The 72089-nt window shown below is 40.4% G+C and overlaps 1 protein-coding gene and 1 pseudogene across 2 annotated transcripts; one reads left to right on the top strand and one right to left on the bottom strand.

Annotated features, from left to right (window-relative positions):
• The first annotated feature begins 12072 nt into the window (after window positions 1–12072).
• Window positions 12073–31151, top strand: ISOC1 (isochorismatase domain containing 1). Of its 2 annotated transcripts, none has more exons than XM_058737141.1 (5): window positions 12073–12425; window positions 22022–22141; window positions 22255–22458; window positions 24086–24202; window positions 31071–31151. In XM_058737141.1, the coding sequence occupies exons 1-5, from the start codon at window positions 12123–12125 to the stop codon at window positions 31134–31136; spliced, it is 810 nt and encodes a 269-aa protein (XP_058593124.1). In that variant the 5' UTR covers window positions 12073–12122; the 3' UTR covers window positions 31137–31151. The 2 variants fall into 2 exon arrangements, with proteins under 2 accessions (XP_058593124.1, XP_058593116.1); XM_058737133.1 differs by lacking the exon at window positions 31071–31151 and adding an exon at window positions 28838–29955 and having other exon boundaries at window positions 12076–12425.
• Window positions 31152–62615: 31464 nt separating this feature from the next.
• Window positions 62616–63152, bottom strand: LOC131519394 (small ribosomal subunit protein eS7-like; annotated as a pseudogene).
• Window positions 63153–72089: the final 8937 nt, after the last annotated feature.

Raw genomic sequence — 72089 nt, 5'->3', positions numbered from 1 at the left:
TTTTTATTTTTTTGAGTTTATTTATTTTTGAGAGAGAGACAGAGAGAGTGAGCAGGGGCGGGGTAGAGAGAGAAAGACAGAATTCCAAGCAGGCTGCGCTCAAACTCATGAACTGTGAGATCATGACCTGAGCTGAAACCAAGAGTTGGACAATTAACCAAGCGAGCCACCCAGGCGCCCCTAAACTCGTGTTGTTTTAAGTAACCTCGTTTGTGGTCATTTGTTACAGCAGCCACAGGAAACTACTACAAATACTGAGACTTGTGCTTCTAACATGCTAAGCATTATAAAACGTTTGCTATCAGCATTCCAAGAAAATAGCCAGAACTGCACACGCTGAAGTACTGAGGATTAGACAGCTCAAAGACTAGTAACTATATACTTTCAAGGAGTGTGTTTTTGTTTACTTGACTACTGAAGGGATTTCCAGACAGAAGCTTATTCTGAAGAGGCAAGTAAAAAGAACCTGCTATGTGGCATCCCACCTTCCACCAGAAAACATTTTAATCAGAAGCAACAAGGGAGAAGGACTTGAGAGCCTTAGAGGGAAGCAATGGCCACATTCCACAGCCTTCTCCTTCTGCTTACTTAAGATAATGTCTTACTCATGATCCATGCAGTAAAATCACGTCGAAGGGGATGTGACACAGTTGTTAAGGCCTTAAAACAGTGGCCCTGAGCAGTATCTAGAGCTAAAACTTTGCCTCCCAAAGAATAAGAAACTCATGCAAGAGCAGGTGGTCCACTAAAGTGACTGAGAACCTTTGGAGTCCGATAAACTGACCTCCTACTGGGTCCCTACTCTGTAGTTACAAGTTACGGATCCCAAGCAGCAGCTCCACCTCTCTGGCCCTTAGTCTCCTTTGTAAACTGAGAAGCGGGGAGGAGGGTGGACAGTGAAGATGCATTTTCTCATTGGATTATTGTGTGAATTAAAGAACCACATGTAAAATGCTTAGTCTTCAACCTCGTGAGCAGTAAATATTCAATAAACGGTAACCAGAAAAGATAAGACCAAGGCACAGATTCACTCAGGAACAATGGAAGTTTACATAGACAATGGGTTTAGGTGCATCTGAGGAAAAGTACAAAAAATTGTACGCAAAAGATCCCACCATGTTTTTTGGGTTAGGCCCAAATATTCTTTGCCTTACTCTCTAAAGCATGAAAGTCTGGTGGCACAATGTTTGGGGGTAGCATATTAGGACTGGAGAGGTTATTCCTGAAAAGAAAAGCAATAGGAGAATAGTCCAACTTTTCAATAAACTTAAAGTGGGGAAAATCCCTGCCAGTGAAAGTAGATTCTGGCATTAAAGCAATAATAATTATAGAAATCCTATTTTTGCCAAGTTTTAGCTCCAGAAAGGAGGTTATGAGAAATCACTTAACTTCATCATAGCCAGAATAAATTTTTTTTTAACATTTATTTATTTTTGAGAGAGAGAGAGGGTGCAAGCAGGTGAGCAGTAAAGAGAGAGGGGGAGTGAAGGGGGTGGGGGGGGGGACAAAGGATCCGAAGCGGGGGCTCTGCCCTGACAGCAGAAAGCCCAGAGGGAGAGAGGGAGAACCCTAAGCAGGTCCTGCACTGTCAGCATGGAGCCTGACGCCGGCCTCGAACCCACAAACCCGTGAGATCATGACCTGAGCCAAATTCAACAGTCAGATGCTTAACCGACTAAGCCACCCAGGCGCCCAGCCAGATTTTAAATTTTTTTTTTTTTTTTTTTTTTTTTAATTTATTTTTGGGACAGAGAGAGACAGAGCATGAACGGGGGAGGGGCAGAGAGAGAGGGAGACACAGAATCGGAAACAGGCTCCAGGCTCCGAGCCGTCAGCCCAGAGCCTGACGCGGGGCTCGAACTCACGGACCGTGAGATCGTGACCTGGCTGAAGTCGGACGCCCAACCGACTGCGCCACCCAGGCGCCCCAGATTTTAAATTTTAATGGAGGAGATAGAATCGACAATATAAAGTGGCCACAGAGGCCATGTAGAAAAGCCAGACATGCATCACCCAAGTGGAAAAAGCCTGAAGCTCCTTACCTGCTTCCACGGCAATGCTCGTGTTGAAAAGCATCCCAAGATTGTGAGCTGTGTAGTAAAGTGTAAACTGAGCCAATTGCAACCTGCTGTCTTCATGAAGCAAGGCCAGAGATGAAAGGCCGAGTTTGGCTAATCTCATAATAGTTCACACCCCTTGTTCTTTTCATCCACTAGGAGCCATTCCCTCCTTCTTCCTTAAGAGCACAATACCTACTTCAAGTCCAAGGGTGGGCATGTGACCCGCTTCTGACCAATGATATGTCAGGAGAAGTTTGCTCAGGGGTTCTGGAGAATATTTTTTTCTTTAATAATTGCAAGGGAAGGAGAGTGCCCTTGTGGTGCCCTTGCTTTGAGCCACTGAATATAGTTGTGCGATGCTTGGAACTGTACGTAGTCCCAGTCATGAGACCATGAAAGGAAGAGTAAGAGAATTAGAGAGAGATGTGCTTTATTTTTATTTTATTTTTTTTTATTTTTTTTTTAACATTTATTTATTTTTGGGACAGAGAGAGACAGAGCATGAACTGGGGAGGGGCAGAGAGAGAGGGAGACACAGAATCGGAAGCAGGCTCCAGGCTCCGGGCCATCAGCCCAGAGCCTGACGCGGGGCTCGAACTCACGGACCGCGAGATCGTGACCTGAGCTGAAGTCGGACGCTTAACCGACTGAGCCACCCAGGCGCCCCATAGGGAGAGATCTGCTTTAAATGATGACCTCACTGGGCTGCCGCCACCACCTTCTTCTAGTTACATTCGACAGGTAACAGTTTGTCAGACATTCTGTTTCTTGAAAATAAAAGGACAGTAGCCCCTCTTTATCTGCGACAAATGCATTCCAAGACCCCCATTGGTGCTTGAAACCATGGGTATTACTGACCCAATATATACTATGTTTTACTCCTATACGTACATACCTATGATGAAGTTTAACTTCTAAATTAGGCACAGGTGTGACACAGAGATTAGCAATAACTAATAATCAAATAGAACAATTGTAACAATATGAGAGAAGTTATGTAAATGTGGTCTCTCTCCCTCTCTCTCAAAATATCATATTGTACTGCAGTCAGACTTCTTCTTATGTGAGATGATAAAGTGCCTACCTGATAAGTTGAAGTAAGGTGAATAATTAGCTATTAACCTTCTGAGGATACATGAGAAGAAGAGTCATTTGCTTCTGGAAGGTGCTTGATTGCTGGTAACTGAAACGGCAGAAAATGAAACCACAGATAAGAGAAAACAACTGTATTTGTAATTGATAGAATCTTGACAAATAAATGCAGGTTGTCAATAATTTAGGTTTAAGGACCTTGGAGCACACAAAGACGTAAATCATAAATTCACTGGAACATCTTCAGGGAGAGGGTAGGATATAACTTCAAATTACTCAACCAGAGAATAAAAAAAATAAGGAAAAAGGTAAATCAATTACATTTAGTTATTCATTGATTTGTTCATGTATTCGTTGAGTTTGTATTATTCAACAGGCACTGTGCTCCTGGGAATACTTTTCTTTTTTTTAAATGTTTACTTATTTATTTTTGAGAGAGAGAGAGAACAAGCTGGGGAGGGGCAGAGAGCGGGGAAGACAAGAACCCCAAGCAAGTTCAGTGCTGTCAGTCCAGAGAGCCGAATGAGGGGCTCTAACTCATAACCATGAAATGACGAACTGAGCCGAAATCAAGAGTCAGACGCTTAACTAACTGAGCAACCCAGGCGCCTCTATGTATCAATGCTTTGATGTAAGAAAGGGGTGGGGTTTGTGCTTTCATACAGTGTCTACACTTCAATAAATAAACTTATGTAAAAGAATATGGAATAGCAAGTGCCGAGGAAAAAATAAAGACAATAACATGATAAGAGTGAAGGGATAGGATTGAGGTAATCTACTGTAGGCTGATTTGAAGGATGAGAAGGAGCCCAGCATGGGAAAATCTTGCGAAACAATCTTACAGGCAGAACAAGTGCAAGGCTTTGAAGCCACAAAATTCTAGAAAGTTTGATGTGGCTGGAGCCATGGAGTTTGAGGAAAGGAAGACAGGAGCTGAGAGCAGAGAAGTAGATGTATGGGATACATCGGACTCTGTAAGGCCTAGCAGACCAGGCAAAGGAAATGGATTTCCTTTCATTTTAAATCTAGTTGGAAGCTAATGAGGGGTTGTGAGCAGAGAAGTGAGATGCTCTCATTTAATTTGTTAACAGTTCACTCTGCAGCATGAAGCATGGCCTAAGGGGCAAGAGCTTAACCAGAGAAACCCCTGGCAACCATCCAGGAGAGAGCTGATGTGCTGCCACTAGGGTGGTGGCAACTTGTGCAAAATTGGTTGGTAGAAGCAATGGGCTTTGCTGGCAAAAGTTGGTGCTGGAGGGGATAAGTCCAGAAGGACTCACAGGTTTCTAGCTTGATCACTGGGACATGACTGCACTTTCTAAGATGAGGGAGGCCTTTGAAGAAAGATGTATAGAGGATGGGAATTAAGAGTTCCGTTTTGATCACAGTGTGAGAAGAGCTGGAGACACGAGGTGGAGGGGTCAAGGAGGCAGTGTGACATAGGAGTGTGAACTTCAGGGAGGAGTCAACACCGTAGATAAAACTTTGATTGTTGTTAACATAGAGATGGCAATTAGGGACCAGATCATATCAATTAAGGAAAGTGTGCAGAGAGAAGAAAAGGACTCAAGACTGATGTCTGCTGTGTGCTGACATTTAGAAGTCAGATAATGAGAGAACCACAAGTTAAAAAAAAAAAAAAAAGCCTGCTGAAAGCAGTGAGTAAAAAGGAAAAGCAGGAGAATGTAAAGTAATGGCAGTTACAACCTAAAAAGATTTCAAAAAGCAGAGTGATGAGAGCTGTGTTGCATATGCTTGAAAAGTGTAGTAAGTTCAGAATGCAGACATGGTCCTCAGCCATAGACATAGTCACAAGACTGGCAAGAAGGAGATCATTGATGATCTTGACAAGAACAGTTTGAGCAGAACAAGTTTACAATTTGGCTTTATCCTTTCCAGTCCAGGAGTCCCTTTGTTGAGAAATGAACCAGATTCCACATGAGACAGTGGCTTCCTTATGAGATACATGGTGGTTCTGAAATACAAAAGAGAATGAATTATAAACACCTTTCTATCCTTCAAAGATGTTCATGGGGCAATGAATGTTTTAAAATAGATATGTGACTCCCAAAGTATGTTCTTTGAAAAGAGACTAAGAAAAGACAGAGTTAGGAATACCAGGCCAAAATTATGACTGCCTTTAATGTAATAATATATATCTAAATTATACCAAGAAATAAGGTTAATTGATATTGATGAATAAATAGTAAGTAAAATTATATATAATGAAAAAGAAAATAGACTCACTTATTTTCTTATTCCAAAGTTATTACTCTACCTGGATGTTTACCCAATTTCTCTGCCTTTCATTCTCAATAGAACAAGGACCTCTGTTCCTATAAGAAGCATGAACACCGCCCCCCCCCCCCCTTCTGTGCTCTGGGTTCTTTCCTTTTCAAGGACTGTGCTCCTTCAATTATCCTCTCTTCTACTGTATTATTAATGTCCCCCTTTCTCCTGGTTAATTCTCACCACTGTATAATGCTAATCTAATGTTCCTGGCATTTCCTATCTTTGAAGAAATTGTTCTAAACTCGTGAACCTCTCAATCTAATGAATTGGTCCAGTAATTTCTCATTACCAATTTTCTCTTTGAACTCAGTAAAGCCAGGTCTTATCCCCTATGTTCCACTGGAACTGCCTTTGTCAAAATCACCAAGAGACTTTATGTCCCCTTATTTTTTCTGCTCATTCTCAGCATGTTTAATGTCTCAGCAGTATTTGACAAAGTTGGCCATCCTATCTGTTTATGTCTCCAGACATTGCCCAATATGCCCCCAGGGAAGAAGCGCCCCTGGCTGAGAATACCTGGTCCAGAACAATCACCAGGCCCTCACTTCTTGCCTGGATGACTGTAGTTGCCAACCAAGCGGGGCTCCTTGCCTCTACTTTTGACACTCACATTCAAGTTCCCACATACTACTAAGATGAGGTATTTTGTTTTGTTTGTTTTTTTTAATCATAAATCATTTCATGTCATTTCCCTGATTAAAACATTTTACTCAAATGAAACCAAATTCTTGGGGTGCCTGAGTGGCTCAGTCAGGTAAGCTGTAGACTCTTGATTTCAGCTCAGGTCATGATCTTGTGATTTGTGACATCGAGCCCCATTTGGGCTCCATGCCGACAGTGCATGGACCCTCCTTCAGATTCTCTTTCTGCCTCTCTCTCTCTGCCCCTCCCCAGCTCGTGTTTGCTGTCTGTCAAAATAAATAAATAGACATAAAAAATTTTCTAAACATCCATATTCCTTATGTGGTTATAGCCATTCATCATATACCTTATCTCATAAGGTTCACTGTGTTCCAACCACACCGTTCCTCAAACATAGCAGGCTTGTCACACATTAAGAGCCCTTGTACTTGTTCTTCCCTCTGGAAAACTTTTTCCTACCACTCAGAAAACAGCTTAAATGTTGCCTTCTAAAAAAGCAGATCACAGACTATTTATTTAAAACACCTTGCATCCTACCACTGCCAAGGGACAGAAAGTATCTTGGTGATTTTGACAAGGGCAGTTCTAGGGGAATATAAGGGATTAGAACCAGGTTTTATTGCATTCAATGCAGTTTCTTTGTTTTTACTAACTAGGGTTATTTCGTTCATTTGTTTGTTTATGTGTTTATAGTCTACCTACCCCAGTAGACTGTCAGCTCCATAACAGCAAGGAGCTCTGTAGAATATTATCTTTCTTGTTCACTACAGAATCCTAAGTATATAATATTCATTGATTGACTAGATGGAAAATGCAAGCAATTCAATTTTATATTAATATGAGTTTGAATAACATTATGAGAGATAGTCATAGCTGGATGTGCCAGCAATCAACTTAAGATCTTTGGTGATGTTATAATGAAATAATAAATCCTGGCCATAATTTTCTGCTAGATATCTCTAGTAGATGATCTTAAGGTTTCTCCTCTGGTTTTTAAATTTACCTGGTAGCTCTTCACGTCATTTGATTGTACCACATTGCCTCTATATATGAAATGACATCTTGACACTTGTCCTTTCCGTTGCAGAAAATTGTCAGAATCTTCCGTGGAGAAGGGTGTAAAAGCTGTCTGATACTTGACATTCTTTGCTTTCGTTATCACAAGGCTTTCAGAAAATACCAGTGGGGTCAGATAATCTTGTTTGGAGCCTTCTAAGAAATCCAGTGATCCTCTACTAATAGCTGTACCAGGATTAATTTACAATGTAGACAAAGCATTCACCCAAATACTAATATCTTTGATTGAGCATCCCTCTGATTTCTCAGTACAGTGAGCTTAAAGATACATTCATTGTAACAACCCTTCATCATACTTGTGGAGAGCTTACTGTGTGACAGGCGGTGTTCTAGGGCTTGCCATACAGCACGGAACAATAGAAACAAGTTTCTGCTCTCACAGTACATACAACTGGGGACAAGTGCTAAGAATAAGAGAAGTGAAGCAGGAAATGGGTGCTTACTTACTTATTTACTGTAATCACAGTAAGTGATCTATCTTATGTCAGAAAGAAAGGGCGGACCTCCTTGATTTGAGGTACATATTTAAACATAGACCTAAATTCAGTGAGGCAGCAGGAACGCATAGAGATTCATTTAAAACCCAGATAGAATGTGGCTACCTGGGAGAAGAAGAGTTCTCAGGCAGAAAGAATGGCAAGTACAAAGGATGTGGAATGACAATGGGTCAGGAGGCTGGAATGAGAGTGAATGGCAGAAATTAGGATCAGAGAAATAAGACATTGGGTTGTACTTTTTATTTTAAATTATTATAAGGTAAAAGTTTACATATGGTAAAATGGGCATGCAGATCCTAATTATACAAGCGAAATATAGAATATTTCCACCAACACAGAAAATCTTGTGACCCCCTTCCAATCCTTGCAATCTCTCCATAGGCTACCATTGTTCTGATTTCTAATCTCTGAAAACCAGAGATTAGTTTTATTGTTTTTGGAACTTCACTTGAATGGAATCACACAATATATACTCTTTTGTGTCTGGCTTCAGACACAGTCTGTGTTTGCTTTTGTGGTTGTTTTTTCAGATTGACTTATGTTGTTCTGTGTATCAGATATTCATTCTTTTTTATTTCTTGTGGTATTCTACTGTGGGAATGTATCACCAACAGTTTATCAAATCTCACTGGAATTTGGGTTATTTCTGGTTTCTGGGTATCATAAGTGGAGCTTCCATAAATATTTGTGTATAAGTGTTTGTAGACATAGGTTTTCATGTCTCTTGCATAAATACTTTGGATTGAGATTTTGTGGATGAAGAATAGATGTATGTTTAATTATGTAAATAGCTACAATATCAATTTTTCCAAAATGGGTTTTGCCATTTTACATACCTACTGCAATGTATAAAAATTCTAGTTCTGTATTGTTCTTATTGTTTTTTTAATTTTAACTATTTTAGTGCATGTTAGGTACTATTTTTATGTTGATTAAATTTGGATTTTCCTGACAACTAGTGACATTAAGCACTTTCTCATGTCCTTGTTGGATATTTGTTCATCTATTTCTTTCTTTTTTTCAATGTTTATTTATTTTTGAGACAGAGAGAGAAACAGAGAGAGAGAGAGAGAGAGAGAGAGAGAGAGAATGAGTGAGGGAGGAACAGAGAGAGAGGGAGACAAAGAATTTGAAGCAGGCTCCAGGCTCTGAGCTGTCAGCACAAAGACCAATGTGGGGCTTGAACCCACGAACCATGAGATCATGACCAGAGCTAAAGTCAGACGCTTAACTGATTCAGTCACCCAAGGAACCCCAATTGTTCATCTATTTCTATCAAGTGCTTGTTCAAGTCTTTCCTCCCACTTTAATTGGGTTGTCTTTTTTTCTTAATGTTTATTTATTTATTTTGACAGAGAGAGAGGCAGAGAGGGAGAGAGAAAATCCTAAGCAGACTCCACACTGTCAGTGCAGAGCCTGACGAGTGGCTCAATCTCATAAACCATGAGATTATGACCTGAGACAAAATTAAGGGTTGAGGCTTAACCAACTGAGCCACCCAGGCACCCCAACTGGGTCATCTTTTCATCACTCATTAGAAAGAGTCCTTTTTGGGCTGCTGGGTGGTTAGTAGGTTAAATGTCTGACTTCAGCTCAGGTCATGATCTCAGGGTTTGTTAGGTCAAGCCCTGTGTTGGGCTCTGTGTTGACAGCTCAGAGCCTGGAGCCTGCTTTGGATTCTGTGTCTCCCTCTTTCTCTGTCCCTCCCCTGCTCATACTCTGTCTCTGTCTCAAAAATAAAAACATTAAAAAAAAGAGTCCTTTTTGTATTCTGGCTATCCACTTGCTGGTATAGTGTCTCTTCTATAGTGGATCCTCTTGAGTGAGCATTACCATGCAACATGAAAATTGTCACACTTGGTACTCCTTCCCATATAAACATTTTCATGTCACCATCCCATATCTCCTTGTTGTGGGCCCCTAAAACTTCTCAGAGCTTCTCTCTCTTCTGGAGTTCTTGTGTCTTACCAAGGACTTCCACAAATAGTTACTTTTTGTTCATCTTGTCCAATTAACAGGATGATACAATATAGTGGACAAATGTGATGTTCTGCCAGTTTGTCTCTGTATTATGACAGAGGGAAAAACAGTTAACATAGCTTTGGGTTGAAAAGGTACATGTATGGCTCATGTAGGAGCTACCCTATATGCACTGTGTTCAGTCTATCTCCCCAAAGCTTTACCATAGTGTTAAAACTTATATGCTGGTAGAGTGTTTCTTAACTGATAACATTTTTGCTCTACATCTTTGATCACATGTCCTCGTAGTCCAGTGTTACAGAGAATCTCTCAGCTCTTCCTTTGGATTCTCTTATTGCTTTGGGATATGGTCCCTTTCCTTCCTTATTAGGCCCAGTATATCTGTGGCCTAGTTTTGCTGTTACTTAAGGCTATGTTATGGGCCTAAGTACCAGGAGAAAAGATGGTAGGGAAATCCTGGTGGGAGTTCACATCTTGTTAAGGAAAAGCCTCTGCACTGTCTTCAAAAAAAAATAAAAAAAAATAAAAAAAAAATGGAGGAATGCGTCATTAAGGAATCTGAGGACTCATGATTTTGGGCATCATCAACCCTATCCCATGTGTCATGGTCCAGTTTCCAACGAGGGCTCTGGCTTTGGCATAGAAAATATGTAATGTTTAATAAGAGTTTAACCTTCTTTAGAGCTCTGTTACGTTTAATATTAACTCCTACTCTTGGTCCTGAGCATTCCCTGCCTTCCTACTGCAGGAATTAAGAGCCTCTTTCAATGCTACCAAATAGGCCTCTGGCTTTCGCATTTAGCTTTTAATTGCAAATTATCTTTTCCTTATCTTTTCCTAGGGCATCAGTGGAGCTTTGCAACTGTCACTCTTATTAGCATAGATTTTCACATCTGCATATGGAAGACCTTTCAATGGAGTAATAGCTGCCAAAACATTATTTTGGGTTTGACAGGTTCAGATAATAAGAGTTTTTAATGGAATCTCCTAAAGTTTGAAGAAAAACCAGAAAACACATTATTTTTAGTGGTTTCGGCATAAGTAAGCAATAAAGGCCAAATGATGGTCTTAGCATTATTTGAAAGCAGTAGTTCTCAATCGGGAGCAAATCTGCCCCCTGGGGGATATTTGGCAATATCTAGAAACACTTTTGATTATGAATACCCGGAAGGAGCCAGGAGTACCGGCATCTACTCGGTAGAGGCCAGGGATGCTGCTAAACATCCTACAAATACAGGAGGTACTGCTTCCCCACAGCCCCCCTTCCCACCAACTCTCCCCCAAGAAAAAGTAGTATGCCTTCCAAATATCAACAGTTCCAGTTGAGAAACCCTGACTTAAAAGTTACTACCTTCAGGGGCACCTGGGTGGCTCGGTCAGTTAAGCACCCAACTTCCACTCAGGTCATGATCTCATGGTTTGTGAGTTTGATCCCACTGTGGGGCTCTGTGCTGTGCTGACAGCTCAGAGCTGAAGCCTGCTTCAGTTTCTGTGTCTCCCTCTCTCTCTCTGTCCCTCCCCTGCTGCATGCGTGCTCTCTCTCAAAAATAAACATTAAAAAATTTTAAAAAAAGTTATTACCTTCTAAGAAGAGGAAACCCCTACTATCTAAAAAATGTTTAGACTCTTGATCCTATTTTCCCAGGACCTGGTGTTAAGGAAACTTAGTTCATAGTATATGCTTCTCTAATTCCGGTTCATTGTATACAGTGCTTGACAGTGTTCATAAGGCAGAGGATTATTTTATTTGCAGGTGATCCACTTTACTGAAAAACAAACCCTCAGTTTGAATATAATGTCTTGATTTTTACTCCCAACCAAGTGCCATCCCCAATCCAAGTTCTTCCTGAAACTGAGGTGAGATAAAGGGAAGCCAAGATCTCAGATTCATTGCTAGAGATACTGTATTCCATGAGACTGAAAAAATATGAAATTCTGAGCCTCGGGTGGCCCTCTGGAAACATTACAGTCCTGCGGTTCTTCTTAGGCTATCAGCCAGACCTACAGGTTTTGCGATTAATGCTGCCAGCCTCGAGGAGGAATGACTGCAACCCTCTGCACAAGGCCAACAGGTAACGCGTCCCAGCAGATTCAGCCGGGCAGCCCTGGGTCCCACGTAAACTCCGCGTGAACTGCGCTCTTTGGAACGTGGGCGGGGCGCGAGGGCAGTAGGGGGGCCACAAACCTCCTCCGCGCACTAGACCCGCAGCCCGGCAGCCGGGCAGCCCAGACAAGTCCGGGTTGGAGGGGGCGGTCCCGGCAGCGGGCGCAGGCGCTACCTAGCGCCTTCACCCAGGCCCCACCGCCCAGCCCTCAGTCGCGGTCCGCCCCCTGAGGGGCGGAGGAGGGCGCGCGAGCCGCGGCCGCCAGGGCCCGCCCCTTCGCCTTCCAGAGCAAGCGGGCGGCGCGGGGAGGCGGGGCCCCGGCGGCCAGCCCTGTCTGCGCCTCGCTGGCCTCGGAGCTGGCAGACGCTCGGGGGAACATGGCGGCGGCAGAGCTGGCTGTCCCGGCGCTCCCCAACAGCGGCGGCGCGGGGGCGCCGTCGGGCACGGTCCCCGTGCTCTTCTGCTTCTCGGTCTTCGCGCGGCCCTCGTCCGTGCCGCACGGCGCGGGCTACGAGCTGCTCATCCAGAAGTTCCTCAGCCTGTACGGCGACCAGATCGACATGCACCGCAAATTCGTAGTGCAGCTCTTCGCGGAAGAGTGGGGCCAGTACGTGGACCTGCCCAAGGGCTTCGCGGTGAGCGAGCGCTGCAAGGTGCGCCTCGTGCCCCTGCAGATCCAGGTGGGTCCCGCCGGAGGGCCGCGCGCCCAGCCGCTGCTCCAGGTCCCCGTGCGTCTCTGTCTCCGCCCCCGCCGCGCTCCTCAGGTGCCCCGCGCCGCCCTGGCGCCGGGCCCTGCGCGCCTCGCCGGCTTGGAAGGGCGGTGGGGCGATCGCAGTCCTCGGGGACGGCCCAGAGAATGGGCCAGTAGGAAGGTGACGGTCAGCAGCTGTCCGCCCCCGAGGCGGGGGCGGGGGCCTCCCAGCGGGTCGCGGCGCGAGCTAACGCCCCCACGTGTGTGGTCCTCGATCTCCCGCATCAGCTTTGTGTGCCTGGAGCACGTCCAGCCGCCTGCGTAACCTAAGGGCTGTGCGGTACTAGCTGTGATTTTATTTTGGGCTCATGCCGAATGGGGTAAAGAGTTGATGCGGAGTATTGGCCTTAGGGTTACCCGGAGTTGTGTTTACCACTTGCGGAAACACAAACTTCAGGAGTTAGACCTTTCCCCCTCCTCTCCCCAGCTTTCAGTTTCTTGAGTTTAAGCTTCCCCTAACCTTAAGTGAAATAACCCTTTGCGTAGCCTTTTCCTAGTATCCGGCTATTGAATCTGTTGATTATATATGCGTCGCCTACGTTGAAAAAGTCATTTGACTCTAGGACTGTAATACCTTGTTAATTACCCAACTTTTCCTAGACCACGATTTTCTGGCTTGAGAAAGTTGATGCACCTGAGGATTATTTTATAGCTTTAAATTTTTTTTTTTTTTGAAGCTGTGCCGTAATACTGTGCGGGTTTGTCTCCTGTCCTTTTTACTCTCAGAAGATTAACTGGAGGATTTATATTTTTGAAAAGAAAGAACGTAAGGTATATTTTAAATACTACACTGTCCACATTTTTTTTTCTTTAGTTGAGAAACTGATAAGCTATTTCTTCCGAAGACCAAACTGAAATGTGGGATTCAGGCTTAGAAGGCATTTTAATATTCAAATGTCATATTCTTAAGATTATTCTTTAGATTCGTTTTTTCCAGCTGTATTCGGCTGCAGAATTGGTCTTGTTTCCTGTCACTCCAGCACCCATGCCAGAAGCTTCCAAAGCAGGTACTTTTTACTTGGATAAATTTCTTAGGTTCACAGGACAAAGGCAGTGAGATTCCATTGTCTATTCCTGGAGATCCTAAAGGGATATCTCTGATCCCCCAGAATTTGCCCTGGTGTCCATGCTGGGAATTGTGGTTTGTAGGTGTTTACTACACCCCCATTTTTATGTCTTCAAGAGTTTTCGTGGCTGACACCTCTTTGCAACCTTCTTTGTCAGTGTATTTAGATAATTGCTGCCAAAATACCCAAGAAGTTGGATGCCCCTTTGACAAATCCATTAATAAAGGCCAGAATCCACATGCTAACTGAGGAGATATGGAGCTATCCTGAGGATGCAGACTTCTTTGTGATGCATTTCCTGTAGTGGTTGGGAGGGAGGGTGGGCATTTCCCTGATCAGATGTTATGCTGAATCAGGGACTGCCCACCCCACATCTGTAAGTCTTCCCCCCCACCCGCCTGCCCAAGATAAGATTTTTTATTTTGAAAAATTCAATGCCCAGGTATGCCAACTCTTTTTAATTAAACATGTGTATACCAGAAACATCCTATACATTCTCAAAAGGCATTATATAATTTAGGTCACTTTTGGCTTTTGAAGTATTTTGCTTGGTACAGAAGATAACAATTTTTTTGGTGATGATGTTTAAAATAAAAATTATAATAATAGCAGTATTCTGTTCCATCTTGTTAAAAATGTTATTTATACTTCACTAAATAGTCCAAGAATTCCTAAGCCTCTGTTATATAATACTTCATATATTTCAAAGTTGTAAAAAATATTTTTCTTTTATATTATCTCATTTTAGTACTCATCATACTTTGACTTGTTCCGCTGGGTGCCTCCCTTAGCCTAAAAATAATGTGGAAGGACACACACCTCATATATATCCATAAACCTATTCTGAAGCCTGTTTTTGTGTATTTATGTCTGAGTATACTTAGAGAAGTGAAGGGGAAGCTATTTCTTTTCATGAACGCTTTATTACATGGTTTTGGAACCTAGCTGGTTTTAGGAACCTTTAGGTTTTAGGAATCTAAAGACATGGACATTTTGTAGCTAAATGAGACCATAGAGTTCATGACACCAACATTTGAGTGGCAGCGTTAAGTGCCTGGCACAATGAAAGCAAACATGGATAAGACCCAGTTCTTGTTCCTTACCTGATACTGTAACTCTCACTTTGCAAAAGAGCAGAACAGATGGGAAATTGCCCAAGACTCCAAGGTGATGGTGGAACTGGCAGAGCTGGGAAGGGCCTTCCTTTTAGCTGCCTATAGCATTCATCTTTTCTTTTTGTGCTTAATGAAAGCATCACGCTGAATAGAAACCGGCCACAAACTTGAGCTTGTAATATCATTTGTTTTGCTGGTGTTCATTGCTCTTTGTTATCGATGCCTGTCGCTTAGGAAGGCTCAAGATGGCCCATCACTGAGGTGCTGCTACTGGGCATGGCAGGCCCCTTCTCCCAGAAGCAGGGATAGAGAGCATAAATTTGGCCAAATGTACTGCTTAAATAATGTAACTTGTTATTTTTTCTTCCTGAACATAGACCTTAGAGCCTCGAGGGCCCTGGCTCACATACTGTATATTCTAGAATTTATTCTCAATTTACATAGGGTTGTGACTTTGCTTTCATGCTTGTTCTGACTGCTACTGCTACTGACCTTGTAAAACACAGTGGTCGCTTGTGCCATACTGTCTGCGCCCTGGTTGGTTAAGCAATTCTGTGGGGACTGATCTTTGAGACTGCCGTTGCCAGTGTTGGACCTTTGCGTGTCTTCTCTGAAACACTCTGTCAAAATGACCGAGTGTCCGTTGACAGCTCAGGTAGCTGCAGACTGCTCATGTTTCAAGCATGGTTTATGTGTCTTCTGCTTTGTCGGAATGCTTGAAGTCTGAGGAATTTTGAGACACAGAAGAAGAAATGTAAATGAAAGGATTATACGGTGGGAATTTAGGTCATTTTTATAACTTCCAGTTTTTAATTTTTCGAAAGGTGTTTCCCAATTTTTAACTAATTGAAACATTCAACCCTGGAAATACCTGTAAATTTGATACCATATAACCACCACTTTATTTTCCAGCTTGTCACCAGGGAAAGCAGAGCCCAAACAGAAGGGAGGAAGAAATGGACATTTTAGGGAGGATGCCAGTGACGCCATTTTGCCTCCGTACATATGAGGGAAGGCTCTGGCAGCTTTGTGGGGGCAGAAGATAAGGGCTTCCCTGGGAAGGTTATTTTGACCTTTCCTGAGATGGTTAATTGGGAGGGGATTTGACTCCAGCTTTCGCTTTCTTGGAGGTTTGTTGCTACTGTTACTGTTTTTAACAGGGGGCATGGACATTTTTAGCTAGAAGAGACCCCAGGGTTTGTGGTGGGAAGGGAGAGAAGGCAGGGTTTGGAAAGAAGAGGGAAAAGAAGCTGTACCCCCTTGGGCTTGCTGGTTTGAAGGTGGTGATGTTTGATAACGAAACCTTGACCGTGGGAGCATGTAGGAGGAGCAGGAAAATGATAATGATGAGAAACAGTGGAGAAGCAGGCCTGACAGATCTCTGGGAGGTGACCAGTGTCAGGGCGCTGAGGGGAAACAGCTGCATCTTGAGGGTGTGGTTTGCCTCTACTCCATTGGTTCAGTGGGGTTGTGTGTGTCACGTTCAAAAAAGTTAACATTTAACGCTTTGGATTACTGCCCAAAGCATTGTATATCCCCCCCTCCCCCCCCCCCCCCGCCCCGGAGACTACCTGTAAATATGTGTGTTCATGACACTCTGTGTTTCAGAGTGGAAACTATGCATTTTTTGATTGATTACATGCAGCTCATTGGATCCTTGACGTAGCCCTCTGAGGGAAATGCTGTTTGGTTGCTTTATTAAGAAACTGCTGTTTGAAAATGTTAATGATTTGTCCCATTTCACGTAATTGAGTTCAGTGAAATTGAGATATGGTCTCAGATTCCAACGCCCACAGCTCTGTGGTGTAGGGAACCTTGTAACCCCAGGGGGATCACATCGCTGAAATCTGTTTTCAGGGAGTCAGTCCTCGAGCAAGGCCTTACTGTTACTGTGGTAATCACATTTGCTTGGAAACACTTCTCAGTGAAATAATGATACCCTGTACCCCTTTGGACTCTCTCCCAAGCACATCATTCATGCCTATCTTGTGACTGTAATAGACTCCTACAATTTTGAACACATCATATTTACAATTCCAAACTTTTTTTTTTTTTTTTTTTTTTTTTGAGAGAACAGGTGAGAGAGGCAGAGAGAGAGAATAGAGTCTCAAGCAGGCTCCTTGCTCAGCAAAGAGCCTAAGGTGGAGCTCAATCCCACGACCGTGGGATCATGACCTGAGGCGAAATCAAGAGTCAGATGCTCAACTGACTGAGCCACCCAGGCGCCACTACAATTCCAAACTTTAATCATTCCTAAAGGTACACAGTTTACACACTGTAGTAGTTCGCCCTGGAAGGCTGCTGTAACAAAGTGTCACAAACTGAGTGGCTTATACGACAGAAATCTGTTTCTGCACAGTCCTGGAGGCTAGTGATCAGGGCTGACTCCTTTTGAGGGCTGTGAGGGAGAATCTGTTCCATGTTTCTTTCCTGGCTCTTGGTGGTTTGCTGGCAGTCTTTAGCATTGCTTGGCTTATAGACCCATTGCCTTAATCTCTGCCTTCAATTTCACAAGGCCTTCTCCGTCCAAATTTCCCCTTTTTATAAGGAGACTGGTCGTGTTGGATTAGGCACTCACCCTTCTCCGTTATGACCTCATCTTGACTAGATTTTCAGTGATTCTCTTTCCAAATAAAGTCACTCTTTGAGGTACTGGGGGTTACGAATTCACCATATGGATTTTGAGGGACGCAATTTAACATATAACACCATGTATTACTTTTACGGAAGAACAGAACTGGTACACAGAGCATCCCTGAGCAAGGCCAGCCTCCCCGTATGTGTCTGCCCTGAGTAACCTGAGGCACTCAGCATGGGAGGTACAGGTTCCTTGCAGATGTACAGCCATTGTGAGAAAATGTCAGAACACATTTTCACTAGAAGAGGGGAAAATAGTGTCATGTTAATGGTTATAATGTACTTGGGGATGAAAAGTTTTTTGTCTTTGAAATCTAAGGTCAAATAACAGCTATGACAGTTCTTAAGAAAGTGGTCACCAGTTTATATTGGAACACTTTTTTGTTGGGGAAGCTACTGGCTCCAATCAATTTTTTGTATTTAAATATTTATTGGAATGTGTATTACCTGTATGTGTATATACAGGGTTGTTTGTAGATATATAGATATATGAAGGTGTGTATGTATACATCCATATATTTTTATATGTGAGTTTTTCATGATTCCTGAATATGCATCGATCTGTAGTTGTATTTTGCTTGGGATGGCATTTGGTCAAGACCACTTTTAATTTGCTAGCCTGCAAATTCTCTTCCACGATCCATTCCTGGATTCTAATTACTTAGTGGTCATGTCTTCCGAGGTCCCCCTGGGCTTTGAAAGTTTTTCAGACTTGTACTGTTTTTGATGTCATTGACAATTTTGAGGCATACTGGTCAGATATTTTGGTAGAATGTACCTCAGTTTTGGTTTATCTGATGTTTTTCTAATGCTAAACATGGGGTTTTGGGATTTTGAGAGCCAGATCATGAAGGTTGTTGTCATCACATTTTATCTTATGTACTATCAATGTGACCTCACAGATTATCTCAGTTTTGATCACCTGGCTGAGGCAATGTCTACCAGGTTTTTCCACTACAAAGTCACCATACTCCCTCTATATTCTACTTTGAGGAAGCAAGTTACTTGGTGCAGACCATGTCCTAGGGGGTGTCAGGAGTTAAAGTCTGACTTGCTTGGAGAAGGCTATCCGGGCATTTTTCATTAACTAAGTTATAATCAAATCATCGCTGCATAGTAATGTGCCTTGCCCTTATCTCTGTGGTTTCTCTCTGTGTTTGCTGAAGGCCTGCAGGTAAGTTCCTATACTAGAAGGGTTTTGCAAGGTGGTGAGGATTTTATGGCTGCATTTTCTTACGTCCCCAGTCTTTGACGACTATGACATATATCTGATGTGGTTCCTTGCCTGGAACAGGATACCTCACAGTCTGAAAGGAGATAGAGGGAAGCACCAGGTAACAGAAACCCCAGGAGACCACAACTCTCAATATTTAGGATTTCTGGGTAGGGAAGGTTTTATTCCTTTCAATATCCCAGTATTGAGTATTTTGACCATTTTAGTATTGTGGTCCTGGGGTATTACATAATTTAACATTCTCTGAGTTGAGCGTGCTCTAAAATGATCTTGTCCCAGTTTATACGTTATGTACATACTGTTACTCCTCCACTAGAAGGCTAGAGTGTGGAACTAGTTGAATTGTGATCTGCTTTTATTGTATTTTGAATCTTTTCTCTGTCATCTATCATTTCTTGCTGATACCAGTTTGCCTGTCTCCAGCAGTTTCCTTTCTGGTTTGCCGTTTATAACCTTTTGTGAATTTAGAGTCCGCACAACTAACCGTGTTAGGAATGTATACAGAGTTTGTCCATTATCTGAGATGAGATCCGTGAGCTGAAGATACAGCAGGTATGAGCTGTAAGGATGATAGTGCGTGTCCGTCCAGCACACGTAAGCCTTTCCCCGTTTACTTTGCCTGCTTCCTGCTCTCATAGCCGTGGAGTGGCGAGAATGGCTGAGTAGCATTGCTGTAATCTGAAGCAGACCAATTGTGGGTCAGCTGCATTTTGTAGTGTGCCCTAAACACATTGTGGATGACTAGGGACCCACTTGGATTTTGAGCCCTTTTAGCCAAAATTTAATTTTTACTGAGAATTTAAAGTACATATTCATATATAGTGATTGGTTTTTAAAATTGTGTCCTGAGTACCTCTGTATACATCATACTGCTTTGGAAAAGGACCAAAATGGAGGCATGACACCTGCATTAAAATTGAAGTAAGCAAACTGTTAAAGATAGAATGTATAATTTAAGATGACTGAATATTTATTTTAATCAGACTCTATTGGCAAAGTAGGAAAACCCTGTATCTCATGTTCGAATACAGATGGCACACCCGTTCTGCCATGACCTTGGTGTTGCATGTCTGTAGAGTTCACACCAAAGGAAGGTTGATGCCAGAGTGCCTCAGACCAGCACATAGATAATAAAGTACAAAGTTACTAGAACAGTCATACCACTCAGGATAAAAGATTCCTTTTAATGATTCATTTAATTCCTGTAGCAGTTGTTTCCTGAGAAGTTGCCCTGGGCACTGACACTAAGGCAAGGTCTAGGGCCAGGCTGGTGGGGAAGCCACCACCATGTGATTGGGACGTGGGTTTCTTTAGAAAATTATTAACAGCTATTATCTATGGGTGGTTTTAGGGCAAAACAGGGTAGCTAGAGGGGAGGCTTAGGAGGTGGCTAGTAAGAGGAAGAGTATGGGTTCATTCAGGACCGGGCTGCTTCCTTTATATATATGCTCTCTGAAATTAGAGAAGGTAGGAAGGAAAGAAGCATGGGGCTTGAAGAATCTATGAGTGACATTAAATTCTTATATTCAGGGGCGCCTGGGTGGCGCAGTCGGTTAAGCGTCCGACTTCAGCCAGGTCATGATCTCGCGGTCCGTGAGTTCGAGCCCCGCGTCAGGCTCTGGGCTGATGGCTCGGAGCCTGGAGCCTGTTTCCGATTCTGTGTCTCCCTCTCTCTCTGCCCCTCCCCCGTTCATGCTCTGTCTCTCTCTGTCCCAAAAATAAATAAAAAACGTTGAAAAAAAAAATTAAAAAAAAAAAAAAAATTCTTATATTCAACAGTGGTTTTTACTTTTTGGTAAATCCATCTTGGGCCCAAGTTGTAGCCCAACTATAGTAATTAACGTAAAGCTTGGTGATCTAATGCCTGCTTTTAACCTTAATTCATTAATTTCCTGATGGTGATGAATCTTTTTAAGAAAGCAAGTGTCACCTTTATGTCTGTTTGTTTAACGGTGGTGATGTGTTTGGCATCATTTTATTGCACTTCTTTTTTGGACTCTAAGAAATTATTCCTGAGAACAGCATCTTGATATTTCGTGTGTTGATGACAGCAGCAAGCCTGGAGTTCTTTTTTTTTTTTTTTTTTTTTTTTAAGTTTTTTTTATATATTTTTGGGGCAGAGAGAGAGGGGAGGCAGAGAATCCCAACCAGGCTCCTCACTGTCAGCGCTGAGCCCATCGTGGGACTCGAGCTCATGAACAGTGAGATCATGACGTGAGCTGAAAAGAAGAGATCGTGAGTCAAACACTTAACTGACTGAGCCACCCAGTGGATTGCCCAGTGGATTTCTGTTTTTTTAGATATATGTTTCCTAGTCTCTGCTACAGATTATTTTCATTGTTACTTTTCATACTTGTAAGCATTGCCAGCATCAAATTTAAGTTGTTTACTATCATAACGTTTTTTTCCAATTACAAAAGCAGTGCACATTTTTATTTTTTATTTTACTTATTTAGTGCGTGTGAGAGAGAGTGGAGGAGGGGCAGAGGGAGAGGGTGAAAGAGAGAATCTTAAGTGGGCTCCATGCCCCAGTGCTGAGCCCAATGTGGGGCACGATCTCGCCACTGTGAGATCATGACCTGAGCTCAAATCAAGAGTCAGATGCTTGAGCCACTCAGGCACCCCAGTGTGTATTTTTAAATATTATCGGGAAGGGTTTTTAAATAGCATTTGGAGAATATAAGAAAACCATAAAGAAAAAAACATTGCTAACTCCCTTTAAAACAGTTAATGGTAGAATGTATAATTTAAGATGACTGAATATTTATTTTAATCAGACTCTATTGGCAAAGTAGGAAAACCCTGTATCTCATGTTCGAATTACAGATGGCACACCCGTTCTGCCATGACCTTGGTGTTGCATGTCTGTAGAGTTCACACCAAAGGAAGGTTGATGCCAGAGTGCCTCAGACCAGCACATAGATAATAAAGTACAAAGTCACTCGAACAGTCATACCACTAAAGATAAAAGTGGTATCTACTTGTTAATACTCATATATTTGCTTCTTCTTCTTGATAAGAGTCTCCTGTATTTGCTTGTATCTTCTATTTGTATTTTTACATTATTGAAATACTATTGAACTGTGCTCTCTTTTTAAAATTAACATTAGATTATGAGCATTTCTTTGTAGATGGCTCAAATTTTTTGAAAACTTATTTGCATATGTTATTTTGGTTCTCTAAAAAATGTTTTATCATGTGAATGTGTTAAAATTTGTGTAGTCATTTCTGTATTGTTGGTCCTTGGTTTATTTCTAATTTTCACTATTGAAAGCAATTCAGGGAACATCTTTGGATAATTTTTTTTTGTTTGTTTTTTTTGTAATTCGAATCATTTCTTTTAGATGATAGTGGTAGAAATTGACTTACTGGGTCAAACAGTAGGAACACTTTTCTCCTTCATTGACCTCCACTGAAAATAAATGTCGTTGTATAACGAGTGCTAAATCATTCTTTTTTCTTTTTTTCTCAGCTCACCACCCTGGGAAATCTTACACCTTCAAGCACTGTGTTTTTCTGCTGTGATATGCAGGAACGATTCAGACCAGCCATCAAATATTTTGGGGATATAATTAGTGTGGGACAAAGATTGGTATGTTTGTTTGTTTATTTTTTCCAGTTTGCAGAAGCATGATATACATTTATATATATGCAAATTGTATATTACTAATTGTCTTTGTTTGTTTGTTTGTTTGTTTTTTCCAGTTACAAGGGGCCCGGATGTTAGGAATTCCAGTTATTGTAACAGAACAGTATCCTAAAGGTCTTGGAAGCACTGTTCAAGAAATTGATTTAACAGGTGTCAAATTGGTACTTCCGAAGACCAAGTTTTCAATGGTATTGCCAGAAGTAGAAGCAGCGTTAGCAGAGATTCCTGGAGTCAGGAGTGTTGTGTTATTTGGAGTAGAAGTAAGTACCTGTTGTTATGTTTTGGGTACAATGTCATTTGTAAAATCTTGATATGTCCACAGTGCCATTTTGTAGATAGACTAGGTGGTAGGCGGTAGTAATGATGAAAAATAGCCACCCTTTATTAAGTGTTGACTGTGTGCAAGGCAGTGATCTGCATCTGTTGATTCATTAAACACTCCCCAGTGAGTTTCTGAGCCAATTAAGTACTTTTCATCTCCCCCTGTTATGTAGATGAGGAAACGAAAATACAGATGTTGTACCACTTGCCTAGGGTCATACTGCTGGTTATGGGATGGAATTGAATTTGAATGTGGGTTGATTGATTGTTGCGCCTTTCCTTTTAACTACTTTTGGAGCATGTTTTTATTAAAGGCGTTATTTTTATTTATGTGTTGTAGGATTTCATGTTGGTCATGTTTTTGCTGTAGAAAAACCATAGAAATCATGTATTTCATTGTCCTTCACGCTTGATCGCTTATATACCTTTTTAAAGGAACAGAAAACCCATAGATTCTTAATGCTGATTAAAATGATTTTTTGGTCTTTTTTTGGATATCTATGAATGGAATACATGTATTTATTCATAGCATTTAAACAACTATTGAATTAAATTTAAAAGTTATGAAAACTGTAAAAACAATGCAGCCCAAATAGTGTTACTTTAATACACCTGTGATGTATTGATGGTAGGATTTATACAGTAGGCTTTAAGATGTAGCCTAGGGTTTAGATATACTTTACATATTTCTGTATTTTGACTTCGATAATGACAATGTAGGGTAAGCTTGTTTGTATTAATGTCATGCCAAATACTGTTGCTGACTTCTGCACTTTTTTTGCTCATTCATCATTGTTCTACCTCATGCCTAATCAAAATCATCTTTGAACAGTCCTCCAGTGCTAATTTTAATGAAATGTCAGTTGATAATTCTCCAAAGCTCACTTGTCATGTGCACATAAGGTTGGCATCCTGGTATTACTGAAATGTGCTTTCATTGCTTATATAACCCAGTTATTGTTGGGACATGTTTTTACTCTGTATTCTCTGCTAATGAATTGTTACAAGTTAGTACTTACAAAAATGGAATCTATAGAGTACATCTGCTTGTGCTGTATACTGGATATTTTTTGCCTTTATCACTTGTTATTTTTAACTTGGCCTACCTTTACTACTGGGTACCCAGTAACAACTTAGTTTTTCTACTTGTTTCTCAATATGCAGGACTGCTGACTCATTCTTTGTGTTAGGCACTCAGTGTGAGTTCAGAAATAAACCCGACTGCAAGTGGCATCAAAACCGAGTGGTAGTAGTCAGTCGTATGAAGGTCATTCAGATGACAGATGAAAATCTTCAACAAAAAAAAAAATTCTCACAGAGCTCTAAGAATATGTTCAAGTTCCTAGGGTGAAAAAAACCTGATGTAATCCAATTCCTGACTTTACAATGAAGAAACCAAAGCCTGAGATGCTGTTTATTTTCAAGAGCACCTAGCAAGTTAGAGGCAAATCTAGGTGTAGGACAAGGTCGTGAGAGCTGTAGTATTCTTTCTGCTTTATCATGGTGTCACACATTTGTACAATGCTTTACTGCGTTTTTACGTATGATTTTTTACTTTCCTACTAGACTCATGTGTGCATCCAGCAAACAGCTCTGGAACTAGTTGGCCGAGGTATTGAGGTTCATATCGTTGCTGATGCCACCTCATCGAGAAGCATGATGGACCGGATGTTTGCTCTTGAGGTACTTGTCCTGGTTTCAAACAAATGATTGGTCAAATTTTCCAAATTAATTTGAAGAATAATGAGTACTTCACAGCAATGAAGCATTTACCTCTTCAGTTTGAGTTGTACTCTGACCATAGCGGACTCACTGACTTCCAGAGTCGTGTGCTGACCAACTTTTGAGGTCTTGCCACCATATTGTTTTAGATCTTCTGTCTCCTGAGGTCTGGGGTTCTAGTGATACCAAAAGCTCTTGCACATCTTTCATTGGACTTTGTTTTGGTTTGATGTTTGAACTTCTAAGAGGTATTCCAGAAAGCTTAGTCTGAACCATTTAGAGATTTGCAAATCAAAAATAGCCCACCTTGGTTTAACTCAGCCAAGATGTAGCCCCAAACTAGGGTGTGGTGGGCCTAAGACTGACTCTGCTTATATTAAGCTTCCTCACATGTGAATCTCTGGGACTAGGAGGTATGTCACTGCCTGTGGACACCACTCAGGCACATTGTTTCTTGGCTGTCTGCACCAGCGTGTCAGGTTGGATCATAGTCAGGGAATCAGTGATGTTTTGTCAAGGTTGCTTAACAGTCGTCTTCTGTAAGCATTTTCTCTTCCTGTTGAGAAGCAAACTACCACATAATTGTTTGAAACATTCACTCCACATTGTGGATTGTTCTCTTTCTCTCTCTTGTTTAATTCTAATTCTGTAATAATTTTAGAGTAATGTCCATGTGGATTGAGTTGGCAAGTTTTTTAACTGATTATTTCTGTTGAGAACGGGAAATAGAAATTGTTGTTTTTTGTTTTTGTTTTTGTTTTTTTTGAGATCCTCCAGTGTTGGGGCACAAGCTGGCCTGTGAACCACTTTCTCTGTTGGATTGCTAAATCATTTCATTAGCTCACAGTGTGCCCAAGGGTGGTGAGGTAGGGCAAATGAAAAAGAGTCAGAGGGAAGAGAGGAGAAAAGTCAGTGCAGAGGGTTGATGCAGAGGCATCTGGGGAATTGGCAACAGCAGTTGTTCTAAGGCCCTGGTTGGCCATCCCTTCTCTAGGAGGGCCGAGGTCCAGAACTTGGAATACTACAAACATCCAAAAAAAAAAAAAAATCTTACTTCCTTATAATAAGTTGCAAGGACTTTTGTCATACATTCAAGTAAGTTTTTGAGACATGTTTTATATTATGGCATTTATCAAGTTTGTTGGCAGTTCTGTTTTCTCACCAGACTAAAAACATAGTCAGGATATTTACTCATTCTTTCAGAAGTAGTCTCATCTCAGTGATGAGGAGTCAAAACACTGGAGGGATGATAATACTGGTTTGAATGTAGGTTGTGACATTTAGTAAATCTGTGTCCAAGGACAGTTTAGCTAGTACATATGCCTCGGATTTCTTACTGGTGAAATGGAAATAATCATAGCCACTACATGGCAGGATTTGGTGCGGGTTAAATGAGATAATGTGTTGATGGCATTTAGTGTAGTGCCTGATAACAGTAAACACAGGTTAGCTGCTGCATTTACTTTTATTGTTATTATTTATAATCGTCTCTATGAGGTTAGTCTTCTCTGAAACGTAGAAGTATTACATCAGCTTGTAATACCCAGAAGGGACCAGTCGTGAGAAGTTCTCAGGAGGGAAGGAAAGAATCTGGTGTGGGTGGCTTTGGCAGAGACAGAGCCCCCAGCACTGCCTTGGGGTGCAGCGTGGAGGTTGAAAAGTTAAAAAAGAATGAGGTCAGGTGTTGATGGAGGAGGCATGCCACATTGCACAATTTTCTCTTAGTCTTTCTTAATTTTATATTTGAAGTGTTGTAGTTTATACCTCATTTATTGGGAGAAATGTTAAGTATCTTTCTTTTAACGTGTGACTTTGAAAGCTAAATAGCAGTCGGGCCAGTTTCCTTCTCTGTTCCTTTAGAACACAACTACCTAAGGAATTCCTGAAACTCCCCATATTCCCTGTTGAGATTATTATACTAAGATGATTTATAATTACTATTACTGAAACTTCTGTGCCAGAGTTTGTGGTATGTGGGTTATTCGACAAAATATTTTGAGCACCGGCCATCTGTCAGGCATTGTTTCTTTCAACTAATAATTGGTAGGGTAAATCAAAATAAAAGAGAAGAAAACCCTCTCTGGAACTTGATACCCTTGTACTTGTGGAGGTTTGTTGATGTTGGTTGGAAATGTACTGGGTTTTGTCTTTGTTTTGCGCTTTGCCCTCTCTGAAGCTGTCATGGCTTTGTGCCCTTGCATTTGGAGATTTGTGGATCAGAGTAACTTCTTTTTCGGAGGCCTCTTTGGACTGTTTTTGCAAAGTGTAGGGGATGAATTTCAGAAGCCTAATAAGTTATATATCTGTGTGCATTAAAGATGTGCAGTTTTAACTGCCCCTTTTGAATCCAGGAAAGAAAGAGAGTTTGGGACCGGTACTGTAGGTGTCCTCACACCTCATTGTTGTACACGAACCTGCCTATGTCTGGACAAGTTGGTGCTTTTCTCTCTCTGCTCAGGTACCTTTCAGTTGGGGCTGGCAGGCACCATGGGAAGGTCTGGGAGTCTGTTCTAAAAGCTTTGCACATTGCTGAGCCATGCCTCCCTCATACAGGTTCTTGGCTTGATTAGTTTTGAGTCCAGTCACTACTGGCCATATCTCCGTCTTGGAGCTAAGTAACACTGTGTAGGTTTCAGTTGACTAATATGTGTTTCTGTGCCTCGAGCATTCCAGCCTATTCCCGCCACGGTGACCCGCCTCAGCGTCACTGAGGATTGTTGGCCTGCGGTCAAGCAGATTGTGGTCAGCAGAGCACTAGGGAAAGCTGGTTTCTTCAGGAGTCATCTGATTTCTTCCTTCCATCTGGGAACAAACAGTTCTCTGTCCTTCTTGCCTCACTAAGGAACTAGAGAGATAAGCAAGGACTGACCTCTGTTGGCACTCTTGAGTGTAAAGCACTTTTGCGGACACTGAAAGTATGTGATTGGGATTCAGAGCAAATCCTTGAAAGTCTGCTGGTTGAACCTTGGTCAGTGAGGAAGGCTGGGCAGGGCTGCCAGCTGGTGAGGGAGGGAGCTGCGTCTGAAGACATTCGCACAGCTGCGCTGCATCCAGTCTCATATTTGTCCCCTGCCCTTGTCTCCGAAGCTAGCACACAGCCCTGGAGATTTCTTAGGGTTTTGGTATGGTAGGCAGAAGTTGACTAAAAGGCGAGGAGGAAATTAGCTTCCAGAAGTCTTTAAGAAACTCAGAGATAACTTACCTGGGTTATTTGTCTCAACATAAAGAGTACTAGTGTAGCACGCTTGCTGTCTTTCCTCCCTCTTCCCTACGTAACTCTGCTGTTTGTTCATTTCTTTAGAGTTCTCGTCAGCTGCTCTGTGTGCCCTTCCACACTGGCTGTTGAGTCCAAGCTTGCTTTCTGAAGAGTAGGCTATGGCTCCTACTCCCTGCTGCGTCCTTGGGGTTAAAAAGGAAGGGGTTGCTCTGCCCGTGGGAAAATTGGGCAGGTGCATCTACAGTCATCTGAAGGATTAACCTTCACTCTGCAAGGATGTCCTGGCTCTTCATGGGACTCCTTCTTTATGAGGAGTGACTGATCTAGGTCGTTTCTTCTGACCTGCCTAGGAATTATTTCTAACCACCTGTCTTCCATGGTTCTTTTAGTAGATGTTTCTTGGGATAGCAGTTGGCCAGATTTTTCCCTGTAGTTTCTGATAACAGAGACATCTAAGAGTACCTCTCTACTCTAGAATTCTCATTCAGTTCTCGATCACTCTTTGCCTTGTTCTCGACTTTGTCTTCTTTGCCCTCTTCCTTCCCTCCTTGAGATTTCTGTCCTTGGTTCTTTATTATGGTTCCCCTGGGGCAATTTGGCAAGGACATTCATTGACCTGTCAGTGAAACTTTAGACAGCCTTAAATTTTATACTCGTGTTTAGTAATTCTGAAGTTTATGATGGTGGCAGTGGTGGTGGTTCTGTTATCATCATCCCAGGGGCACATTCCTAGACCTTGCTTGGAGGTCTTCTTTTTTTTTTTTTTATTTTCTAAATTTCTTTTTGGTAATATTTATCTATTTTTGAGAAAGAGAGAGGCGCGGAGCGTGAGTGGGAAAGGGGCAGAGAGAGAGGGAGACACAGAATCCGGAGCAGGCTCCAGGCTCTGAGCTGTCAGCACAGAGCCCGATGTGGGCCTCGAACTCATGAACCATGAGATCATGCCCTGAGCCAAAGTTGGACACCCAACTGATTGAGCCACACAGGTGCCCTCACTTGAAGGTGTTCTACCACTGGTCATTTCTTATTTACAGGAAGGACACACATGCTGTAGGTCACATGTTTGGAAATAGAGAAAAAATAAAAATCATTGTTGTGCATTCATAGTCTTGATTTCCTTTCCTCCCGGTACATATAAATCATAATATTAGCTATGTGTTTTCTTCTGCTTATTTATTGTCCGTCTTACTAATATAGAGAATAATCATAATGGGTTTCTGGTTTGTCTCCATGAGTGAATTTGATGGTATGACTAAGGACCATGGCTTTACTAGAGGACGCTAATTAACTGTGTCCTACCCTTGCTTTTGCTTCTGTAATAATACTGTTCATTGTCATGCTTAGTTCTTGATTTGTCCTTATCTTTTTTTTCTTTTAAGCGTCTTGCTCGAACTGGGATCATAGTGACGACCAGTGAGGCTGTTCTGCTACAGCTGGTGGCAGATAAAGACCATCCAAAATTCAAGGAAATTCAGAATTTAATTAAGGCGAGCGCCCCAGAGTCAGGCCTGCTTTCCAAAGTATAAGGACGTTTGAAGGACTGGTCTCTTCCTCGGCATCAGGTGACAGGACTGTAAGCCCAGACAAGCTCTTGCCTCTACTAGAATTAAAACGTTCAAGTCAAAAATTGGCTCTTCTTTTGCGCCTCTTAGTAAAACGTAAGCAGTTAGACCCTTCGGGTACCAGCATTTAGTTACAGTGTTGAAGGCTTCAGGTGCTGCTTTATTCCTTTTCTTTTTGTTTTTGTTTAATGTGCTTTTATTTATTAAAAATTATAATGGAGGTGCCTGTTTTGTCTTTACTGTACCACAGATCATTATTTTCTAAAGTGAATACTCTTGTGACGTTTTCTTAAATTGTGCACTGTAAAGAAAAATATGCCGATCATGGTTTGACTTTTGTAGTATCATTCAAATCTATGTTGTAGTATGGATTCTGTGCTTTTACTTTACAGGTTGATTGAAAGAAGATTATTAGGTGAGAACTTAAAAACAGGCCTTTGGATCATGTTACTCCTTTCCTTCACAATGCAGTCATCTTACTTGAGTGAGTTGCATTGATCTAACCAAACAAAATTATATTGAATAATTATGTTTCTTTCTTGAGTATGCTAATTTTCTTGTTCTAGTCATCATCACAAATTCTGTTAATGTTCTTTTTTTTACTGGGATATTTTACCTAGAAAGACTCATTGGGCCGTTGTTTGTTTTAATTTTGTAAATGGAATGATTTACAATACTGTATAATTAGTGACGAGCTGACTTTGGCTGAATGTGTTTACAGCAATCTTGAATACATACTCTAATATGCACCAGATTTAGCAAAGAGTTAAAGCCTGGGTAAAATCGAGTTTTTCAGTGTCCATATTCTTATTTGATATTTTCTCTTCCTACCCTCCAAATATTACAATTAATGCAAAGGCTTGAGTAATGATTTGGTAGTATTAATTTTGTAGTCATTGCTACTCTTCAATAAATTTATTTTCTTTAAAAACTTACTAGAGGGTTTTAAAACTTTTTTTTATATTATGTGAAATATGGAACATTGCTGTCTTTTATATTAAAGTAATTAAAGAAAATGTATTATGTGAATGAAATTATTTTGTTCCCCACAATATAGCTCTATGAGTACTATACCAGGCATTCGAGTATTTATTTAAAGGTGTAAAACTTTTGACATTTAAAATCTCTCAACCAAAGGGAGTTGTCAAAGGAAAATCCTTTGCAGGTGGGGCAAATGGATTTTACTGAAGGGCCTTTTCATTATTTAAGAGTAATTGAATTGTTTATATTTCTTTTGTCATTGTAACAGACAGCAGCCAGCTGTCTTGTTGTGGGTGTGGTTGAGTATTTTTTCCCCCAGCAAATTTGGGTTTCAAAAAAGAAGAATCAAAGATTTCTGCACATTCTAAAATAGTTTTTAATAACTTCAACGTAGTGCTTTTCAAACTTTAACAAGAATGCAGTTCACCTGGGGATCTTGTTAAACTGCTTACTCTGGTTCAGTAGGTGTGGGGTAGGGCTTGACATTTTGCATTTCCACATAAAAGGCCACTTTGCACCAGTGCTGCTCAGAGCAAGGATTTAATCAACAACACCTGTTTCCCCGCCTCTTGTTCCCCCCCCCACCCCCCCAGGCCCTTTGTTTTTCCCGAAATACCACCACAGTGAAGCCTTGTCAGAGCTGAAACTAATTCCCTGATCCCCAAGTTAGTTTCCTATGGCTACCATAACAGATTACCACAAATTTAGTGGCTTAACACAACACAAACTTAATATTCCTATCGTTCTGTAGGTTAGAAACCTGAACTGGGTGTCACTGGGCTAAAATCCATCTTTCTCACTAGATTGTCAGCTCTTTGAAAGCAGGACCTGTGCAGTTTCTAGACTCATTCTAAAAATGTATTTTGAGAACCTGCTAAGTTCTAATCACCATACTGTGTGCTGAGGATAAAAAGATGCCCGTGGGAAATTTCTGGTCCGATACAAAAGCAGATGTATCATAGCCTCTCTGTAAATGTAAATTGAAATAGGTTATGTCAAAGGTTCAGGAATGTCAATAAACAGAAGTTCAGAGTAATTGTAAATCTGGCTTCTCCCTTCTTTCTTGCAGATCATCCAAAACAAGGTCACACGGCCTTATTATTCTGGGAAGATTGAACTGATTTTAACACATTAGCCTTTGAATTTGGAAGTGTCTACAGTTTTGTAGGATAACAATATTGTTTTAACTGCTGTAAATAATGAAGTTGAGAACATAAGCAGAACCATAGTTCAGTGTACTGAACTGTAAGGGGGTTAGGAAAAGGATTAAGATGCTTCATTTATCAAAATGTGAAAATATCTGCAGAACTTTAAAATTAAAAGTAATAAAAGTGATAACCTTCTCCAACCAGGAAAGTAAATAACCTGCTATATCAATTTAAATATCACATTTCTCTAATTGGAATAGTTTCCCTTTTTAAAAGTTGGTGTTTGGATAAATTTGACTAGAGCTGGCTGAAACTATAAAGATCGTGATCTCAAAGGCCCATTTTAGCTCTAAAATTCTAAAATGGTTTGGGGCACCTGGGTGGCTCAGTCGGTTGAATGTCCAACTTCAGCTCAGGTCATGATCTGGAGCCTGCTTCAGATTCTGTCTCCCTCTCTCTCTGCCCCTCCCCCGCTCATGCTCTGTCTCTCTGTGTCTGTGTCAAAAATAAATAAACATTAAAATTAAGAAAAAATTCTAAAATGGTTTTATGTTACAAATGAGGCCTAGAGATAAATGGCTTTTCTAAAGATGCATAGATGGCTAAAGGCATAGTAGAATGGGAACCAGGTTTCGTTTAACACATCGTCTTGTGCTTCCGGACATGAGTGGTTAATGCTATAAAGATGTTTGGAAGGAGAGGGGAAAAACAATAAAAGGGATACATGTTACAGTCTATAAAACACACCCTTTACTTAGCAGAGCTAATGGGATACTCCCATGCTTACAGCTTTTCTTGTGCTGCAGTCTTCAATCTAGTGTTCTCTCCAGGTGGCTTTCTCACTAATTCGGGAGGATGGCCGATAATGTAAAATTATTTTCATTGTCAAGTAACTACACATCAATATTTGCACATCATTAATGTTTCCTTAATCCTCCATGGAGCATTTTTGTCAACGTCTAACCTTTGATTAAAAAGAATTTAAAAATCACTAGGCTACCGTAATGAGAAATATCAATTACTTAGATGAGATTGCAATGGATTTTCTAAATAATTGAAATTGGCTTTTAGAATTCTTCCACGTTGCTTTTCTTTTTCTTTTAGGTCTGAACAGATAACAAGAAAGTTTGTTTTTAGAAGAGATTGAAATCCAAAATGGTGTTTAAGTAAAAATAACCTGTTAATTCCTGTTGAGTAGAGTATACTCCTGATTTGCCGGCTGTAGGAAACAAAATTCTGAAATGGCGCCCAGAGTTCCCACTTTGGTGTGGGAACATGCAGAGGCCCCTTCTCCCAGGCAGGCAGTTAAACACCCAAGGTCAGTATGGTGTTAAAGAGTTTTGCTCAGGTGATTCAAGTTTCAAATCAGTGCATCTTTTATTCTTTTAAGTTTTTTAATGTTTAGTTTTGAGAAGGAAAGAGAGCATGAATGGGAAGGGGCAGAGAGAGAGAGGGAGACACAGAATCCGAAGCAGTCTCCTGGCTCTGAGCTGTCAGCACAAAGCCCTACTCGGGGCTCAAAATCACAAACCGCCACATCATGACCTGAGCCGGAAGTCGGACGCTTAACTGACTGAACAACCCAGGTCCCCCAAATCAGTGCCCCTCAATATAGGGAGGCTGGGTTTTGTGGCTTGTATCTATTCAGAGGAGATCTTAAAAGGGACTTGGCTCTTCCTGACAAAAGAGTGTGCAAGGGATTCCCCAGAGAGAGTCGGCTGCTGACTTTGAAGATGGAGGGGATCACAAGCCTCAAAATGCAGGTGGCTGGCAAAGGATGCAAGCCAAAAGAGCTGAATTCAGTCAACAACGTGAGTACGATTTGGAAGAAGATTTTCCTCCAGGAGCTCCAGACAAGAATGAGGTCCTGCTGACACCTTGATTTCTACCTTGGGAGATCCTGAGCAGGGAATGCAGCCATCATGTGCCCAGACTTCTGATCTACAGAACTGTGAGGTAATACGTTTTCTTGTTTTAAGTCACTAAACTTGTGACAGTTGGTTACACAACAATAGGAAACTAATAATTCTTGATTTTATTTTATCTTATTTTAATGTGTAATCATGTTTACATGAAGAAAGGAAGTAAGTGGGATGTTATCAAGAGAATAAAATAATGTTTTTATTTTATATTCCAGTTAGCTCCTATTTGTGTGTTTCCAGAAAAGTGGGGCAGGAAGGAAAAATGTACGTCTTCTAGCCCGTCATATTAATACTGTGCTTTTTCATTGTCCTCGTTGGCTTTTTGTATTCTTGAGTGCATAGCAAGTCAAGTTAGAGCACACTTGTCATAGGAGGCTTCCTTTCTTGATATAATTGTTAGTTGCACAGTACATTTTACTACCATACTCTAAAAGTCACTAGGCTTTAGATTTATTCATTGTTCTCGCAGCTGTTTCCTTGTTAAATTGTTCCTCCCTCTTCAGGCACTAAATGCAAGAAATGAAAGGGGATGTGTCTCAGAACCTACAGTTAATACACAAGTACTCACTGTTGACGTATACTGAACACATGTGGCTCTGAATTGGGCTTTTGGAAAATGCATATTGTGCTTTCAGAATAGGCTCTTTGGCAGCCTCAGCTGAAAGTGTGGAATGCTTTGTAAACTACAGGTTGGAAATGTGCAGGGTTTTTTTTTTGTCCCAGAGACTAAGACCCTGGAAAGAATGCATGATACCTGTGAAGAACACCCATGAAAATTGTTGGCTGCTACTCAAATGTTAGTAGTTAACTTGGTCGTATAGCTCATGTGCCAATAAGTAAGTGCTTTATTCTTTTAGAGAATTCGGCAGAACCAAGTATCTTAGGATGTCAGTATTCGATTTCATCAATTTGTTCATGCAGATAGACAACATCGTTTCTTCACAGCATTGTGTGTGCATGTGTTCATCACCTATCCTTCTCACACGTGGAAAAAAAAAAAAAAGGTCGGGGTTGTCAGTGAAGGGCATTGGCAGGAAAAAGAATGGGGAGTTTTCTTACTGGAAAAGTAGCTGCTGGTTATGTAATGCATTGAGAGGTCACACCTGGCTTCATCATTAATAGCTCTGGCACCTGAAGCAAATTTCTCATCTGCAAATGAAGAGAATGGACTACACTCCATCGTGAGTAAGGTTCATTACAGTTGTAAATTCTATGCTGCACATTTTGAAAGTGAACTAAATTGAACATGTGTTTGAGTTCCCATCATCTTAGGAAATGTGTCAGGTATACCAAAATACTTTGTGTCTATGAACTCAGTCTTCATATCCCTATGATGTAACTGAAGAACTGAGTGACTAACTTGCCCAAGGCCATTGAGCTGGTTAGAAGTGGAGAGGTGGAGATTTTGATTGGAATTTAGATAGCTTTTTGCTGTGTGCCCTCTTGCTATCCTGCTAGGTGCTAAGGAGACCTCTAAGAGCAAGCCGTAATAATGCTTAAAGCATGAGTGACAAATAGGTGTTCTTGATTCCCAAGTTTTTTCTTTTTTAAAAATTTCTTTAGTGTTTATTTTGAGGCAGGGAGATAGAGCATGAGTGGGGGAGGGGCAGAGAGAGAGCAGGAGACACAGAATCTGAAGCAGCCTCGGAGCTGTCAGCATAGAGCCTGACGCAGGGCTTGAACCCACAAACTGTGAGATCATGACCTGAGCCGAAGTTGGACGCTCAATCTACTCAGCCACCCAGGCACCCCCAAGTTTTTTCTTTATATAGGTAACCTTTTTGGCTGTCTGAGATTTGCTATAAATAGCTTGATTTTTGTTTTGCAGACTTCCCCTTTTACTTTAAATATTTAATTTCTGTAGAGAGCTCCTTGAGAAACATGAAAATTTCACTAAATGTCAACCATCGTGTTATCTTGAAACTTCCTTTGAAGGTTCATTAAATTGCTTCACATTTGCATTCAAAAATGCAGTTTTCTTAGCTAGATACTGTTTATCGACTCCTCCAACCTCTGTGTTCAGAACTTTCAGATAAATAGCTTTTTTTCTGGTGAATGTTTGCTCTGACAAATTTAATTTCTGCTTATTTTAATGACAAAATATACTTACCGAAGACTGAATCCGTCTTTTAAACCCTTGAGTGTTTTCAGTCTTGAAGATCCGTGAAATAGAAAGTCTTTAGAGACTTGAATGATTAGGACCAAAAATAGCATAAGAACTTAATAGAATGGTGAGTAATGGGAATGCCCATACCCTATAACACTTGGGTGTTTTTGTTTGCCTTAATGACCAATCTCAGTATTCTGAGGAATTATAATCAAATAATTTGCTTTCATAACCTATAAGCATGAGTTTTCAAGCTAAAATTATTGTCAAGCTTGGGATTTCATGTTACTCAGAAGCTAAAGTGTCTCAGAGACTTTTTTTTTTACGTTTATTTTTGAGAGAGACAAAGTGTGAGTGGGGGAGGGACAGAGAGAGAGAGAATCTGAAGCAGGCTCCAGGCTCCAAGCTGTCAGCACAGAACCTGATGCGGGGTTTGAACTCGTGGACCATGAGATCATGACCTGAGCCGAAGTTGGACACTTAATAGACTGAGCCACCCAGGCACTCCCAAGCAAGACTGTTCTTAGTCCAAAAGGAGTGGTTAGCCCCTCTCTGAAGGTGACCAGTTCCATAAACAACATTGAGAAGTGGCCGGGGTAGAAGCATTCAGGGCCTTAAAGACATGACACACCAGCGAGACTTGTGGGAGCATAAGGCACTGAAAGACAGACCATATCTGCCCACAGATAGAGGGTGTGTGCTGCAGGGGGGGGAGGGCAGGCTCTGATAGAGTTCTGGTTATTGTGCTAGCTCACGCTGTAGTGGCCCTCAGCAAGACTTTGTGTGAGTTCTCTGGGTTCTCTCCTATAGCAAGGGGAGTTGGAGGAGGTGACAAAAAATATTTACCCCTTCCTCTAGCCACTGGGTGTTAGAATTGAGGCTTAGAGCTTTTTCACATAACCAAGCAATGCAAACATAGTATGATGGGCTGCCCTCAATTGTTAAATGGATTCTCCGAAGGGAAAATGAATCATTGTAATTGTTCAATCAAGGATGCCCTTTGTAATGTCAAGAGAAATAGATCTTAGAAAATGCAAGCACAATTAGAAATGTATGACTAAGAAATATTACCTCATTTTCTTTTTTTTTTTTTTTTCTTTTGATAATCATAAAAAGTGCGATGATTGGGCATAGGGTGTTGTGAGCATTTAAAAAATGGTCCCCTTTGTGGAATGTCTGAACTATCTTAGAGATATTTTAGAGTTACTGCATTGTTGGGATTTTTTTGTTTGTGTTTTTCAAGAACAAATGGTTGAGGAGCACCTGGGTGGCTCAGTCAGTTAGGTGTCTGACTCTTGACCCTAGGTCATGATCTTAGGGTTGGGTTCATGAGTTTGAGCCCTGGTCTGGCTCTGCTCTGAGCATGGAGCCTGCTTGGGATTCCTCTCTTTCTCTCCCTCTCTCTATCCCTCCCCTCCCCGCACTCATTTGCACTGTCTCTGTCTCAAAAATAAATTCAGAGAACAAATGGATGAGTTTATTGCTTGCTTTTTTTTGAAACACATTTGATGCATTTTTCTATTAAGTAAATGGACAGGAACAAACTCCGTGATTACAGCGGTTTTGCTGAATGGTACCACACAGCTTGGTCAGAACATAATTGAAGTAGGTTGAGCATGTCCTTTTTGCTCTTGAATACTGCTCCTTACTGAAAGACCTAATAAAGATACACCTAAAAGATGCGTGCTAAAGTATTCAATGATTTCCGTCTATACTTGGAAAATAATGAAGCACAGTTCTGGAAAAACCAATCCTCCTGTGATTGTTGATAGTTGATGTACAATCCAAATTTTAACAATTTTAGTCACTTGGGGTATGGAAAACGTGAAGTCCAGGTGCACGAGGATTTTTTTTTTGTGTGTTCACATCCTCCACCAATAGCTTTCTGCCAGCATAGATTTTGAAGTATTAGACCAAAAAATACAAGCAGACATGAGCTACCAGGAGCTCTCTGGAATCAGTGTATGTGGGTTTATTCGTTCTTGGAGTACTGCTTTATTGATGACCCACCCTGTGAAAGCTTCCCCACTGGGGTAGAGCTGAGAGAGCTATTATTTCTGAAGGGACTCAGTCTAGTGATAGATGAAACAAAGGCTACAGAGCATGGTCAGTACAAAGATGACACATTGGACACAATCAGGGAATGCCTTAGGACAGATTCTCACCAGATGGATGATGGCTTTTTAAGTCCAAGGTACACTTGCATTTTAATTTTCTTAGTGTTTGGTGGTTGGTTGGTTTGGTTTGATTTGTTAAAATACTTTCTGGACTTTGTTTTTTTAATGTTTATTTTTCAGAGCGAGAGCGCACAAGTGGGGGGAGGGGCAGAGATTGTCAGTGCCAAGGCCAACATGGGACTGGCACACACAAACTGTGGGATCATGACCTAAGCTAAAGGTGGACGCTCAACCATCTGAGTCACCCAGGTACCCCTGGCGTTTACTTTAAATTTTTTTTTTTTTAATGTTTATTCATTTTTGAGGGACAGCATGAGCAGAAAAGGGGCAGAGAGAGAGAGAGAGACACAGAATCTGAAACAGGCTCTGAGCTGTCAGCACAGCCCAGCATGGGGCTTGAACTCACCAACTGCGAGATCCTGACCTGAACCGCTCAACCGACTGAGCCACCCAGGTCCCCTCCTGGCATTTACTTTAAAAGAACAGGCAATCTGACTTCGGCTCAGAGCATGATCATGTGGTTTGTGAGTCGAGCCCTGTTTCAGCTTTGTGCTGACAGCTCAGAGCCTGGAGCCTGCTTCGGAGTCTCCTCTCTCTGCACCTCCCCCTTGCACACACTTGACTATCTCTCTCAAAAATAAATAAATGTTAAAAAATAAAAATAATAAAAGGACAGTTTTACAGCAAGCTCCCAGTCTTTTGAAGGAGCTTACAGTCTAGTTTTCTGAAAAGACTTGCACAGCCTGAACAGGGCTTATTCAGCTCTGTGCACAGATGAAGGGCATAGATAGAAAATGGGTAGGGGCGCCTGGGTGGCGCAGTCGGTTAAGCGTCCGACTTCAGCCAGGTCACGATCTCGCGGTCTGTGAGTTCGAGCCCCGCGTCGGGCTCTGGGCTGATGGCTCGGAGCCTGGAGCCTGTTTCCGATTCTGTGTCTCCCTTTCTCTCTGCCCCTCCCCCGTTCGTGCTCTGTCTCTCTCTGTCCCAAAAATAAATAAAAAACGTTGAAAAAAAAATTAAAAAAAAAAAAAAAAAAAAAAAAAGAAAATGGGTAATAGCAGCTTGACCTCGATGGACTCCACACACAGAGGTCAACAACTTGGAGTCAGATGTAATGGGTGATCTTTTGAATGGGCTTAGTCACTAACTGTGAGGCCTTGAATATTACTAAATAATAGGTTTGGGAAAGGACAGCTCATCAATACATATACAGTGTCTAAAAACTGAAGAAGCCAATGATTGATTTTATATACAGTCTGGATGGAACCAAGCTCTGCTGGCTACTTGCTAGTTGTGCCAGGTGACCTGGAGTCATCGTTCAGGAGGCATTGCCTCACCCAGAGTTGTCAGACTCGACTGTCCACAGGGTAAGACAGATTGTACAGATGATGGGAATGGACAGGTGGGCCTGACACATGGGAAAGGGTGCTACCTTCTTTTTAAAAATGGTTTTTAAATGTTTGTTTATTTTTGAGAGAGACCGAGCATGAGCATGGGAGAGGCAGAGAAAGGGAGACAAAGACTCTGAAGCAACCTCCAGGCTCTGAGCTGTCAGCACAGAGCCCAACACAGGACTTGAACTCACAAACTGTGAGATCATGACCTGAGCTGAAGTTGGAAGCTCAACCCACTGAGCCACCCAGGCACCCCAAGTGGACTACCTTCTAATGGGACAGACTGCACTTAGTCCTACCTGCCTGCTACCACAGGGGAATGCAGATCCAGTGGTGGCAGAGCTTCTGAATGTTGTAGAAAAGAAAAGTGTGACTTGTCACATGTTGGTGCTTTGGCTAGGAGACCTGTCAGTATGTGCAGCCCATCACCTATACAGGATGCTTTTCTGAACTCCTCTTCATGCATGGTTTTCCAGTTAGTCTTGGGTTCTTTAACGAGGTACAAGCTAAGGCAGTGGCCTCAAATTTTGGTGCCTATTAGAATCACCTGGAGAACTGTTAAAACCCCAGTACCCAGAGGATGCCATACACCAAAGTCATCAGAATCTCCGTAGAAGGGGCCCAGATACTATTGGGATATTAACTCCCCAGCTTATTCCAGTGTGCAGCCAAATTTAAGAACTAGTGTTTGAAGGGTGTGGCTGCTGACTGTACCTGTCAGATCATCACCATCATGTCTGTGGCAAATGCAGAATGTCAGGCCCTACCCTGTGCTCCTGAGACAGAACCAGAAGTTCATGTCAAAGGCAATTCCTCTGTGGGTTAAAGTTCAACAGCATTGCCTAATGATTATCATGTAACCAGTTGGACTGCACTTTTAATTTTAAGCTTTAATAAGACAGTGGGTTCGTTTGTTTGTTTGTTTGTTTTTAAGAGCTCAAGTAGGGAGAGGGGCAAAAGGGGTCAGAGAGAGAATCCTAAGCAGGCTCCATGCTCAGTATGAAGCCTGATAGGGGGCTCAATCCCATTATGCTGCAATCATGAACTGAGCCAAAAAAGAGAGTAGGATGCTCAACCGGCTGAAACACTGAGGTGCCCCAGAACAGTCATTCTTGACCATGGCTACACCTTATAATCACCAAGGACTAGAAATGTACCCATATCCATAGCCTGTCTCGGGAGATTGTAATTTAATTGATCCTTGGTAAGTTCTGGGCATCAGTATTTTAAAAACTTAGCAAAGTGAGGGTAATGTCTTGCCAGCGTTGAAGATAACAGCCGTAGTCCAGTTTTGTTCATTTCGTAGTCCTCTGATACCTCAGAAAGGCAGGAAGAGAATTGTGGTTGTTAACAAAACTGTTAGCTGTTCCATCAAGGTGTGAATGTTTTCTAATTACTCCTACTGATTAACACTTTGGTTGCCACTCTTCGAAGTAGATTAAAGAATTTGTTCGTTAGAGTATTTTCTTCTAAAAACTTATTTTTCTTTGTGTGCATGTACTTTACTACATGATAATTGGTTACATATCTTATACTGTTCTGCCTCAGTAGGCCTTAGTTTGTAAACAGCAGCCCTTGACTGAGGTTTTTCATGTGTGTATACAGCAAAATTACTGAAAAACATTGATTGTGCTTTCACGGAGCCCATAGAGATCATTCTGATGGGGCGAAGGGAAGAATCAGTTAAAATTCTGTAGTCCCACACTAGCCCATAATACAACACAGGAATGACTCTGTCAGCCAGGTGTCTTACCTGAGGGGACTTGGTAAGTTCACCTGCTGTGAACTCCTGTTTTTTCCAATGAATACATTAACAAGTCTATATGCCTCAAAGCCTAATCCAACAGGGCAGAATGTCTTCTCTAGATGGAAGATACTTTAAATGGCGTGTATCAAGGACCTTGGCCTCCCTGTCTTTAATTTTTTTTCCCCCTGTCTTTAATTTAGACCCAAATGAAAGCAGCTTTTTTTTTTTCTTTGAATGAACTAATTGTATGCCTTCTGATCACATAAAATAAGAAAATAATTACCTTTGTTTATGCAGATGACATGGCTTACCATAATGAAACAAGAGGTATCCCTGATAAGCCAAATGATCCTTATTAATGTGGAAATGAAGTTCTCTTTTTTCCCCCCAGACAAGTTAATCATTTCAGCTGCACAATTGAGTTTGTTCAGCCCTTGGGGGCAGTGCTGGAAAGCTAATGCTGTGGATGAGCCCACAATCGAATGTACTTGAAGGTTCTTTGGTCACAAGGGCCATAGGTCACACTTGTTAATCTTGGGTAACAGTTTTCTCCTTTTTTTTTTTTTTTTTTTTTTTTTTTTTTTTTTTTAAAGATGTTTTAAAAACTTTTACAACTTTATTTTCAGGGAGAATGTGCACCAACAGGGAAAGGGCAGAGAGGGAAAGAGAGAATTCTAAGCAGGCTCTGCCCTGTCAGCACAGCACCCACCCGTCGTGGGGATCAATCCCACGAATGTTGAGATCGTGACCCTCAGGCTACTAACTTATCTTTGCCATGTACTACAGTGGTTTCCAATCTTGGTATCATAGCAGTAGTAGAAATGCTGACCTCTCTAAGACACTCTGGGGTAAACTGACAATATTTGTCCAGGAGAAGCCACATGCTCAAGTGCATATCATAGTACAAGTGTACTGGGATTCTGGTCAGAGAACATCTGCCCCAGCTCTAGCATCTCCTCAAAGGTGTTGGGCAATCTCAAAGGCCTTAATGGGGGCTGGTTAAGAAGACACTGAAGCCTGCTGAACGCATTGACGGCTGGGAATGGAGGTCTGCTTCATAGGATCTCCTCCATAAAGGCAGAGGCAGCTAAGTTCTCTGATGGGTTTACTGGAAATTTTTTAGTTTCTCTAATTAAGCATTCACTCTTTCAGTGTAGATCACCATGGAGGTTTACTAACATGGACACAGAAGATACATGCCTTTCCATAAACAAAAACAGAAAACCGGTGAAATTAAGTAACAGGCTCCCAGGTGTTTTAAGAGAATCCAAAAGGACTGTTGAAAACATGTCCGTAAAGAAGTGATCTACGATTTTCATTTTCTTCAAGTGGTTTCTCTATTACTTCCAGAATGCAAGCTCTACAAAAGCAAGGACTCTTATTTTCCTGTAAATTAAGATTTCTCTGCAACATTAAAAAATTATAACCTAAGAGTCTGGCTGCGTTGAAAGCCTTATTTCCACAGTCTGCCCCAGCTCAAGTCATGATCTCAGGGTCATGAGATCAAGCCCTGTGTCTGGTTCCTCCACTGGGCATGGAGCCTGCTTAAGATTCTCTTTTTCTGGGGCGCCTGGGTGGCGCAGTCGGTTAGGCGTCCGACTTCAGCCAGGTCACGATCTCGCCGTCCGCGAGTTCGAGCCCCGCGTCGGGCTCTGGGCTGATGGCTCGGAGCCTGGAGCCTGTTTCCGATTCTGTGTCTCCCTCTCTCTCTGCCCCTCCCCCGTTCATGCTCTGTCTCTCTCTGTCCCAAAAATAAATAAAAAACGTTGGAAAAAAAAAAAAATTAAAAAAAAAAAAAAAAAAGATTCTCTTTTTCTACCCCTCCCCTCACCCTGTTGGTGCACATGGCCTCTATTAAAGGAAGAAGTTCTTAGGCAGAGAGAATCTTGCCTATTTCATGTAGTTTGAAAGCAGTCAAGTGCTGTATGTTGTTTAGTGTCTTAGAATTCCTGGGCAAGGTGCTGAAATTAATTTTTCACCATAAAACAATTGGTAGATGGTGTTGACTTGGTAACTAAAGCTTTTAAGGCCTAGTAGCTTCAGATACAGAAAAGCTGCATCAAGATATGAAAAACAGGGATTCATTATTTATGAATGTGAAATGATAAACTGGAAAATTACTTCTGAATTAGTATGCCTACTATTTTTAGCTAACAAGAATCCTATACTGTTACATACAACTTCCTGACGGGCTTTTAACCCACTCATTTGTGTTGTTTTTGAGTGCATCACTGTGATGAATATTTGTATTCCATACCTCCTCTGCACTGTGAATGCAGTGATGCCTGAATAAAGAAGTCCATGCAAAAGGTAGAAAATGAGCAATTGCAGAAAAAAACTGCATTGCTCTGCTGAGACTTCTGATGGTTTTCCCTTTATTACAAGTAACTAGCCAGAAATCGGACTCAAATTCAACTGGACAAGGATAATTACTCCTTCTCTAAGATGTATTCTATCTCCAGCTTTGAGTTTTGTGTTTTCTCCTTGTCAGGTGCATTCTCAGAAAAAGACGCTAATAAAGAATGATCTTATTTGAAGGTACTTAAATATCCTTAAGGGAAACTGTACTTCATCTAGAATGCAAAAGTGAAGCTTTTAACTGGAACTGCTGTTAGTAATCAGTAATACCATAGACAATAAAAGCTTAGTTTTTACTGAAAAAATTTAGTGAAACTAAATTCTTTCAGGTATTTGGAAATGTTAATATTTTTCTTTGATGGAAACAGAAACTGCATCAGTAGAGGGAATGCTAGGAAATCTAATTTAATCAGATAAAGATTTCTGGCAAAGCCATAATCCACCAATGTGTTTTATCCCCAGTGAATTCACGTGTAGTTCTATTTCTTTTTGGAGAGAGAAGGGGGAGGGGGAGAGAGAGCGCGCATGAGGGAGAAGGGGTGGGGGTGGAAGGAGGAGTGGCAGAGAGAGAGAGACTGAGATGGAGAATCTAAAGCAGGCTCCAGGCTCTGAGCTGTCAGCACAGAGTCTGACCCGGGGCTTGAACCTATGAACCATGAGATGGTGACCTGAGCTGTAGTTGGACGCTTAACCAACTGAGCCATCCAGGCACCCTACACAAACCCTCTCTACACAAAATCAAGGAGTAATACTCTGAGATGATTAAGTTTTACAGCAAAGAAGATTGTATGCATTATTACACTTAAATATTAAAAGTGACTTGTCAGTATCCTGAATTAGACCTACTTTCTAGGTCATTTTAAATGCCAGATGAGCTGATAGCTTTTATCCTTTATTTTTTAGTAATTCATTTTAAAAAAAAAAAATTTAAGTTTTTTATTAGAATTCAAGTGTAGTAACAGTGTTAGATAACTGAGGTCCTTTAAAAATGAATTTTAAATGAATACCATTGCCTTCTCAAAATGGCTGATTTTTGTCCATCCTACAGTAAGGATAGACAGAAATGAGCTGGCAGATTCAGGAGAAAATAATAAGCTTACCTGTATCCTCTAAATTGGGTGTTTGTTTTCTGTCAAAGAATCACACTTAGAAGTCAAATGAGAAAGACTACTGGGCATGATTTAAAGTTCATCTACAGTGGTAGAAGGACTCAGAAGACTAAGAATAGGTATTAATCTTAAATGAGAATGATAGTAAAGTATTACTTAAAGGCCACAGGATGAAAAAAATATTCTAAACACTGATGCTTAGAATGTGTATTTCTTTCATCAAATGTATTAACTTACTACAACAACAGTATTGGTCACTAATGGCTCATAATTTTGAAGCTATGGCAGAATTGTAATTTAAACTCATGACCTCCCATATGTAATGAGTAAATATGCCCTCTTGATTACTTCAGGCTTATCTCGGTGTTGAAAAAATTCCTAAAAGAAATTACTAAGGAATGGGACCACAACATAATTAAAGTCTTTTATTGGACAAAACCCTATGATGTTAACAAGCAAACGGCAACTGGGGGAAAGTCTACAACATTTAATTAAAAACCTAACATTCTTATATAAAGATTTTTTTCATTAGAAATTGGACAAATAGGAAATTACCAGGCATTTATCAGAAAAGAATGTAAATGACTATAGCATGAAAAAAAAGTTCAGTAATCATAAAAAATTGCACATAGGAAGCTACCACTGTTATGTTTACAAAAAGAAAAAGCCAGTTTCATACAGTTGGGAGTATTATTTGGTAGAAACTTTCCAGAGGGAAGATGGTAAAGTGAAAAATATATAATATATTAATATTAATATGTGTTCGTGACATTCAAATAACAATTTCTCATTATTCTTGTTTATTAGGGAAGAAACCTAGATGGCTATACATGGTTCAGAGGAAATTTGTCAACATGCCCATTAGTTACCATTGACTTTCGAATTGCATTAAACAAATATTTATTGAATAGCCAATTTGACATTGCCAAAGTACTGTATATAGAGGATTGCCTGAAGGAAAAAGCTGTGCTTCTAGCGCATGCATTCTAGTTGAGGCTAATATTTAGTGTCTTAGGTTTTATTCCATATGGTTTCCATTATTGACCATTTTTCTCTACTGAACATGCTTCCTTAAATTATCAGAAAGCAGGTTATTTAACTTACTCTCTTAATATTTAAACAGACGTTGATCTTTTTATCAGGCTGCATTAATTTGACTAAGATGGTTCTCTACTCTGTTCCTCACATGTTTGGACATGTTAGATACTGAAAGCCCCTGGCTGTGTACAAAAATATGTAAGTGTATATTAACTTTTTTATGTATAGCCTTCATCATGTTGAGCTAATCATACACTTGCTGAACATCAGTTTTCCTAATACCTTCTGAGAGAATTTTGAGAATGAGAACACCTGTCAAGGGGCTTTCTTTCCTCACGGATGCCCCTGGATCATCAGGGGGAGTTGCTATGTGGTTGCATAATTACCTGTTCACCCTGATCTGGGTGTCAGAATGACCTGGGGAAGTTAGGGTAAAGCAGATTTTCAGGCCCAAGAAATTGTGAGACCGTAAGCTTGGAATTGGGCCAAGCCTCAAATTTTATCAGGTTGTCTGAAGTCGTTTTGATGGCAGTAGCTACATAATAAAAACACAGAATAAGTGCCCTGGGACTCGAAGCATGTATACCAGTAACTTGAGGGTGTGGAATTGTTTCCAAGCTCCTTTGCCTCCGGCCTACTCTCCGTGCCTTTCGAATCACCGGTACAATTAAATGCTGAGCATTACTTAAGGTCTGTTCGAGGTGCTCTTCTTTTCTCTTGATAGATTCAGACTGATTGCAAAACTAGGTCACCTAGAGCATGAACAGTTGCAAGTTTTCCTTACTTAGTCTTTGTGTCTCAAACTTGAGCCCCGTGTACTCAAAGGGGAAACCGCTTTCAGGCTTAATAGTCTTCCAGATAACTTTGTTGGATAGATACTAACCTGAGAGACGGATACTGAATTCTCAGAGAATGTTTTCCAATTGGAAGTGTAACAGCAAAAGGGAATTTTTGGCTTTACGGTTAGCAGAACACATTGTCCTGGGATTCAACATCAAAATAAATGCGTGAAAAGTAAACATTCATGTAGAGTTTAGGGATTCCTAAATGTGTAGGTAAGTCCTGTGGATCCTTGGCTGCCGGTTTGAGGGATACTTAAAAAAAAATTTTTTTTTTTAATGTTTATCTTGGAGAGAGAGAGATGGTGACAGAGTATGAGTGGGTAAGAGGCCGAGAGAGAGAGAGAGAGAGAGAGAGAGAGAGAGAGACAGACAGACAGACAGGATCTGAGGCAGGCTCCAGGCTCTGAGCTGTCAGCACAGAGCCCTACACAGGGCTCGAACTCATGAACCCCGAGATAATGACCTGAGTTGAAGTCAGATGCTTAACCGACTGAGCCACCCAGGCGCCCTGAGGGATATTTTTAAATCTATTTAAAAGGTAATACTTCAAGCATGGTCATGACCTAACATTGGGTCAGATTTATGAAGTAGATGGAGGAGGTTATTTACCTCTGCTTGCTGATGATGCTGTACTTCGTAAAGTGTTGATTATGACCCTCTGCTGGAAATGGGGCCACCAGCTTCTCTTCAAGAAGGATGTTGAATGTTAGCAAGAATTCAGAAAACATTGGTGAAGGGCTTTGGGGTTTTTCTCTGAAATAAAAATCCTTGAGATTCTTCTTACCTCCTGTGAAACCACCCTGACCTTTTTGATATTCTTTCCTCAGTATTGGCATAATAGGGTAGTAAGAAAATAGCTTCCTCCTCAAAGAATTAAAATGGGCCTCTGAATAAATGTTTATTTCTATTTCCCTTTTACAGTTTCCTAAACCAAATGAAAGATGAGATGAATCTGTATAAAACCCTGTGAATCGTGTATATGAACATTTACCTATATTTCCTATAAAGTGCTATGAAAATGGAGATGACTTTCAAGTAATGGGTTTTGCATGAACTGACTATACCGTGCAAGAATGCTGTGTTGTCTTATATCATGGAGACTTAGGACAGTGGTGTCATAAGTACATATCCTGCTGGAAAAAAATGTGCTATGGTAAAAAGAGCAAGAAAACAGCTGCACTGATCCGTGAAATAGTACCGATGTGTTTTGTCAACCCATCAGATAGTGGAGCACTTACGTGGAGTTAGTGATTTTTACTCATGAAAGGGTTTTGTTTTGTTTCATTTTGGGAGTCTGTAGATGGAAAAGAAGAGTTAGGCTGCTGTAAAAACATGCATGATTAAAACTTGTTAATTCAGAGCTTCTTGTGTTCCCTGGCCTGTAGGAGGCTGTCAGTAGGCATTTGATGATGGATTCAGGAAGTGTTAGGTATCTACCGACTCTGAGATGGCTGGGTGGAAAGTACCCTGGGTTAAGTCCTGTCCCTGGCAGGCTATGTGAGGCTACATTGATTTCACACAGACTGAAATACTCATCAGATGATAAATTTACCCGGCTTGCAATTATTCAGTTCTAAAATTCCGAAGTTGATGGAGAAATCACACTGTCTAATAATACATCACCCTCTTTTACAGACAGAGAACCTGAGGCCCAGTTGGGTCAGATGATTGGCAGTAAATAATTAGGAGCAAAACTTGGTGGTTCTCATCCCAGCTCTTAAGTGTATACTTTCACTTAATAGCTCTCACTTTCTACAGAGTGTAACAGGATGCCAATAGTTCTCAGCTCACATTTTAACCCTTCAAAGACTCTGTGTGGGTGAAAGTTAATAATAGCCCATTGAACAGATGGGGACACTGACGATAGGAGAAGTTAAGTGATGGTTTTTAGGACCTGTATTTAGTAAGAGTAGAATCACTTCCCTTTTTGCTCATCATGGTATCAGCTCTTGTTGAATGTTGAGCTTTCTTAGGTCTCTACTAGAACGATAGGTAAGGTTGCTCTTACTGGAAATATTTTGGTTTTCCCATTTTTAATCTTTTGGAAATAGTGAACTTCCATCCGATGTGTGAAACTTGAGTAGTTATCTAACTAGATGCATCAAGTCAGAAAAAAAAAAAAAATACATGGATTCCTCATAGCCAAAATTGTCAGGCTTTACCATTCTAGCTTAAAAAAAACTTTTTTTTTATTAATGTTTGTTTATTCTTGAGAGAGAGACTGAGCATGAGCAAAGGAGGGGCAGAGAGAGAGAGGGAGGGAGACACAGAATCAGAAGCAGGCTCCAGGCACTGAGCTGTCAGCATGGAGCCTGACGTAGGACCCTAACTCAGGAACCTTGAGATCATGACCTTAGCTGAAGTCAGATGCTTAACCGACTGAGCCACCCACGTGCCTCATTCTTGATTTTTTTTTAAACCTGATATCTGAGTTTGTGAGTACAATCTCAAACTGTCAATCACTGGGAGTTTTTAATTTGGAACAAAAAACTGGAAAATTGATGTTATTTTTCAAATTTAAAATAGTCCTTAGGGGCGCCTGGGTTGCTCAGTCCGTTAAGTGTCCGACTCTTGATATTAGTTCGGGTCATGATCTCATGATTCGTGAATTCGAGCCCTGCATCAGGCTCTGTGCTGACAGCGTGGAAACTGCTTTGGATTCTCTTTCTGTGCCTTCCCCTGGTCATGTGTGCATGCTCTTTCTCTCTGAAAATAAATAAACCTAAAAAAAAAAATCTTGAAGAATGAAAAGTAAACTTTCTAAATTACAGGCCAAAATTCAATAAGCCCAGGTGTTCAAAGGCAGTAAATCATTAAGTGAAGCTAATTCTCACTTTGATGAGTGATTTTCTCATATCTTCCAAAAGATTGTCTGTTGAAACCATACATCTCACGGAGGGGAAAAACATCCAGATGGGGCCAGGTGACTTGGAAAAGGGGAAAGACACTGTAGTTTTGTTTCCACATGATGAAGACTTGGAACCAACATAAGGCAGAAGAGACTTGCTTTCATAACCTGCTTGAGACCTGGATTTACCAAAATAGTAGGAGTTGAGCTAGTTGTATTGTTATACTCAGCCATACGTACCAAAGAAGATGACGTTTCACCCTTGACAATGAAAACATATCCTTGACATTTAAAGAAGGAAAGAGTATCGAGGTAATGCTCTGATGTTACTGTTGAGGAAACCCACATTTAGGGAGATGAGCAGACTTGTCCATGCTTTCACACACAGGTGCCAAGTCAGACCCCCAACCCTCTCTTCCTGAGCCCTTGTTACTAAAATGAACTACGTTCCTAGATAATCAGTTGACAAACTGTTGTCTGGGATAGTTGTCCATGAGGTATGTGCACAATGGACAAGCTGGCATTTCTCCCAAAGATCAAGAGTATACAATCGGCTAGGTCAGAGGTGCCGTTGACAGTTGTCAGAATGAGATGAGCTCTGATAGGGAACACGTGGAATAAAGGTGGACTTGGTCAATCAAGACTGCTAAGAAGCCAGCTCTGGGAATAGCAAGTACATGTTGCGGGGGTGGGGGTGGGGTAGTTGAGATGACATGACCAGAAGTTGACCCCACAGTTGGATCCCCACAAGCTCATCCCCTCCTGGTCCTTGGAATGGAGGTCCAGCACTGTCGCCAAAGCTGGGGGCCATTTCAAGGTATTGAGACCTTGACCTATACACAACTGTGTGTATGATACATATATGTATACATATAATACACAGATACACACACACACACACACACACACATATATACACTCTACTAAGATTGTGGCATGCGGGTGGCAGATACCTCCTCACCTTGCAGCCACCCCAGCCAAGCCTTGTGACTTCCTTTGTTTGTTACAACTGCCACCTATCAATCTGGGGTGGTCTGATGCTTCCTTTGTCTCTTCAGACCCTCTGCATATGACAAACAATGGGCGAACGCAACCGTGTGATAGAGTGGCTTAGGGTATAGTTAGCAAAATAGTCTCTGTGGTTCATTGACTGAAGAAAATAGAGCCACTTTTAAACCCCTGAAGGCAAAGAATTTGTATCCTTTTAAAGATCCTGGAGAGAAGTTATTTTTGATAACTTGTTCCAATGTTGGACCTCATGTATGTTAGGAATTGTTTAAATCGTAAGTATCACATGATGAGGCTTAAACCTGAGGTTAAGCAAATTAAGAAATACAACATTCCCAATTCTTTTTAATGTTTATTGTTGAGAGAGACAGAGACACAGAGGTGGGTGGGGCGGGGCAGGTGGTAGAGAGGGAGACATAGAATCTGAAGCAGGCTCCAAGCCACCCAGGTGCCCCATATTAGTAATTCTTTAGAAGCACTCTTTGTGTTTCTTTTTTCTCCTTTCTTCCTCACTTTGAAAGTAAATTCTTTTCTGATGTCTAATATAATGAGTTTTCCCTGTTGAACCTGATAAAAATTTTTATCTCCTCTAATACTAGTGTATTAATCTTCAGCTTTAGTGCCATTTTTGTCTTCCCTCATACCTTTTTTTTGCCCTCTTTTTTCTAGAAAAGTTATTCAAGACTTCATTTTTTTAGAGCATTTTTTGGTTTATAACAACCTTGAGAGGGAGATAGAGATTTTCTATATACCCCATGGCCACAAAAATGCATAGCCTGTTCCCCATTACTAACATCACTCACCAGAATGGTACTGACGGACTTAATTTTTATCAGGGATAAACCTACATCGTCATTACCCAAAGCCCATTGTTTATCTTCGGGTTCCCTCTTGGTGTTCTACTTTCTGTGGTTTTGGACAAATGTTGAATTACACATGTCTATCATTATAGTATCCTACAGGGTACCTTCACAGCCCTAAAAATCCTCTATGTTCTGCCTTGTCATTTCTTGCTCCCCCGCTTCCTCCCACATTCACCCCCCTGTGGCAACCACTGATGTTTTTGTTAACCTAGTTTTGCCTTTTCCAGATTGTAATATAGTTGCAGTCCTACAGTATGATTGGCTTTTGAGATCTGCTGCTTGAACTTAGTAATATGTGTTTAAGGTTCCTCCTTGTCTATTCAGGCCAGGATAGCTTTTTTTTTTTCTTTTCTTTTAGCACCAAATGCATCCTATTGTCTGAGTTTCTTTATTAAATTCACCTGCTGAAGGGCACCTGCTTGCTTCCAAGTCCTGATAATTATGAATAAAGCTGCTGTAAACATCCACGTACAGTTTTCATGTAGACATTTATTGTCGACTCCTTAAGGTAACTTAGGGGTGCATTTGCTAGATCATACGTAAGAATATGTTTAGTTTTGTAAAAAAAGAAAAATAGGCAAAAATAGGCAAATGTTTTGCCGAAGTGACTGTACCATTTCACATCCCTACCAACAGTGAGCTAGAGAGTTCCTGCTGATGCCTGCCTCTATCAGCACGTGGTGGTGTCTTTGTTTTGGACTTCGGTCACTCTAATAGGTGTGTGATGGTTCCCTTCATATCCTTAAGTCAAATACAAAGGAATGTTATTTTCCGGGTTAATCATATATGCCTAGGATTTTTGCTTCTCTGTTGAAGCTACTTCATATTCTCAGCGCACTTGATTTCCTTGCTACTCTGAAGTTGCTTCTTAGTCTTTGCTTCATTCACTGGCTCATTCCATATATGTTGGGGTATGTACTATTAGTAGGTGCCATGTTTTATGCTGGAGATAAAAAGGTCAACCAGGGGGTGCCTGGGTGGCTGAGTCGTTTGAACAAGCGTCCAACTTCAGCTCAGGTTATGATCTTGCGGTTCTGGAGTTCGAGCTCTGCATTGGGCTCTGTGCAGACAGCTCAGAGCCTGGAGCCTGCTTTGCATTCTGTGTCTCCTCTCTCTGCCCCTCCCTCGCGTGTGTGCGTGTTCTCGTTCTCTCTCTCTCTCTCTCTCTCTCTCTCTCTCTCAAAAATAAACATTAAAAAAAAAGTAAAAATTGACATGAATTTTAAAATGCAGATTTGAAAAATATTTTAAAATACCTTTTAACCCAACAACATGCCTGCTTCTTTCTTTTCCACCCCAATTCCTAAAAAAAAAATTCAACGTTTTTTAATAGCTGATATCCAGAAAAGTATGCCTATCATACCTGAATGTCTAAATGAATTCACAAAGTGGCCAAACTCGCATAATCAGCAAATTGAGAAATAGATGATCAGTTCTTGAGAAGCACTCTTTGTTTTTCTGTCCTCTTTTTTCCCTCCCTTTGAAAGTAAATTCTGTTCTGGCATCTAATACAATAGAGTTTTGCCTGTTGTTGAACAGTTTTTTAGCGGCCCTGATATTAAGGAACATTGAATAGGACTGCTTCAAATGATCTTGGTGTATCTTCTTGGTGGACATATGCTCAGATGTCCATTAGGTAGATTAATAGGAATGGAATTACTATGTTGTAAGTAGTACATTCACAGAGATGTACTAGAAACTGCCAAACTGATTTTCTTTTTTTTTTTTTTTTCAACGTTTTTTATTTATTTTTGGGACAGAGAGAGACAGAGCATGAACGGGGGAGGGGCAGAGAGAGAGGGAGACACAGAATCGGAAACAGGCTCCAGGCTCCGAGCCATCAGCCCAGAGCCCGACGCGGGGCTCGAACTCAAGGACCGCGAGATCGTGACCTGGCTGAAGTCGGACGCCCAACCGACTGCGCCAAACTGATTTTCAAAGCAATTACATTCCTTTGCAAATGACTACTGATAACTTGTATATGCACTTAACTGCACCCACCCACCCTGTTTACCTTTCTCCAAAAGTTATGAGTAATTTATCTCTTCTGTTGAGTATATTTTTAACTTATTATCGTATGTGTATCCTCTGTCACCTTTAAGCAATTTCCCTTATGTGTCTACTATGTCAGATGTAAATAGTAGTGACTAACAGCATATTTTTTATGTGAACTTAATTTGAGTTTTAGATTCGTAGAAACATTGCAGAGGTAGAAAGTACATTTCTCACTACTTTTAACTTCTTTATCATTTGTACAGTTGTCAAAAATGAGAAACCAACATTGGTACATCACTAATAACTAAATACCAGACTCGATGTGTATTTCCCTAGTTTGCTTACTGTCCCTTTCTTGTTTGAGTTTCCAATGCAGGATACTGCAGTTGAATTTACTCCTCATGTTTCCTTATTTTCCTTGAGTCTGCGACAATTTCTTGGTTTTCCCTTGTTTTCAATGACTTTGATGGCTTTGAGTGCTGTTGGATGTTCAGAAGAATCGTGCTTTTTCTCAGGATTATATTAGCATTACGAGATCTGAGGAAGAATACCACAGGAGTGAAATGTCCATGTCACGTCAGGGCCACATGACATGCCCACGAAATCCCTGGTGATACTAGTCTTCATCCTTGGTTACGGTAGTGTTGGTCAGGTGTCTCTACTGTCAAGTTATTTTTCTTGTTGTTCTTACTTGATTCTTTAGAAACCAGTCATTAGGTTGAACCAGTGCACACTTTTAAATAGTGTGGTGGGCGGAGTTAAGTAGTCTCCTCACCTTGAATGAGGGCAGGGCTCATGAATAGAAGGAGACAGCAGTGAAGGTGATGGCATAGTCCATCCTGTGACTGCTCTGCTCTGTGAGACAGAAGGCAGATGTTCCTGGTGGATTGGAAAAAGTAAGCCCCCTGTTGGGAGAGCATCACATGGTTAAGAACTGCAAGTGGCCTCTAACAATTGGGAGATTTTAGTTAATTTGTTACAGAACAATGAAAAATAAATGGCTCCAAATGACAGGAAATTGATACAAATACTTAACACATTTTGTTTTTGCTATCAACACTGTCTTCTGGGCCTTGTCTGTGGATTGAAGCTAAATGTAGAAAAGCAATAAATCCAGGGCATTATTATCATGTATACTCTACTGCAAAATTTCTATAGGTGCAAGGATCCTATTTCTTACATTCCAAGCATACAAGTCAGGTGAATATTAGTTTCTCCTACTCTATTGCTCAAAAATCAGACCACAGTTTAATTTGCTTCAGATTTGGTTAAAAAATTTTGTAAAAATTGTATTTAAAACCCTTTACTTCTTAAAAAGAAATACCCAAATCTCTCCAAACATTTAGTTATTTCTATTTATTGAATATAGTCAGGAGATTTTTATTTGAAGACAGACATTTTAGAGTGTGTTGATTCCTATTCTCATTTGGACCGTATCCATTCTAGGCCTGATGAACAAATTGCATTTTAAGGTGCGATATATGCTAAGATATATAGAATCTGGATGGCTTATTACATAAAATCTTTTTATTGTTGAATTGCTTATTAATCATGATCACTTTTGTTTATCTTACTCTTCTTTGTTACTGAGTATCTTCATATGGCCAGTAATGAGTCGTTATTTGCTCAAATTTAGAAATCTAAAACTGTGACGACAGAATCTTGAAAAAAGAAAAAACAAACAAAAAAAAATGTGGCACCAGGCTGGCCCAGTCAGTAGAGCATGCAACCCTTGATATCCGGGTTGTGAGTTCAAGCTCCACATTAGGTATACAGGTTACTTAAAAATAATAAAATCCTAAAAAAAAAAAAAACAAAAATTGATGATAGCAAGTATTTGGTATGGGTTTCTGTTGTATATGTACATGTGCTTTACTCATTAGGACTCTCCCCTGAATGAGAATGCTGAGTGTAAAGGCTGTCTGTCTGTATTTCTCTGAGTTGAGTCTTATTGACTAACAGTTCATGTGGTCGGAGCCAGAGAAGTGCCTTGTAAATTAGGAGTTCCCCACATGCCAGAATGAGGACTTCTTCTGGAATATCCACACCCACAAAAGTACTGCAGCATTTTCCAGGCAGCTCTTGATACTCTGCACAGATCTTTGCAAGAAGCTAAGAGTGTCTTACGCTGCAAGAGGGAGGTAAGCTATGTGTATGTGTGTACTTGGCTGGTGTATTTGCTCTGTAGACAGACATGAAATGAAAACTTGTGTTTTATTTTACTCCTTTCATTCCTACGCTTTATGCTGCATGCACTGAGCTGGGGCTATTCAGGGGTTCCTCTGGGTAGTTTGGCTTTTACCTCCATTTTAACTCCTTTGTGGACTTTATTTTCATTAGTATATTTCCATGGACTTTCACAGTTGGAGACAATTATTAGTCTCTAATTCCCCCGTGACCACCTACAACTCTCTTGACTCTTACAAGTTGATTTATTTTTGTGTTGCTTGTTAGTGACTTGCCTCCATAGTTGTTTTTCTGTTTACCTGCCGGTAGCCGATGTTCTCGTGGACATGGGTTTCTTAATGGTAGTAGTTGCAGGTTGAATTTCTTGGGTTTTATACTTGGCCCCCAACTGTGCCTAATGTACCACTTGAGAAGAATGGCTTAATTTGTGTCTCAGCCAGGACGCAATCAAGATTATTACTGCTGTCTACTGCATAGAGTAATCTGAATATGACTTCATTTTCATTGCCATAGCATTTCTAAAACTGTCTTAGGATTTTAAAATAACCTTCTTTGTCTTAAAGACTATAAGCAGATGCAGAAAAATGCCAGCAGGCAGAGGTAAACTGAGAATATTCCAATGTTCCATCACCACATCTTGAAAATTCTTCATCAGTCTCACTGGTGAGTGATTCCTGACCAACATCCAGAGTGCTAGGCTTAGGGGCCAACAGAGAAGAAAAACAGCAATATAACGTTGCTAAATCCTGCCCCTTGGTATAACTTATCCTCAGTGTTGATTTCATGATGATTGCTTTTTTATAATTCTGTGACTAAATGAGAAGTTGATGAGTCATTACATAATTAAATAACCATGAAACAGCAGGACGCATACTCTGGGCACTCTCAAACAGGCGGGACGTGTTTTCACTTCACTGGGTTGATAGAGGAAAGGTGACTCTTGGGGAAACTTTTTTTTTTTTTTTCTTAATACATTTTTTTAACATATAAAACATGTATATCTAGGGGTAAAGAGAGGACTCACATCAAACAAAGCAACATTTTTATTAATTGTATAAAATTTTACAGGCTATTAACCAAAGAAGAAGTAAGCTTTGCTTACTTAAGCTTTGCTTTATGTCTTTCCACGATTTGGATTAAATGATCTTTTCCATCGAGGTCTGGGCTCTGTCTCTGGCAGAGACATCAAAAGATGATTGTGGGAGGCCTTGATTACTGTCACAACAGTGTCAAAAAATTACTCGAAGAGCCAAAATACACTGATGATCCTCATTGATCATCAACATACATGAATCTCTATAAAACTTGAACATTTTTTCAATAGTTAATAGTTCAGTTAAAAACAAATCTATAATGAAAAGAACTATAATGCTATTACTACTTAAATAATCCCTCTTTTTCATTGTATTTGATAGGGTACAGATGGGGTTCTCTGTGATGGGTCTCCCTTTTCCTTCCCCTCGTGTCTGCTTGATGACTTTAATGACCACTGTCCACTGTGAGGTTCAGGTGTTAGCAAGGATGGAAATGATCCCTATTCTGGTTTACTAAGGCTGATGGCCTCTGGAGTTGTATTCACTTCCTTCTCTATATATTAGTATACCCACTAACTTGACCTTGCTTGGACTGTTTGTATCCGTATAGCTCTGGAGCACTCTCTCATCAGTTACACACTTGAATGTCCAGAGGTGTTTACTATGGCCATCTGCAAACTTCAATATCTAGTGAGATCATATCCAACACTGATTCTGACAAGGCCCTGTTTTTTATGCTACTTCTCTCTGAGATAAGCCTGCTGGTGGTGGTGGTGGTGTTTTGTTGTTGTTGTTGTTTTTTTGTTTTTTTAATTTTTGAGAAAGACACGGGAGTGTGAGATGGGAAGGGGCAAAGAGAGGGAGACACAGAATCCAAAGCAGGCTCCAGGCTCCAGGCTCCGAGCTGTCAGCACAGAGCCAGATGTGGGGCATGAACCCACAAATGGTGAGATCATGACCCGAGCAGAAGTTGGATGCTCAACCGACTGAGCCACCCAGGCGTCCCAGTGTTGTTTTTTTGACATGAAAAATTTTTTTCTTGGTGCCAGTTACTCATAACAAAAATGTCTTCCCCTTCTCCAGCTTGAGTGTTTAAGATTACTTCCAGATAGACCCTCATTACTGACTTCTGAAAACAGACGACTCCCACTGCCTCTTGGCACTGCCTCCCTCTGCCACCTGCAACAGATGGTGTTTAAGTAATTTATAAAATCACTTGTCCTCCTGGTCAGTTACATTTCCCAAAACCATTAATTTCTTTCTAATTTTCTCTTTCCTTAAAGGCAATGAAACTTGGATGGTCCTTTAAATATTTTCTTCACTTGGAGGCACCTGGCTCAGTCATGATCTCTGCCCAGGTCATGATCTCATGGTCTCATGAGTTTGAGCCCCTTTTCAGGCTCTGCCCTGACAGTGTGGAGCCTGCTTGGGATTCTCTGTCTCCCCCTATCTCTCTCTGCCCTTCCCTGCTCATGCTGTCTCTGTTTTTCTCAAAATAAGTCAGTAAACTTAAAAAAAAAAAAAAAAATTTTTTTTTTTCTTCCCTTTGGGTAAAGCAAGTTCCAAGTTTTCAAGAGAGTATATGCTAGTACATACCTAAGCCATTCAATCTCGTGCCTAGGAGTTTGTTGATCCACAGTCAAAGCATAAGTAACTTAATTTCTAATACCTGTGTTTTAATTGGCCTTCATTTAAGGTGTGATTTAACGCAACCTTTCCATATGTACCTTTTGTAGTCTGTCTTGGTGTGTAAATCTTTTGAAACTAGAAGGAGTTAGGAGCACACATTTTGAGAAAAGTACCTTTAGGGTATAAGCAGTGATTAATACATGTTTGGAATGACCTATGCAGTCGAGGTTCTTAGGCAGAGGGAATATTCCCTATTTCATGTAGTTTGGTAATCATCAAGTGCTGTATGTTGTTAGGTGTCTTAGAATTCCTAGGCAAGTTGCTGAAATTAATTTTTTTTTACCATAAAACAGTTGGTATTTTATTTTGCCGAAGATGATACTCAGCCTTTTATTTTTTATTTATTTATTTAAAAAAATTTTTTTTAATGTTTATTTTTGAGACAGAGAGAGACAGAGCATGAATGGGGAAGGGGCAGAGAGAGAGGGAGACACAGAATCGGAAACAGGCTCCAGGCTCCGAGCCATCAGCCCAGAGCCTGACGCCGGGCTCGAACTCACAGACCGCGAGATCGTGACCTGGCTGAAGTCGGACGCTTAACCGACTGCGCCACCCAGGCGCCCCGATACTCAGCCTTTTAAAAAGCAATCTGGGAACATTTGGTGACTGAGGAGCTCCTCAGGTCAGGGTCCTCTAACTTACCATTTTCATTCAGTGAACACTTCTTAGTGTCTTCTGGGTGAAAAGTACTGTATTGACTGTGACAGTTAAAGAGGTTATATTATCCTTGAACTAAAGCTGATGACAATTTAGTAGAAAAAAACAGTAAGAACTAAGCATGAGGTAAAACAGAAAGACTTGGTAGAGGTACAAATTTCCATGGAATCAGTGAGAGAGGTGCTATTGCTTGCATTTGGAATGATACCCAAAGCTATGGGAAGCCTGCATTTGAATTAGATTTGTGCACCTCTCTTAGCAGCCATCTCTTGGTTGGAGAGGGGAGAATGACGTATCTGTCTTACCTCACCCAACCAGCTTCTAGTCTTGTTTGTAACCTAAGTTTCTTGCCGTGTACAATTAGTTTTAAGGAGGTAATTTTGTACCTCTTGATTTCCTTGCTAAATTGGACAAGGAATGCAGAACATAAAATAGGTCTTGAACTTTTTGTGGGCAACACAAGAAATGCCTTGACAGTTGTTCAAGAGTTTTCCATTTTTTTAAAGGATTTTTTTTTAATAGTGACCACGTGTGCCAAGTAGGGGGAGCGGTACAAAGAGAATCTTAAGCAGGCTCCATGCCCAGTAGAGGAACCAGACATACGGCTTGATCTCATGACCCTGAGATCATGACCTGAGCTGAAATCAAGAGTATGACCCTTAACCGACTAAGCTTCCCAGGTACCCCTGAAGAAATTATGGAAATAAACATGAGGTATAATTAAAATTGGTGATTTTGATAGGAGCATTTAGAAGTTTAACTTGAGTTGACAAGTTAACCTCATATCTATTTATAGTGAAGGTAAAAGTGACAGAAGTGACAGAAGAATGAGGAACCTGGGTGTGTTTGTGTGACCAGGATCTCAAGAATAAGGTCATTGTGTCCAATTGTGTCCATTTTGTCATTGTGACATGGTCTTTTTTTTTTTTGTTCTGTTTTTTTTTTTTTTAGTATTTACCTGAGAGAGAGAGAGAGCGAGCGAGAGCGAGAGCGAGAGAGAGAGAGAGAGAGAGAGAGAGCTAGAGAGAGCGCACACAGGGGAGGGGGCAGAGACAGGGAGACACAGAATCTGAAGCAGGCACCAGGCTTGAAACCACGAACCGTAAGATCATGACCCAAGCTGAAGTTGGACCCTTAAATGACTGAGCCACCCGGGAGCCTCTTGATGTGTTCTGTTAGACATCAGTATCTTCTACTTGCCTGCTGACCCATTCAACTGCTTTACGGTGCTGTTTCATTATTATTATTAACAGGTGTATAAGAAGGCAAAATTAAAACCAAGTAAGTGTAAAGACCTCAAGGTGGGTGGAATATAGTGGGGGTACAGCTAAGTGGGAGGAGGCCACATTTTCAGATTTTCAGCTGCTTATTTGTGGACATGTAGGGCTTCTAGGTTTGTTATGTTCAATGTGCCCTATTTAATATAATCAGGGTACGTTTGGTTCTCTCAAAGGTTTCTTTCCATTATTAAATTTCAGAAGCTTTTAATAATTTTATGAAGCTTATAAAGACTAGTCCTTTTATGTTTTGGTAAAACCATTTTTTAAAAAAATTTAATGGCTGATGCTATCTTGAAGCCATCTGAGGGTTCTGGGCTGTGGAGAGCAGAAATTAATGATGCCTGACTTGTCTAACTTCTGCAGGTGGAGGAGTGCCTTTGGATTAGGCACCCTCTGGGTTGAAGTTTATTAGAGTATGAACATTCTACTGAACTATCACTGTGGTACCTAAAACAGCTTCTTTTCAGAAGGATTGGGCCTCTTCTTTGGTAGCTGACTCAACAGGCAAATGACTATTCCCAGGGCACATTAATAAACACCCATGTTCTTGGCTGTTGTGGATCTGTGAACCAATAGTACTCTTGAAGCAGGGGTAGTATTAAGCTGAGCAGCTTCGAAGTCTACTCGGGTTTGCAATAAAGCAGTACTAAAAATTAATAAAAATTATAGGTATTAAAAATGAAGGTAGTAAACTACAGCGATTGACCATTTTGTAAATTCCAGCATTAAATAATGTTATATATATATATATATATATATATATATATATATATATATATGATTATAAATAATATTACAAACTATTCTCCAGTACAAGGTAATCATTTACTTTTAACCTTTAACTGGCTAATATCTAAGGATGTTTTGGTTTTCTGCATAGTGAAATAGATGGTGATACAATTCTAGCTTTACCTGAAAATCCTGTTTTACCTGAAAAAAGCTTCCCAGAAAAGTAAGTTACATATTTCTTAAATTTTAATAGAAATGCTCTTAAAATTATTTCACATGATCTATAAGGCATGAAGCATTGTTTAGCTGAAATTCCAAAAGAGATGGCAATTTAAAGGAATGTTTGCTCTGTAATAAACCTTGGGTCAGAGGTAGCCTCTGGATATTGCTTTCTTAAGATAGGATCTAAGGATTTGCCCTATATTTGCACTATAAAATGTTTTATTAAAGTACTGGTATGTTGGAAAAAATACCTACAGTGGATTTGGTAAGATGATTTTACACGTAAACAACCCTGGCACTCTTGATCTTTCGTACTCTGGTTTACTTTTTCTTTATACTTTTTCTCAAATCACTTATTAACTACTAGACTGTTACTTTACTAATCTATCATGTGTACAAATCACTTCTTTCTCTCCATGGTACAATATAAGGTATGTGCTGGAAGAGATCTTTCTCTAGTATGTTCATCTACAAGCATCTCCAACAATGCCAACAGCATTGTAGTTATTCAACAATAGATATTGTTGAATGAATGAATTAATAAGAACAATGGGTTTTTTTTCTCAAAAAGCATCATTCTTATATGTGCTATAATTTTTATTTAAAATTTGCTTAAGATTAGATATTTAAAATACACTATGGGAACTTAAGTTATGAAAATACTTATTTCAAATACTTATTCCAAATTCTGTTCTAATATCATTTAAATATTCTGTACTTTTTTATGAAATAATCTTGGTTCGTTTATATTTCATGCTAACATTTTAAGAAAAATGGATTTAAGACCTAGAATTGACAAATTACGAATTTCACTTTTAAATCAACAATTGATATTTTTGCTGATCTCAGTCAATTTCTTTGTTTCCTACTTTAAGGCCCCAGAGTATTTCTCTTAAAGACACCAGTTAAATTCCTCTGGAAGTAAAAGGTTATACTTGAGAGGAGAAAGAAAAATTGTATTACCTATAAGTTATGCTGCTCTAGAAAAAATGAGAAATTTTTTATTACTTACATAAAAATACACACAATTGGAATTTTCTAGTCAATATTTATATTTTATATCTAAAAGTCTTAACACAGTCTGCTTTAATAAGGGCTTCCTGAAATGGTGCTTTTAAAAATGCAATGAAGGTGGGCGCCTGGGTGGCTCAGTCGGTTAAGCGTCTGACTTCGGCTCAGGTCATGGTCTCAAGGTTCATGGGTTTGAGCCCCACATCAGGCTCTGTGCTGACAGCTTAGAGCCTGGAGCCTGTCTTCAGATTCTGTGTCTCCCTGTCCCTCTCCTGCTTGCTCTGTCTCTCTTTCAAAAGTAAATAAAAACTAAAATTTCAAAAAAAATTAAAAAGGCAATGAAGGTAAACAATGTAATGTTGAAGTAACAAATGTATAATGTATACATATCACTTGTTTTATGTATTTTGGTAGGTTTTCTACTTACAGAGAAAGTGAAATCCTCTCACAATTAACCACTGATGGACAGAAGTAGAGTTTTCTTGGTTAGTTTTGATAATTTTTGTATTTCAGCTTCTATTTCCTGTTTATTCATGAAGACTGTATTTTCCTCTACTTATGAGAACATCCTTTCCTCTAGTTCTTTGAGCGTATTTATACTTTCTGTGTTAAATATTGTCTAACAAATTTACCATCTTAGCCAATTTAGGTTAGGTATCTACTGACTGTGGGGTTTTTGTTGTTGTTGTTGTTGTTGTTTTTTGTTTTTTTTTTTTTTAGCTCTGTTTAACAATACTTATTGTAATTCTTGCATTTTTTTTTTTCATGTGGAAAGCACATTACTGAGAAAACATTTTGTACAAACACTAAGGTTTTGTCTTTTGAGCATGCAGTTAAATTATTAATTGAACATTTAGGACTTGTGTAGTTTTGATTTAATGCTTTCTTAGAATCTTTGGAAAGCTTAGGGAATTTTCTCAAGCCCCTGTTACTTGGGATGTCAATTTTCAAAATGTGCTTTGCTAATCTTTAAGGACTTGGTTTCGGTTTGTTTCAGGTTACATTTAAAGTAGGCCTTATCTTCGATCTTGGGCCTTACTTCCAGAGTTGGCTTTTGGTCTTTGCTGAGTGCACATGATATTAATGCAGTAATAAGGAGGTGTTAATAAGATGTTTTCTTGGCAACATAAAACAAGGAAAATGATGTTTTAGCTTGTTTCGGCTATGAAATTGTCTTTATTATAAATGTTTCTGGGTTTTGTGTGAATGATATGTTGTCATCTTTTTTTACAGCTGGAACTCTGGGGATTTAAAATGAGCATCTTTTGCATGACCTTCTTACACGAAAAACAGTTGAAACTTCATGTTCCACATCATTCTGCTATGCATTATCTAAGTAAACCTTTGTGAGTTGCATGGCATTCATTTTGACCTGAATTTTCTTGCCCAGTGTAACTTGGGAAGACTACATCCTCTAGGACCACATGTACACAGCTGTCAGAGTGTGGTTTCTTGAATGCATTTATTTATTTTTTTTTTATGTAGCTCTTTCAAGGAGGCTTAGTCAAAATTCTCCTGAGCATTGAAGACAGTGTGCTTCTCACTCAACTTTTTCTCCAACTCATGGACTTAACAGACTTTTTTTCTAGAAAGATTTCATTTGAGGAATAGAAAGAACAGAAGATTGTAATAGCTTTCTGATGACCATCAACTTCAATTTCCTTGGCTGCTATTATATTCAGCTCCCATAGCTGGGCCTTCACATATGAATTAACCTCCAGCCTAAGGAGAGTCTGAGAGACATAGAAAAGAAGTGTCATGGCTTTTCACCTTTAGGCTTCACCATCTTTAGGGCCCTGCCTGAATTACGTCCTCCTGGTTGAGCGCTGGCCCAGGAAGAGAATACTTTATTTTTAAAGTTTCCTCAGCCATGTATTAGAAACATCAGATACTGTGGTATTACACAAGATGACCAATGAGGCTATATTCCAGTTCATGGTCTACTTTGACAACCCTGCCTCGTAATGTCAGTCAAATGTGTCCCATCTTTTCCACCTTGACTGCCACAATTTCTGTCTAGATGTTGATAATTACTAGCTTGGCCTCTTGACACTGATTTTCCTAGCATCCACTCTGGAAGTCCAGTAATTCCTTATCCACAGAGCTATATAGAGGATACAGCATTTTAAAAAGGCAAATTACTTGGAATGTGAAATTCTCCTCTGCATTAAGTGGAAACTATACATGAAAGGAATGAAATGAGGAGGAAGACAAAATAGACTTGAAAGAGAACAGAGAAGCATAACGTTTTGAACAGTTGGGTTCTTCACTCCTTGAACCATACCTTCTTTTTCTTTTTTTTAATTTTTAATTATTTTGGGTAGAGTACGAGTGGGGAGGGGCAGAGAGAAGGGAACAGAGGATCTGCTTCGGATCCTGAAGCAGGCTGACAGCAGCAAGCCCAATGTGGGGCTCAAACTCATGGACTGTGAGATCATGACCTGAGCCTAAGTCCGACGCTTAACCAACTGAGCCACCCAGGTGCCCCAAAGCATACCTTCTGCAGGTATGGCTGCAGACTTCTCTTTATAAGCTATATACTATATTCAGTGCAGTTTTCCCTGTTCTCTGTCCCAGTGAAAACCAGCTTGCTCCCATACGATTGACTCCCTGTCTGTCCCACTAATATGGATGTCAGTGCCCATGTTGACTGCCACTTTAAGATTAACAGCTTCTGGGATGCCTGGGTGCCTCAGTCCGGTAAACATCCGACGTCGGCTCAGGTCACGATCTTGCAATTTGTGGGTTCAAGCCCCGTGTAGGCTCTGTGCCGACAGCTCAGAACCTGGAGCCTGCTTCAGATTCTGTGACTTCTCTCCCTGCCCACCCCCGCCCCCCCAGCTCAGGCTATGTCTCTTTATCTCTCAAAAATAAACATTAAGTATATTTAAAAAAAAAAAAAGGATTAACAACTTCATAGACCATTCACCTGGCTTTGAATTTATTTTCTGAGATACTACTTTTTGGATTGTCTCTTCTTCCCTAATTGCCATTCCCAGCTTTATTGTGAAGGAGGTAGTGGTTAAGATTGATGGACCCAAGTTTCTGAGTACATTGTTCTACAATATTCCGCCTAGGTTTCCAGATTCAGGTTTCCTTTAAGTTAAAAACAAAAACAAACAAACCCAAACCAAAACAAACAAAAAACACACAAAATTATGCTTCTGCATAGTTGGGCAGGGGAAAAAAAATACCCAACTGGGCTATGAGATAGCCTTTTTTTTTTTTTTTTTTTTTGCTTTCAACTTTTGAATACCTATGTATTGTACATGAATGCATGTTATTTTTTTGGTGTGCTGTACACAACAGCAAATGATTTAAACTGTGTTTCTATTTTTGGAATGCTTTCGGTATTCCAGAGGACACAGACCATCACAATATTGAGAGTTGTTCTATAATAAAGAAGTAGAGGGGTCATTCAAGTACCTCGTTGAAACCTCTCAGTCCACCAAGTCAGGTTTTTTTGTTTTGTTTTGTTTTGAGAATAATTTTAAAAAGATTTGGGTCACCAAGGAAGGAGTTAGGGTTATGTGGAAAAGATGGCAGGGATGTCAGCGTCTTCATTGGGTGGATGGGGATTATTGAGAGAAACAGCAGGAAAGGTAAATGGGAGCTTCTTCATGAAGACCCTTGTGAGCCTTGTAGAGAAATTTGGATTGTATCCTGATGCAGGACATGTGTATTGAAAACACCTAGTAATCTTACTCCAGCCTGGAGTCTTAATCCGTAGGTCTGAAGTGTAAGTTGCTTTCCTGCATTTGTAATATGCTCTATGTGTTGCTCATGCTGCAGGTTCGTGGCCCCCGCTTGAGATAGCCTTCTCCTAAGGGACATAGTAACAATTTGAAGCAGATCATGAAATCCAATCATGACTTGTTTGTGTTCTGAAAAGATAGCTGTGATTTCAGAATAGAGAATTACCTGAATGGGGCAAGATTGCACACAGCAAGTTTTTTTAGTAGGGTGTGTTAGTAATCCTGGTTAGATGTAACAGGGACTTAGCCTACTAGATGGCCCTAGGGATAGAGAGAACTAAGCACATTCAGAGATGCTTAGGAGGCAAAAATGAGGATCTTGGAAATAGGTTGGATTTTGGAAGTGAAACAGAAAACAGACAATAAGGATTATTAGATTCCTGGTTTGGTCAAATTTATAGCTGCTCAATGTGACAAAGTGTCTGTGGAAAGACTGTAAAACATGCAAACAATATGAAAAGATGCTATTTTTTTTTTATTATAAATTAGAAATACCTGCTTAGGCTCTGGGCTGATGGCTCGGAGCCTGGAGCCTGTTTCCGATTCTGTGTCTCCCTCTCTCTCTGCACCTCCCCCGTTCATGCTGTGTCTCTCTCTGTCCAAAAAAAAAAAAAAAAAAAAAAAAAAAAAAATAGAAATACCTGCTTATTATCTGTAAATTTAGAGACGTAATATGTTTGGCATGAATACAGAATCAAAAATAAAGAGTTTTTTTCTTTGTTCTATGGTTCAAATAGAGACTTCTCTTTTCTTGTTATAAGTTGACGGGCTCTGTGCTGACAGTTTGGAGCCTGGAGCCTTCTTCGGATTCTGTGTCTCCCTCTCTCTGCCCCTTCCCTGTTCATGCTCTCTCTCTGTCTCTCAGAATGAATAAATGTTAAAAAAATTTTTTTTTTAATTGTTATACGTTGAGATGAGTCAATAAAATGAACTCCCTTGAGTTTGGCATGATGGACCCAAGGAACTGTTAGTGATGTAGTTACCACAGGGAATGTCTTCAATTTCTCCTGGCTGTTACCTTTCAGCTCTGACTTTGTTCGGTTAGACTCTTGTGAGTGGGTAAAGGATTATGATAAAACATCTATTTCAAGATACTTTAAATCTTACTTTGCTAAATCCATTGATGTTGAGGTTTTTTTGTTTTTTTGTTTTTTTTATTTAGTGGGATTAATTTTTTTTTTTTTTTTTTTTTTTTTTTTACCAATTCTCTCTGGTACAGTGGGATAGCTAATTGGGAATAGCAACATTGCTGACTAAATAAGCTTGTCCCTTTATTGTCATTTGTGCAAATTCGGTTGGTACCTGGGCTTGTCTTGCACAGATAAATGTTACACTGGGAAGAGTATGTCCATGATGGAAGGTTCTTGGAGAAATTTAGTCCTTGGATTCTGCTATACCCCCCATATTTCTCTTCAGAAGAACTACATTTTGAGAGGAATCTTGTACTTGATCAGACTGTGGTTTAGAGCCATGATGACTTGTTTGCTCAAGTCCGAGCTTTGTAACCGTTGTCATCTTGAGAGTCGTTTGGGGTGCTTGCCTCAAAGAACACTTTTTTTTTTTCTGGTTCTTTGTAAGCAATGACAAAATTAGAATGTTCAGGAGAGAAATCTAGTTTATTCTGGGTTCTAGCAGGAAGCAGAAACGGGATATGTACATATATGTGTACATATGCATTGGGGTGTCTCTGGAAGTTCATTAACAAATTATTTCACGTGGTTATATGGGCTTAGAAGTCTCCCATTTTGCCACCTGCAAGCTAGAGAACCAGAAAGGCTGGCAGGTGTCCATCAGTCCAAGTCTGAAGGCCTGAGAAGCAGAGATGCTAATGATACGAGTCTGGTCTGAGGCCAAAAGAGATGAAATGGGATGTCCCTGCTCAACTAATGAGGCAGGAAAGAAGAAACCTATTCCTCCTTCCTCTGCCTTTTTTGTGTTCAGGCCCTCCTCAGATTGCTTGATGCCCACCACAGTGGGGAGGGCAGTCTACTTTATTGGGTCCACTGATTCAAATGTTAATCTCATGTGGACACATCTGCACCAAAAGTCATCACAATAATTTAATCTACCCACCCCATGGTTCACTCAAATTGACACATAAAATGAACCACTAGTCCACATCTTACCAACTTGGCCCCCCACCACATTTCCTTAAACCATATCTAATTTCTAAATAATAATAACAAGGTCTTAATTCTGCCTATTAGGCAACAACTCTCCTGTGTACAATTGAAAATGGAGTGGCTGCTTCCCAGTAAAGGAGGTAAAGTCCTTGAATAATGCTTTATCTTTTCCTTGATATCCTATAACTTCCCTAAGATGTTGAACTAAGGTACAAAATCTATACATGTTATGTTACACGGTAAGGGAATAAGAGGAAAGAAAAGGTGTGTGTGTGTGTGTGTATTGTACAGAAATAGTCCTAATTTGTGTGATGGTCACATGGTTGTAACTGGTATTTATAATTACTTTCTTCGCCTTCTCATTCTGTATTCCCTTCGTATTCAGGAAGCACATCAGTTGGTCTTGATTCTGAGCAGTTAGAAGTCTTACTTGGATTGGGTTAGTGTAGTTTTCTATTGACCTTAAGCATAGGACATGATGCTACTAAGTGATGCCCTTAAGGAATTGCCTCTGTTCCAGACACACTCTTCCTTGCTTCCGTTATAGAGTAGGAGTCCAGTTTTATCTTGGTATTAGATCAATATACCCCAGTTAACAGTAAAACTCCCTTTGTGGCCAGGTCATTCAGAAACATTAGGAGCCCAAGGTGGCCAGCCAGTGGCAATCTTACCTTCCAGATAAATGGACTCATTTTATGTCTGTTGATAGATTTCCTACCTATGGAAATAAAACTGCTTGGCCAGCAGAGCATATTATGTCAAGAACAAAGAGCAAAAATTTTACTAGTAGATATCAAGGGTAGTACTGAGTGGTTCCACTGCCATTTCTCCTCCTTGATACTTGGAGCTATTTATTCTGGCTATTGGAAGAATAGCATCATATATTGGATACGGATTGAGAGTGTATGTAGCATTCTAGGGTATCTTGTTGAGGACCTGCAAAGAATTGCTACTTAAATGGCACTGTAACTGAGTCATCAAAAGGCCATTACTCTGTTTTATCTAGCTAGTTGCCTTGGGGTGGTGAGGAACATGGTAAGACCAGTGAATTCTATGAGCCTGGGCCCATCACTGTCCTTCTTTTGCTATAAAAAAACTTTCCTTGATCTAAAGCATTGCTTTGTGGAATACTATGCTGATTGCTAAGGCATTCTATGCTGATTGATAAGCCCCAGACTTCATCATAAAATTTTTTTATCTTGAGTTTTCTAATTATAATCCTTCGATATCCCTGGACATTCAGCCAAACTATTAGCTACAGTCCATGAATTGGTATATAATTGCACATCTGCCCATTTCTCCTTCCAAGCAAAGTGAAAAACCACGTGCACTGCCCATGGAGAAGATTCCCTTCCCTATTTTCCTTCAGAGATTTCCCACAGAGGGTTATAGTGCTACAGCTGTCAACTTTAAGGTGAGACCTGCATATCCTGCAGAATCATTTTTAAACTACACTGTCATCTTCTATCAGTGATTGTAAGAAAATATGTATAAGGCCCTAGATGGGGGCTGGGAAAGAGAAGGCATTGTAACAGGAACAGTGATCAGGGGCTTTTGAGCCACTTCTTGGAACTTATTTGTACCTGAAGAATCTGCTCAGGGCTGGTCATGTGTACCTGTTCCATTTGATGATGGAGTATTGCTGTGCACACCCAACTTAATGGCTTGGTGATCAGGTATCACCATTCTAAATTAGTTGCTATTTTTTGCTCACTAGCTGTAAGCAGCTTATTGTCATCAATATACTAGACCATTGTATATGTACTTACAGAAGGTAAAGGTGGTCAGTATCTCTCAATTAAATTATCACATATGACTGGAGAGTTGGGATAGACACTTGAGGTAGGACCAAGATTAATCAGCTAACATCATGGCATTACATAAGTGAAAGTGTATTACTGGCCTTGCCAGTTGAAAAAAATACATTTCTGGTGGACATTATGGACAGAGATGAGGAAAAAGCTGTTTTCCAGATGAATGGCTGAATACTTGGTACCAGGGGATGTGTTAATTTGCTCACGTAATGAAATGACATCTGGTACAGCAGCTGCAGTTGTAGTCAGTACCTAGTTAATCTTAGAGTAACCTACTGTCATTCTCCACGGCCCATCTGTCTTTGGCTCTGGGAAAATAGGAGAGTTGAATAAGCATGTGGTGTGTGAATCTGTCTTTCAAGTCCCTGATGAGGACACCAGTCTCTGCAGTCCTTCCAGGAATGTGGTATTACTTTTGCATTATTTTCCTATGTAGAAGCAGTTGTAATGGCTTTCACTTGGACTCAACCTACCAGAATAGCCACTCTGTAGGTCAGACGTTTCTAGGGTTTGGGGTTTCTACCAGTTCCTGAGTACGTCTGTTGTATTTGTACATTCTAAAACCGTGGGGAAATACTCATAGGATTGGTTCAGGACCACTGTGTCACCTGAGAGATGGACCAGAGGAAAAACTCCATTGATCTCCTGACCTCCCTAAGTCCTTACTTTTGTGGGCCATGGTAATGTTTCATGTCTCCTGGAATTAGTGCCAATTCAGAGCCAGTGTCTACTAGTTCCTGAAAGTTGTGGTTATTTCCTTGTATTGTTACCCTGTTAAAAGGCTAGAGGTGCCTTTTATGAAGGCTGGGTGAAATAGGAATCGTGTAAATTTTTGGTAGCATAATGAGGTCCGTGCTGGAATGAGGTCCTGGCCTCCCCTCTTGAGTGGGTTTTAGGTCTAGAAACCTCTGAGAATGAGGAGCTATGATTCTCTGTGATTGGGTTTACACTTTGGTTCATTTAACGTAGAATTTTTTGGTTACACAGATTCAATAAGAATTTAATAAGCTTCACGTCTATTTTACTTGTAAGAACACTAAAAGTAGCTAGTCAATATAATAGGTTTTACATGAGTCAGATTGTTGTGATTGCTTCTGGACTCAGTATCCATTTACGCACATTCCTCAGATTTCTGTCTGTAAAAGTTACAAAGGTCTGTAAGTTCTTTTGGAGTATAACACATGTCCTCCATGATCACACCTTTTACTTCACTGGTAGGTAGCTGCTGGGGCTTATGTCTAGTTCCAGATCCAAAAGCTGAGGAGGAGATTCTCCTGAGGAGAATCACAGGAGGCCATTAGAGTTACATCAGACAATACAGTTTTCCTCACCAGAAGTGGAGGGAAGGCAGACACTCATGGGGGTGAGGAGAGGCCACTCTACTGACCATAAAGTCTCATCAGAATTACCGGTCCAGTATTCCCAGCTGCACTTTCATTGTAATTCAGCTGATGATACGATAAGATGTTGCCCTGGATTTTCAGGAATTTCAACCCTGAGGGGATAGGAGATCAGGGTCTCCTTAGGACACACATGGTGCTCTTACGTTGTTTATGCTGTGTTCAAGCTAGGAATTGAAATCCCTAAGCTCCTCCTTTGTACCACTTTGTCCAGAAACATTAGGAACAACCAGATGACTGATATTTTTGGAAAATAGGAGTTTAAAAGGTATCACCCAGGTTCCTACTTTTTATAAGGGATTGGTTAGGAGTATACAATGCCGACTCTTTTATGTATCTCTAATGCCACATCATGCCATGGGATATCCATGTGCTCCGTTACTAGAAATCCTGGAACCAATTTAGAAAACTCATCTTGAAAATTCTCTTCTTCTGAAACCACTTTTGATACTTAAATCTGTAGTAATCAGCATTCTCTGGACAAAAAGAACCAATGGGGGAAATTGTATATATATGTATTCTTTGTAAATATCTCAGTATATCATTTCATCATTTGTAAATATCTGTTCTCTCTCCTCTACCTGATATATATATGTGTGTATATACATATATATCACATACGTGTAATGGGATGTAATAGGGATGAGCTCACATGCTAATGGAGGCTGGAAAGTCTCAGGATCTTGTTCTTCCTGCTGGAGAACAGGAAAATCAAATTGTGTCATTCAGTAAGAATCTGAAGGTCTAAGAGACCTGCTGATGCAAATCCTAGTCTAGGGCAGGATGAGATGAGGTGAAATGAAATGTCCCAGTTTACTCAGTGGGGCAGGAAAAAAAAAAGGGGTGAATGCCTCCTTCTATGCAAGACTTAATGGATTGGTGATGCCCAACCACAATGGGGAGGGCAATCTACTGAGTACATTGATTGAAATAGTAACCTCAACTGGAAACAGTGTTATAGACACCTCTGGATACCATGTATGATTTGGACACCCACTGACCCACCCAAACTGACTCCTACAATTGACCATCACACTGAGAAATCTGTATTTTTTTAGTAATCCTCTCAGCAGATGATTTTCATGTGTACACATTTGACTTCTGGCTCACATTATTCTTCCATAAGAAATTTGATTCCCTACTGTATAAAAATTGAGTAAAATGTTCACCCAAATATGCACACTCTAGAAAGTAGGTGAAAATAATCCAATTTTAAGTTCTCGAGAAAAGAAATGTTTGGACATTGAATCTTGGAAGATTCACTGGGCTATCTTATAAAGGAGTGCTTAAGTGGATGTGATAGTACAGTAGAAAGTGCAATTGTAGAATGTCGTAGGTAAATGGAGTTCTAATAAATTGTCCTGGTTATCCTTTTACTTTTTTTTTTTTTTTTTTTTTCCTTTTTTAGATTTGCTACGGTGTGCATTATTGGAAAACTTACCAGCAGGTGGTAGCGCTGTTTAACAAATACATCTCTGATCACAAAACAAGCATTTGTGAATGAATCCCTGGCTGCAGCACCATTTCAATAGGTCACAATATGGAACTGTGATTCAGAAACCCTGACATCATCATTTTGCAAAAATTATCTCCTCTACTTAAAAATCATGAGTAAGACAGAGATAAAAGAT

The sequence above is a fragment of the Neofelis nebulosa genome, chromosome 1 (genome assembly GCF_028018385.1).
Source record: "Neofelis nebulosa isolate mNeoNeb1 chromosome 1, mNeoNeb1.pri, whole genome shotgun sequence".
NCBI lineage: Eukaryota > Metazoa > Chordata > Mammalia > Carnivora > Felidae > Neofelis > Neofelis nebulosa.
This window is presented reverse-complemented; position numbering and strand designations above follow the sequence as displayed.

What these genes read in the sequence shown, in the direction of transcription:
- ISOC1 (XM_058737133.1), top strand. Translation starts at nt 12,123, where the DNA reads ATGGCGGCGGCAGAGCTGGCTGTCCCGGCGCTCCCCAACAGCGGCGGC. An exon ending in TCGTGCCCCTGCAGATCCAG is followed by an intron (nt 12,426 to 22,021) that starts GTGGGTCCCGCC and finishes TTTTTTTCTCAG; the next exon opens with CTCACCACCCTGGGAAATCT. An exon ending in TTGTGTTATTTGGAGTAGAA is followed by an intron (nt 22,459 to 24,085) that starts GTAAGTACCTGT and finishes CTTTCCTACTAG; the next exon opens with ACTCATGTGTGCATCCAGCA.